Source organism: Leuciscus leuciscus (assembly GCF_965113295.1).
Source record: "Leuciscus leuciscus genome assembly, chromosome: 1".
NCBI classification, from domain to species: Eukaryota; Metazoa; Chordata; class Actinopteri; order Cypriniformes; family Leuciscidae; genus Leuciscus; species Leuciscus leuciscus.
The window spans coordinates 67,856,229-67,928,317 of NC_138725.1; the positions used below are offsets into that span (position 1 = coordinate 67,856,229).

The 72,089-nt window shown below is 39.7% G+C and overlaps 3 protein-coding genes and 2 long non-coding RNA genes across 5 annotated transcripts; all 5 read right to left on the reverse strand.

The window, feature by feature from the left end:
• Window positions 1-28,242: 28,242 nt before the first annotated feature.
• LOC309511755 (uncharacterized protein) lies at window positions 28,243-32,642 on the reverse strand. The gene is made up of 7 exons (XM_082187088.1): window positions 32,612-32,642; window positions 32,223-32,314; window positions 31,985-32,102; window positions 29,358-29,453; window positions 29,045-29,212; window positions 28,741-28,893; window positions 28,243-28,617 (listed from the first exon to the last, which is right to left on the reverse strand). The coding sequence occupies exons 1-7, from the start codon at window positions 32,622-32,624 to the stop codon at window positions 28,382-28,384; spliced, it is 876 nt and encodes a 291-aa protein (XP_082043214.1). The 5' UTR covers window positions 32,625-32,642; the 3' UTR covers window positions 28,243-28,381.
• A 4,957-nt stretch (window positions 32,643-37,599) lies between these two features.
• Window positions 37,600-38,450, reverse strand: LOC309499055 (uncharacterized protein; the record flags this gene model as incomplete). The annotated part of the gene is made up of 3 exons (XM_082170060.1): window positions 38,294-38,450; window positions 37,824-38,204; window positions 37,600-37,727 (listed from the first exon to the last, which is right to left on the reverse strand). Exons 1-3 carry the CDS (start codon window positions 38,316-38,318, stop codon window positions 37,600-37,602), a joined length of 534 nt encoding a protein of 177 aa, XP_082026186.1. The 5' UTR covers window positions 38,319-38,450.
• Window positions 38,451-39,035: 585 nt separating this feature from the next.
• Window positions 39,036-43,681, reverse strand: LOC309482201. Its single transcript, XR_014200257.1, has 2 exons — window positions 42,723-43,681; window positions 39,036-41,708 (listed from the first exon to the last, which is right to left on the reverse strand). It is a non-coding gene; the product is annotated as an uncharacterized lncRNA (long non-coding RNA).
• Window positions 43,682-49,164: 5,483 nt separating this feature from the next.
• Window positions 49,165-49,938, reverse strand: LOC309508723. The gene is made up of 3 exons (XR_014209693.1): window positions 49,662-49,938; window positions 49,440-49,541; window positions 49,165-49,333 (listed from the first exon to the last, which is right to left on the reverse strand). It is a non-coding gene; the product is annotated as an uncharacterized lncRNA (long non-coding RNA).
• Window positions 49,939-50,825: 887 nt separating this feature from the next.
• Window positions 50,826-52,886, reverse strand: LOC309508710 (dynein regulatory complex subunit 3-like). Its single transcript, XM_082183191.1, has 4 exons — window positions 52,593-52,886; window positions 52,414-52,486; window positions 52,265-52,340; window positions 50,826-51,075 (listed from the first exon to the last, which is right to left on the reverse strand). Exons 1-4 carry the CDS (start codon window positions 52,710-52,712, stop codon window positions 51,003-51,005), a joined length of 342 nt encoding a protein of 113 aa, XP_082039317.1. The 5' UTR covers window positions 52,713-52,886; the 3' UTR covers window positions 50,826-51,002.
• Between the last annotated feature and the right edge of the window lie 19,203 nt (window positions 52,887-72,089).

Sequence of the window (72,089 nt, forward strand, 5' to 3'; positions counted from 1 at the left end):
AGCCCAGCACCCAAGAAACTTAACAGCGGGCAAACAGAGCCATCAATGTACGAGTTACAGATGACTATCTTGAAGACTGTAAACGATAGAGCCGATGAACTGGCACGTCTGATAAGCAGCAACGCAGCAGATATCAAAGAGCACAAAGTTTCTGTCAAGTTTGCACACGAAGAAATCAACGACATAAAATCAGAAAATGCTGCGCTTAAGAAGCAATGTGAAAAGCACCAGATGGTGATATTGTCACTGAAAGAGCGTGTAACTGATGCCGAACGCTACAAGCGAAGATGGTGCCTGCGACTTTACGGATTACCTGAGTAAGATAATGAGCACGTCAAACAGAGAGTGGCAGAGATCTGTCAGAAAATTACACCAGAAATGGGGGCCAGAGCAGCTGAGGGAATTGACATCGCACACAGGCTGGGAAGACGAGCGGAAGGCAAAACCCGCGGTGTCATCATCCTCTTCACTTTTCGCTCAGTGAGAGATGAGATCTGGAGAGCCGCCAAAAACAACGATTTCCTACGTGAGAAAAAGCTACGTCTTGAGGAAGACTTGACTAAAGAAGACAAGGAGAAGAGAGCTGCGCTGTGGCCAATTATTGAAAGAGCACGCAAGAACGGGAGCAAGGCGTACTTTGTGGGAGTTAAAGGATACATAGATGGTAAGGAGATTCGCCATGTGTCTGAAAGTTAAACCCAAACTGCCGTTTATGATGATGTTTTTGCTCTCTTACCCCATATCTCATTCGCTCTGATTAACAAGAGATTTTCGGGAATAAAAGAACTATATAAATGCAAGTTGGCAGAATTCGTTCTAAACCAATGTTCTAATTGTTATTTTAGACTGTGTTCACTTTGCTAGTAATGAATGTCCTAAATGTTACTTAACACTTTGTTCATACGGTTAATATGTGATGAACAATTTTCCAAAACTGTCAATATACTATATTGTTATTATTTTGCTATGTCCAAATGTAAAATACATACTCAATACAGGAGTCATTTTATAGGGTTGACGTCTTTGAGATAATATTGTGATAGTTTTATATATAAGGTTTTTTTTCTGGATTTAATTTTGGTATCTGTTAACACTAGGGGCCCTATCTTGCACCCAGCGCAAGTGACTTTGTACACCGACGCATGTATCATTCCTATTTTGCACCCGCGCAAAGCGGACTTTTCCCTCCACAGAAGCACGTCGGTAAGTTAGGAAATACACTTGCGCTCCCGGGGGCGGTTCAGCGCAAAGAGGAGGCGTGTTCCGGCGCAAACGTTCCTTCTTGCTATTTTGCAGGTTTAGAAAACAATTGCGCCACTAACCAGGAAAAAATAGTTTAAAGTCAGTGGCGCGTTGCGCATGTTATTCATATGCTATTTTAAGGGCGCATGCTTGGCCATAATCAATGTAGCGTGTGACCAACGCGCATACACTTTGATTCTCTCATCTACACAGAAGCAGCAGTTTTCATTTTTGCAAATCATACATTATTACGATAGATAGATAGATAGATAGATAGATAGATAGATAGATAGATAGATAGATAGATAGATAGATAGATAGATAGACAATTTATTATAAAAGCATACATCTAGCTTACACATTTACCCAAATTATCATACGCCTGTTTAACCGAAGTTAATTTGGGTGGGTTTCTCCATTTCAATGTAACTTCTCTCTTTTACGGCCGTGACGAGAGCGTTGCTCTCCTCGGCTGTGAACCGCTCCTGGCGCGCGCCTGGCAAATCCGCCGTTACAATAGCAATCCGCTATGGAAAAAGCGCATCTGCTCTTAAAGGGAATGTGAGATGACGCTCTGATTGGTTTATTTCACGTTACGCCCAAACCACACCTATGAATAATGAAGCTACTTCAGACCAACCCATTTTAGATTTGCGCCTGGCGCAAGAGTCATTTATCCCGCTGGGAAAATAGCAACAGCGCCGAGACCCGCCCACAAAGTTACTTGCGCTTTGCGCTTTGACACTTGCGTTTCAGATCGTTAAAATAGGGCCCTAGGGGTCTGCGAAATATTGTAAAAAGAAAAGCGTTTTTCTTATTTTGTAAGGAGGCAAAGGCAGATTTTGTCTTTCTTCAAGAGAGTCATTCTTGCTCAGAGGATGAAACATTTTGGAAAAAGCAATGGGGGAAGGAAAGTTGGTTTTCTCATGGGTCTAATAGGTCTGCAGGAGTCACTATTCTAAAGGACAAATTCAATGGAAAGGTTTTGGACAAAAGAATTGATGATAAAGGACACTATATATTTTTGGTCTTGGAAATACATACGAATTTTGTTTTACTAGGGAACATTTATGGATATAACACTGACTTAATAAACTATCAATTATTAGAAGAGGTTGAAAATATTATTAATTCCCTCACCTACAAATACCCTTCAGCCAATAGGGGTGCAACGGATCAAAAAACTCACGGTTCGGATCGTTTCTCGGATCAGAGTCACGGATCGGATCATTTTTCGGATCAGCAAAAAAAAAAAAGACAATACAAATTAACATAAGCCTTTTATGTTATAAGTTATTTATACTTATAAGTTTTGTCTTTTTGTTTATTAACACTTTTAAATTATTAAATTAAAATATATACAATCAACAGCAACGGGATGTCGTAACGTGGCTCAAGCACTTTCAGCATGTGTTTAAAGCCCTCGTTTTGCACAACCGAATATGGCCTCATGTCTGCACCTATAAACACAGGTGATGGCACAGGTGATGGTTTGTGATGGCTTTAGCCCGGTCTGATTGTGAAACGTTGAGCAGCCTTCGTTTTCACTCATGTCAGTGAAACACTGGGGTGATGTCGCTTCAAATGCGTGGCCATAGGGATGTCCCGATACCACTTTTTCACTTCCGATATGATACCGATGCCGCAGCTTTGGCTAGTTGCCGATACCGATATCAATCCGATATTTTTATTTTATTCTTGAATACAGCACAACAACAGTTGATAATGAAAGACTGCCACCCTTTATTCAAAAGGCCTTGAGATATGTTTGGTAATTGTACCTGAATGAATTTAAAATTAATTTGCTATATTTCAGATCAATATATTTGTTTCCTTAAAATTTTAATTAACTTTAACTTTATTCTCATCTGAATTATAAATAATTTATTTCTGTATAAAATAATACTACCATTAAAAACACATTTGATTTTCTATTAGTGTTCGATTAGTGCTCTGTTTTAGGACAAGAAATGAAAACCAATGCAATATGATGAATGTCCAAAAAGATGAGATAATATTTGCTTTTAAACAGTGTGTGTGTGATTTTGGTTGGGTGTCAGTTGTAGGTTACAGTTTGACAAGTTTAAAGTTTGACAAAAGCACGATTTTGTGTTTTACACAAATATAATTAGGCTAAACACTTTTTGCAGTTTTAATGATGTCCTGTACAAAATGACGGAGTATGTTTTTATGTTTCCACTGTTCGATCGCGCCCGTGCCTCTCTCTCTCTGACACACACACACACACACAATCCAGCATTGCAATCTTGACAACGCAGCCTGTTCATTTTGCTGCGTTCACACCAAACGCGAATAGAGCGTCAAATTTGCGTCTAGTTCTATGCTTGAACAGTTTGAATCCATTCGCGCGTCCAAAGCGAATAAAGACGCGCCGCGCGCGTATAATGATAAAGCGAGCATTTGAAGCGAAATAGAGGCGTGTTCAAAGCTAAGGCGGGGCTACAGATTCCTAGTTTCCACAGTGCCTACACACCGTCACGGTTTTATCCACTAACCTCTTTTCCTTCATCATTATATTTGACAGGGAAGCCAAAATGCTCCCATACAGGGGATTTAAATGAAGCGGGGCGTTCAAGCTCCTCCGTTCCTCCGCTCGCTATGACCACGCTGTGTGTGGACTGAACATGCGCACAACTTTTTTTTTTCATAAATCAATCCGCGGATCACGTGTGTGCCGAACCGAAGATATTGATCCGAACGGATCACGGATCAATGATGATCCGTTGCACCACTATCAGCCAAGGTTATTTTGGGAGGGGACTTTAATATGGTATGGTCTCAGGACCTGGATAGACACCCTTCTAAAGCTAGAGATAGAGAAAACAGTCTTACCAAATTTTGTGCAAGATTAAACTTAGTCGACATATGGAGACACCGCAATCCAACAGAGAGGCAATATACATGGAACAACAATGATCTATCACGCTGCTCTCGAATCGACTTTTGGCTGATCTCTAATGACATGGAGAAACATGTCCTACTATAAAATTTGTCCTACTATAATGACAGATCATAGAACAATTTTTCTCAAATTAAATTGGTCACAGCAAAATAAAATAAATTCAATTATTGGAAATTTAACAATGCTTTGTTAAATAACAAAAACTTTACAGAATCTATAAAAAAAACGTATAAAACAACATTGGGAACTAGCAGTATCTGTAGATGAATACGGGAAACAATGGGAATTGCTCAAATATGAAATCAGAAAATATGCCATTAGTTTCAGCAAAAACTTAACTAAAAGAAAAAGAGCAAGAATAGAATTTTTAATCAAAGGTATCTCAGACATCATTTTAAATTCAACAGATAATGAACAATCTTTGCAGTTAGACTGCTTTCAAACAGAATTGGATGAAATTTATAAGGAAAAAGCTAAAGGGGCATTCATACGATCAAGACTAAAATGGTTTGAAGAAGGAGAGAAAAACAGCAAATATTTTTTGGCATTGAAAAAAGAAATATGGAAAGAAGTTCGTTAACTAAACTAAAAGTAAGAAGTTCCATAACAGAAGATTATAATACTATATCCAAGTCTGTGTCCGTATATTATGCTAATCTTCACAAGATGGACATATGTGCTGAGTCATCTGTTATTTTTAATTCACTTGTAGATATCAAGAAAGCAAGCACAACCTTCAGAGAGGAATGTGATGAATTGTTATCTATCGAGGAAATAAAATGGGGAATAAAACATCTTAAACTCAACAAATCACCAGGGCCCGTATTCATAAAGATTGTAAGAATCCTCTAAGAAAACTCTTAATTTAGCTTAAAGACTTTTACGTAGGAGTCTTAGCTTAAAAGCGATTCGGGACCGATCTGAGAGCAACTCTGAGTAAAGAAAAGACAAAAACTTTCATCTTAGTAAGGAGGCGGGGTTGACCCCGTTGCTATGCATGACACAATCTTTTGAAGACTGTGATTGGTTGGTTGTCCAAGAAGGAAAAAAAAATGTGATTTTAAGTATAGGGTCTATTCTAAGCCTTCACTTTGAAATTACATGCGTAATTTTTCCTATTTGACCGTTCACACACACACACACACACACACACACACACACACACACACACACACACACATTATATATGTGTATATAAATCCTTTTTTTTTTTTTTTTTTACCATGCTGTTAATAAGGTATTCGATTGGCTTAGAATGATAATAATTGTTCCTCTCTTTCCAATTACACTGATTGCTGGCATGTCTATTTAAGTGGTGGTTTGAATGTTGGTTTTAATGTATCAAACATGGAATTTTCCCAGTTGCCAAATATCGTAATGTAGTGATTACTTTCATTTCTGGCGCTATGGCATTTCTGTGCTGTTTCGGAGATGTTAGCGTGTCTCTAATAAGATCAGTCACAAACATGATCCCTGCACGATCTAATCTATAGCGTCTTATTAACTCACTGTTATTCATTGTCTGCAACACATTTCTTCTCCCTCTTCGTCTTTCTGACATTTTCTCCTCTGCTAAAGAAACTCTTAAGCCTCTTAAAAGTCCTCGTCCGTGCTCCTAACAATTTTGACCTTAAGACCTCTTTTAAGGGTTAAGATGCTTTCTGAATTACTTTTTTCTTTACTAGGATTTTTTCTTTAATTTTAAGAGTAAACGCCCACATTTCTAAGAATTTTCTTAGAATTTTGTCACTAGGAGCTACTCTTTGCATTAAGATTCTTTATGAATACGGGCCCAGGAAATGATGGCCTTACAGGTGAATTTTACCAAGCATTTCTTGAAGAAACATCCAAATTTCTTTTGGCAGTATATAATGAAGCCTTGAGTGATGAAGAATTACCCCACTCAATGAAGCAAGGCCTAATAACGTTAGTCCCAAAACCTAATAAAGACACTCTATTGATTGATAATTGGCGTGGTATTACATTGTTAAACAATGATTACAAAATCTTGGCGTCGGTACTAGCCAAACGATTAAAATATGGAATAAACGACATTATACACGAATCTCAAAGCGGCTTCATGCCTTGACGTCACATTTCTAATAATATTAGATTAGTTTTGGACTTGGTAAATTACAGTCACCTGCTCTCTGGAGACCCAATTATTCTTTTTCTAGATTTTCAGAAGGCATTCGACACAATTAGTCATAAATTCATATTAGACACCCTATCCTTCTTAAATTTTGGCAATTTCTTCCTTAAAGCAATGAAAACACTTACAATAGCTCAGTTAAACTCATGTATGGAACATCTCGAGATTTAATGTAGAAAAAGGGGTCCGCCAAGGATGCCCAGCCTCTCCTTATATCTTCTTGCTTGTTGCCCAAATATTGAATTACTTGATATTACAAACTCCTTTTAAGGGAATTGGAGTACTTGACAAAGAAATCAAAATCTCACAACTTGCAGACGATACTACTTTATTTTTGCAAAATATCGAACAAGTACCCCTAGCTTTATCTACAATATCTAAGTTCTCAAAAGTATCAGGATTAAAACTAAACGTTAAAAAATGTGAAATTCTGCCCCTAAAAGACAGCAGCCAATCTGAAATATGTAATATCCCGCTCAAAAACACTATAACTTATCTTGGTATTAAAATATCGAGAAATCCTAGAGAAACTCTGGACCTAAATATGCTCCCGGTGACTCAGACCATCAAAACCAAATTTAATTGTTGGTCTGCCAGAGATCTTTCCATATATGGCAGAGTTCTGTTAAGTAAGGCAGAAGGGATGTCAAGAGCAGCTTATGTTTTCTCATCTCTAGATGTTCCAAAATCCACTTGTTCCCAATTTGATAAAATTCTCTTCAAATGTATATGGAAGAATAAGCCTGACAAGGTTAAAAGGTCTGTTCTCTCAAACCCTCTGGCTGAAGGTGGTCTGAATGTACTGACTTTTACTTCATATAACCAAATTATAAAAATCAACTGGATTAAAAGATTCCTCAAGTGTCCAAATAGTATGTGGAATATTATTCCAAACAGCTTATTTGAAACTATTGGTGGTCTAAACTTTCTATTGATATGTCCTTTTTCGGTTGGAAAACTCCCCGTGAAATTAAGCAATTTTCATAAACAATCCTTGTTATGTTGGAATCTTATCTTTAAACACAATTTCTCCCCTCACAACTGTATTCTTTGGAACAATGCATATATACTACACAAAAACAAAACACTCTTTCTGAATAATTGGTTTATAAGTAATCTGAATACAGTAAACAATCTGCTAAATACAAAAAATGAATTTTATTCTTATGAGCACTTCATGGAAAAATATGGTATTGATACATCTCAAGAAGAATTCGAAATGGTGATTGAGTCTATTCCTGTTAGTCTTGTTTCTTTAGCGCAGAGCATACAGACAGATACTTCTTTATCTGTAACAGTCGGTTCTCCTACTATTTCTGGCATTCCACTTACAAATAAGAGATGTAACAATACTTTTATTAGAAACATACTTGATCCTGCCAGTACCCCTATATGTAAACACCGATGGACTTTACTGGACAAGAAATTATGGAACATGATCTTCCTGCTACCTCATCAGTATATTATTGTAAATAAAATCAAAGAAGTTTTATTCAAAATTGTTCACAGGTATTACCCTTCAAAAGCAAACATCTGTACTTTTTTTCCAACTGTGTGTAACATTTGTACATTCTGTGGATGTGACGGAGAAACCATTGAGCATGTTTTTGTTGATTGTCCCCTTGTAGCTTCCTTTTGGTCCCATTTACAAAGATTTATTTCCCAAAAGATAAAAAAGAATATTTCTCTAAGCAAATGTGAAATACTTCTTATAGTCACTGAGCCATATTTATCAGCCAATGAAAAATATGTAATTAACTTAATTATTATTTTAGCTAAATATTATCTGCACAAAATGATTTGGCAAAGAAGCAAACCCTCCCTTTACAATTTCAAAATTACAGACCTTAAAAAATATTGGAACAGCATAAAAAAAAAAGAACAACAAATTAAACAAAACAATCAAATTATTTCATTATTTTAACTTTAATGCATAAGCAGACCCCTAAGTTTTTTCATTTATGTATCTATGTGTTTTGTTATTTTATTTCTATTTTATTTCGGATCTTTTCCGGTCTCTTATTTTGTTCACCTTGTTAAGATCAGATATATGAAGCTGTATATTGATTCAATTTCATATACGTGTTAAAATTGTACTTTGACAAAATGTTAATAAAATTAAGTTTCAAAAAATAAAAAAATGTTTTGCTCATCTCAAACAAGCCTAGTATCATAGCCAGGCTCCTCCAGCTTCACCCACGCCCCGCCTCTTTGCCCATTTTCTGTTATCCGAGAGTGACGCAAGGTGACGCGAGGCCAAGATGGCGACGGCCGACTCCGCCCACTTTAGGCTTCAAAAATGCTCTTCAGAAACCTCAAACCTACGGGTGACGTCACGGACACTACCTCCATATTTTTTTACAGTCTATGCTCATGACACAATGATCATTGTTACACGTAGTAGCTTTAGCCCACGGCTAACTAACGTTAGTTCAGCTCGCGCTGTGAGTGCGGCCTACTCAACTCATCTCATATCAAATCATTTCTGAAATTGACATATCTGTCATAAGATAACATATGATAAAAAATGTCACTCACCCACACGAGATTGCATCACATATTCAATTAAAGAATATTATTCAATAAAGATTATCACTCTGGGATCCACTAAATCTTTACTCCGATTTCCACTTCACCTTTCTCTCTCTGACGACAACACTCCAGGCTGAAGCATCCAAAGTTTCCAAGTGCACACAATCACAGTTCCCGATAGATTATGATTATCATTTAGTACAAGGAGTTTCTGGAGAAATGCTCCGTTCTGCTGTCTCATCTGATCTGTTCTCATCTGATTCTCTCTGCTCATGCTGACGGCGGCGCAGGCGCGACCTGTGGGCGGGCCTTATGAATATGCCGCTACTGTTGGCTCTCAGGGGTGTCAATCACTACAGCACAATCAGTGATTGGATGAATTGCGTGCTATTGCCCAGTGGTGTAGTCGAGTGCATCAAGTAAAGAAAAAAAATTAACTAATTGAAAAAAATGATTTTGTACAGAACAGAGCGACACGACTCGATTTAAACTGTTAAAGAAGAGCTAATATACTAAGAATGCTCTGGTCTGACCGATTGTCTCTCTGCTTTATTTTATAATAAATATCTCTGTGTCTAAAGTTCCTAATGTCCTGTACTCTCAACTTTTGTATAGTAGTACTAGTCATAATTTTTACACCAGGCATGAATAAAAGGGATGTTTTTTTTATTTCCTGTTTCGAAAACCACTGGAAAACAACGTGTATAGAGGAATGAAAATATGAAATCATTTACCATTGATATCACACATTTTTACAAGAAAAATTTGTTAAAAAAATATTTAAAGGAACATTTAATGGAACAATATATAGTAAATTGTTGATTTTGATATTTGGAATGAATGTTGGGTTAGTATGTTTCATTGACTTGACTTTTTATTGTTGTTGATTAAATGTATTTTTGTATTTTTTTACTTGTTGGGACCCCAGGAAGAGTATCCACTGCCTAGGTAGGGGCTAATGGGGATCCAAATAAACTAATAAACCAAGATCATTGATGGAAAATACCATTTACAGCCAATACAGGCAATTTACTTAGATACGTTTTTTTTTTTTTTTTTTTTTTGACAGTTATAGCACCACATCTTGCCTGATCTCCACCACTTTTATTAGGTGTCCTCAAAAGGTGCCCATACATGTCTGTCAAATTTGTTGTAAATATATATTTTTTTTATTGAAGTTTAGACACTTCTATTTATGAGAGCATAAACATTATCCATGGGTGACAATGATTGGAATTATTATTATTTAATTTTTTTTTTCAGTTCCTATCATAATTTTGACATTTGGGCGTTATTGTTTAGCTATTGACCTATGTTTTCAAATGTTCTGCTGTGTTTTTGTCTCGATCGGACTTACGGTTTCGAAGATAATCGCAATTTTTTTAAGCGCTAAATGACAACAGAATCAATCTGACATCAGAAATGAGGAAAACGTACAGGTCAGAAGAGTAAAAGCACAGAATATCATGATCATCTTGAAATTTGGTCCGTGTGACGTGTAAAGATGAGCAGTGCTGTAGAATAATGCTGAGATGATCAGAGAGAGAAACTTTAAGACAGTCAAGAGGCTTGTTTGACTTGAACCGGCGCTGCCCAGACCGATCGGTGAATGACATCTAAATACCGCGAGAGCGAATAGAGAGCAGACGGCTCCTTATGTTTTTGAATTGCTCTAGCGGTACTTTGATGTCATAAACCGATCGGTCTGTGCAGCGCCGGTTCAAGTCGAACAAGCTTAAGATCTCTGAGAGGGAGGAGCCACTGAAAGACCCGCCCACCCCGTACAATAGACACGCCCACCCCATACAATAGACACGCCCACATCATACAATAGACACGCCCACATCTGACAAACTACACATGAGCTTCTCACTTCATCACTGAGGAAAATGTGTTAAAGTTTTTCTTAATCGATTTGACACAAACTCAGATCACTGCTCTCAGAACAATTAACAAAGTGATCTGAACACTTTAATTGTCCTAAACAGATTGTAAGTTTGTCATATTCTCAATTGCTCATGATTTCAGTTGACCCCAAACTAGTAGGCCAATCTGAACCTAATAATTCACACATCACTGGAAAGGCAATTTTTGTAATTGTTTACACAGCTATCACAATTGCATTAACTATAAAAACTATTTTCAGAAGTAACAAACATTGTTATTGTTTTACGGTGTGTACTTTACTCTTAACACCTTTTACCTATTGTTTTACGGTGTGTACTTTACTCTTAACACCTTTTACCTATTTATTTATTATTCTCAGGTAAGGTAAAGAAAGTCAAATCTGACCTAAACCGTAAGCATTCAAAAGGTACTTACAATTTGGTCAGAAGACTCCTCTGTGGTATGTTCTCATTAAAAGTCTTCCAGCATCATAAATCTCAGTAGGCAGATTTTGTAATCAATTAAATTTCTTTTAATTGGTTACTTTTCTTTTTATAATAAACGAAAATATAAAAGGCGAATACAACTTAATCGTTTAAGTATAAAATACAATAGTCATGTTTTGAAACAAAGGTGTAGTAAGCTCTGGGCTTCTTCTCTTCTGCTCTGGGCTTCTAGGCGTCGGGGGCTCTGGCGTATCAGTATCCCAAGAGGCAGTCAGTTCATCAGTCTTTTATACTCCTTGTTTACAACAAGCGTTAGGTTGACACTCCTCCAAAGTTTCCCAGATCCTTCTCCAGTCAGGTGCAAGCGGTCCACCTCTTCATGTCCTTGAACTCCAGTAAACTCAACTACAATGGCTGAGTTCATTTAAAGTTGTAGGAGTCCTCTAGCGCACACACATAATCGCACTTTTCTGCTCCTCTTAACATGGGTTAGCACAGTCACATATTCACACATAACCATTTACTGTACATCTATGCCAAAACAATATAAGCCATCTTTTACAAACAAATTAAATAACAACATTGAATGCAACGCATTATATCCAATACATTGGCTAAATATGTGTAACAAAAAGGCATCTATAATAAATAAGGAGGCAGGTAATTGCATTTTCTTGATATTATACAACACCCCCTTCATGCAATTATCCTGACTCTTTATCCTTCATTCTTATAATTGTAGCACAGACTTTGTTCACTTCATCAAACTTTACCAATAACATGGACATTTGTCCATCATTCTTAAATAGATTGGTTTGTTACAGTTCATGCAGTATTTCACCCAGTTTTGTTTTCTGGTTCCCATAACAGAAATAATCAATTATAATTCTTTTGTAATTGTATTAAAATGATTTATTTATTAAGGGATAAAACTTTGTGCTCTGCTTGTTTATCATGTATTAGGCCAATTTGGATCTCAACAAAAATCCAGTACTTCAAGCACCCGGTCCCCCCTTAGAGGCGCGGCTCCTCCCCTAGCCCAGCTTCCAGGTGAAACGTGGAAACGTGAGCCGCTGACATCTCCTAGGGTCTTTAGGGCACAAAGTTAATATCTCTGGGGTATGATGGGTTTTCTTGCCCAAACTACTAGTTTAAACATCCCCCTTGGTTTGTACCAGTCTTGAAATGTATTCAATGTTCAAACAGTGCACAAGGTTTCTTTTTTTATTATTGCTTGAAACGTCCCGTTCCAAACCTCTGGGTCAAATATTGTCATGCAACTCATTTTCTCATTCAAATATCTTACACTAAATCCAGTAATCATTTCTTAAGCATTAACAGATTCTCAGATATCATTATTGTACCATCAAATATAACAATACCCTTTTTTAGTAATTGTTGCATAAACATATCACATCCTACAATTATTTATCTGGTTAATTATGGTTACATTTCATACATTTACTATAATCAGAACAATCCAGTAATTAAACCTTTGTATCCAGAGTAATTCTTCTAATGTTTCCCTTAATATCTGAGAACACTATATATTCAAACATAAATTATATAAGTCAATAAATCAATTTGTTCCTTGTTATAACATATGGTTCCCATTGTAAAGTTTGCAAACAATCTCTTAAGTTAATAATGTCCATCTTTAAACATTTTATATTTTAAATTAAATGTACAAGTTCATCTTTTAACATGCCCTACGGTCACAAGAGTTTCTTCTTCAATTAGCATAGCATATATTTTAATTTCCTTAATATATTATATACATTCAAAGTCCACTGAAGCCAATGAATTCTTTAATTCATAAAGATTTAAAAATATTTCAAAAGCAAAAACAACAACATTATTTTCAGTAAGTTCTTACTATAAATTATCTTTACATCCCCATTATAATAAGGTTCACACTTTGTTACATCAGTATTTGGTGGCACCACACACATTTTAAATCCTCAAAAATTAACCCAATAATTAAATCATCTTATCAGAAGTTCTCACCCTAAACGTCTCCTTAATTAAATCTAAGGTATAATCTTTTCTAACCCCAGATTTGTTTGTTACTATAGTATAATACCTTTTCACATAATACAATTAAATGAATCTTTATTCATTTACAATAATATATTTCGTTTTCTTAAATCATGTATTTATCAGTCAGTAAAAACCATAAACACAACTGGCATTATAGATGACATAAAATTATTACATTTTATGTTTACAATATCAAACACCCACTTCATAATAGTCCTTTTAGTTCTACGGTTCTTATTTTATTTATTTATTATAAATCATTAAAATAATAAAGTAATAATATTTACCAGGATTTCCCAAAAGGTTTAACTGACCCCAGCTAAGGTCTCAGTGCTGGTGGATGCAGAGCGGACGTTTCTTACTATTACAGTCTATCTTGTTGTACAGTCTATTTGACTGAATAAGAGGCATATACAAACTGTAGGACTTCTTCTGCTATTTCCACCCCCTTCTTTGAAAGGGTTCCAGATCAACACGGTCTCACCCCTATTCGTCACATACTGCCGTTTGGTCATTTTCCCCTCACGTCCAAAAGCCGACAGGCAGATGATCTGCGCCCTAAAGGGAGTGCGTCGCTTTTGGGACGTAATCGTGTCTCGGTTTGAGGATGACTTTAGAGTCAAAAGGTCCGAACTCGAGACACGCGGGGCTGACAGACAGCGCGTGTAAATCCCCCACGCGTTTTACTGATGCCAGAGCTATCAGAAAAACGGTTTTAAGCGAAAGGTATTTCAAATCCACGATTCTAATGGTTCAAAGGGAAAAGCTTTCAGGGCCTCCAAGACCAAAGAAAGATCCCAGATAGGAACCGAGGGGGGGCCGCGGGGGGTTCATCCTCCTGGCTCCCCTGAGGAAGCGGATGATGAGCTCATTTCTTCCTATTGCATGGCTGCGCGTCGTCTCAGCGAACGCTGTGATAGCTGCAACATATACTTTGAGCGTGGAGGGGGACCTGCCCTTGTCCAACAGCTCTTGTAGGAAGGAGAGCACCCGCGAAACCCCGCGTGTGCGTGGATCCAGGCTCCTAATGGCGCTCCATTTAGTGAACACTGTGTTTATGACCCCTTCTGGCAGCTCAACGGGTATCCGTTGATTACCCACGTGTGCAGAGACCAGCACTCTGGGCATGCCAAATCGATCCACCGGCTTGAGAGAGGAGATCTCTCTTGACCGGGAACGGCCAGGGGGGTGAGTGCGACAGCCTCACTAGCTCTGGGTACCATATTTGGTTCTCCCATCGCGGGGCTATGAGGAGCACTGAGTGGCGTGTTTTCCCTGACCCTCTTTATTACCTGTGGTAACAGAGAGATCGGAGGGAAAGCATACAGCGGGCGGCTGGGCCAGGTTTGGGCCAACGCATCCTCGCTTTTTGAGAAAAACCTCGGGCAATGAGCGTTGTCCTTTGACGCAAATAGGTCGACTTCCGCCCTGCCGAACAGGTGCCACAGCAGCTGGACTGTCTGAGGGTGCAGGGACCATTCTCCCAGGGGAATGTTGTACCTGGACAGTCTGTCTGGACCGACATTCAGGTGGCCAGGCACGTGCGCGGCTCTCAGCAAGCGCAACGAGTGGTGAGCCCACACTAGAAGGCGCTTCGTCAGATTGCAGAGATTCTGGATTCTGACACCGCCCTGTCGGTTCACATAGGACACCACAGACATGTTGTCCGAACGGACTAGTACGTGGGGATCCCGTATATGTGGGAGGAAAAAGCTTGAGCGCGTTTTCGACCGCTATCATCTCCAAACAGTTTATATGGAGGCATTTTTCCTGGTCCGACCACAGGCCAAAGACCGGTTTGCCCTCGAACAGAGCGCCCCAACCTAAGTTGGATGCATCCGTCGAGATAACTTTGCGGCGTGAAACGGCTCCCATTATCACTCCCTGCTGGTACCAATCGGCCGCTAACCAGGGTCTCAGCGCTGAAACGGAGCTCTGAGTCACTCTGATTCGTATGCCGCCGGCCACCCAGGCTCGGCGAGGCATACGGGCGTTCAACCAGCGTTGTAGGGGGCGCATATGTAATAGACCCAGCTGAAGCACTGCTGCAGCTGACGCCATATAACCCAGCATCCTCTGAAACGTTTTCAGGGGCGCGGCGCTGCCCAGCTGGAAAGACGCGGCCAGGCACTAGATACGGCGCGCGCGCTATATCGACAGCCGGGCCGTCATTGCCACAGAGTCCAGTTCCAAGCCCAGAAAAGGGGTTGACTGACTGGGCAGTAATGAGCTCTTGGTCCAGTTGACCGTGAGACCCAAGCTTTCCAGGTGGCTGAGAAGCACAGTTCTGTGAGAGATCAGTTCTTCCTCTGACTGTGCTAGAATCAGCCAATCGTCCAGATAGTTCAAAATTCGCATACCCTGACCTCTCAGGGCATGCGATGTGCAAAATACACATCTGCAGTCGCCTTTTTAGGGGACTGACAGAGCGAAATGCTTTGACGGCTCATATTCTCATAAAAACATTATTTTTATTTGCTGTCAGAGCCCGGATTCGAACACGGGTCTCTGGCGCAAAACCCTAGTGTTCTGCCACTGTGCCACAGGGGGAGAACACATAAGCATCCAGTAAGCGCGAGCATATAAAAGAGCATCCTGTTGTGTGTCAGCGTTCGTTTTGCAGGCGTGCATGTGTTAAAACAGGCTCGTTTACTACAATATTAGTACAGCTAAGGGCAGAATGACCTCCGGGTTCCGATAGCCGTGATGCACGGGCTCGGGAACCTGATTCGGAGGCGCGGGCGCTCTTGGTGCTTGAATACGGCGGCTCTTTACACACATTGTCCCGGTGGCTTTGGACGGGGAACATATTGTGCGAGGGACAAATACACATCTGCAGTCGCCTTTTCAGGGGACTGACGGAGCGAAACGCTTTGACGGCTCATATGCTCACAAAAACATAATTTGTATTTGCTGTCAGTGCCCGGATTCGAACACGGGTCTCTGGCGCGAAAGCCTAGTGTTCTACCACGTGCGTGTGTTAAAACCATAGGTTAAAACAGGCCCGTTTACTGCAATATTAGTATTTCCAGCCACCTGAACTTAGAGGGGGTTGAGAAATGTGTGAGAATTGGAGGTTGGTCCGGCCTCAAAACACTCTCTCTTCCTCCAGTGAGTGAGGCATTTTAGAGGCGGGTTCGCTTTCTGAAGTTAGAAAGCTGGCCGCGAGCTCGAAATGAACAGCATAATTTTTATATGCTGTTAGAGCCCGGATTCGAATACGGGTCTCTGGCGCGAAAGCCTAGTGTTCTGCCACTGTGCCACAGGGGGAGAACACATAAGCTTTCAGTAAGCGTGAGCATATAAAAGAGCGTCACGTTTTGTGTCGGCGATCGTTTGCAGGCGTGCGTGTATTAAAACAGGCTCGTTTACTGCAATATTAGTATTTCCAGCCACCTGAACTTAGAGGGGGCTGAGAAATGTGTGAGAATTGGAGGTTGGTCCGGCCTCAAAACACTCTCTCTTACTCCTTTTGCCGGTGAGTGAGGCATTTTAGAGGCGGGTTCGCTTTCTGAAGTAAGAAAGCTGGCCGCGAGCTTGGAGCGAACAGCATAATTTTTATCTGCTGCCAAGGCCTGGATTCGAAAACGGGTCTCTGGCGCGAAAGCCTAGGGTTCTGCCACTGTGCCACAGGGGGAGAACACATAAACTTTCGGTAAGCGTGAGGATAAAGAGCGTCACGTTTTGTGTCGGCGTTCGTTTTGCAGGCGTGCGTGTATTAAAACAGGCTCGTTCACTGCAATATTCGTATTTCCAGTAACCTGAACTTAGAGGGGACTGAGAAATGTGCGAGAATTGGAGGTTGGTCCGGTCTCAGCGGGACTCAGAACACTCTTTCTTTCTCCTTTTGCCGGTGAGTGAGGCATGCAGGGTGCTGAACATTGCTCGTCGTGACGGCGTTTGTTTGCAGGCGTGCATGTATTTATAACAGGCTCGTTTACTGCAATATTGATGTTACCAGAGTGACGCGTGCGAACGGGGCGCGGGGTAGCTTTCTTGTAACGTAAAGGAAGCTATCCCGTGGCCGCCCGCTTTCTGACATATCCCTTGTGAGTGGCGCCGTTTGCGCGGCTCGAACAGAGGGGAGCTTTCAGCGGCGGCGTCCTCGTCCAGCTCCTCTGCCTCATCCCCTGAAGTGGCGGCGGCGCGAATACAGAATACAGAATACACTCAGCTTAGTCAGAATACACAAAAATATCATTGCTAAAATAATATACAACTTAGGAAGAGGAAATTAAACGAAAGTAAAAAATAAATACAAAAAGCAATAAACAAAATGACAAAAGAAAATAAAATAAAACAACAGTTAAGGGGCTTCAATTAAGTTTAAGGCATCAATAAGATTAAGAAGTTTTTTTGCTGTTTTCTTCTTCATGAACAACAAGGACTTGCAATGCAAATTCTCTTTTGAAGACAGAAAAAAGAGGCTGTGTTTTTATCCATTTACATTTGTGGATGAAAAATGTACCTGAGATAATTAAAGTGTTTAAAAGCAGTTCATAGTTTTTGTCCTTCAATATAATTCCAAATGTGATATTATCTCTGGTGAAACTGGAGAGAGCCTGGAGATAAGGCTCCAGCCAATCATACATGTCACACCAAAAAGTGTTACTATAAGGGCAAAAGAAAAACAAATGATCCGTGGTCTCTATTTCCTCATCACAGAATATACAGTTGGTTAGATCAAAGTTAAAACTACGTGAGAGGAGTTCTCTTGAAGGATAAATGTCATTCATGACTTTGAAGTGAAGCTCTTTAGCTTTTGGTGATAAAGGTAACTTTAAAAAATCTGTGCGCAGTTTCTTCAGAGAAGAATGAGTGAAAATAAGAGAAGCCGCATTTCGGCTGTATTGCATTGGGTATAAAGTCAGAGTAAAAGAGATCACGGAACACTTTGTTTTGCAAAGTCCAACTACAGAACTGGTGACCAGCAATCATCAATGAAGGGAGAAGAGGAGGGTTGAGCAAATTAGGTAGTGCATTTTTTGCCATCAAAAGGAAGGCAGAAGGGATGCTTTGTATAACCATATCATAATGTTTACGATTGCACTGAAAATTTAATTTTGTACCAAAATCTTCAAAAGATAAAACATTGCCATAACTGTCCAGTAAATGTGTGACAGACCAAATGTTGTTCTCCATCCATTCATTGAAATACAGGGACTTATTCCTAAAGAGAATGAATCTGCAATTCCAGATGGGAACATCATGGGGAGTAAAATTGTGCTTGTACAATAGTTTCCAAAATAACAGAACTTGTGAATGGAATGCAGACAGCTTTACAGGAAGTTTTGGAATAACAAAATCACAGCGCAAAAGTAAATCAATACCCCTGGAGACATAATACCAGAAGCTATTACTGTTTGCTAGAAAGCATCTTAACCATTTAATCTTACAATCAAAGTCTATGGCTTGTAGTCCACCATCTTCATAGTCTTTCACTATAGTTGCTTTTTTTCAGATAATGTGGTTTTCTTTTCCAGATGTAATCAAAGTTTAATGTATTGATGGACTTAGCGGCTTTTTTGGGGATAGACAGAGAAAAGGCTGGGTAAATACACCTTGAAAGGCTTTCCATTTTTGGTTATAAAGATTCGACCAAACAGAGAAAGATCTCTATTTAACCATCTGTCTAATCTTGATTTACATTCATCCAGTTTGTTCCATACATTTAATGTTTCACTCAACTTAGTATCTTTAGTTATATGAATACCAAGTGTTTGACTGCAGTTTTAATAGGGATACCATAACCTGCCTCAAGGTGGCAGTCATGTATAGATAACAACTCACACTTTTTTAGATTCAGTATTAACCCAGATGCTTTTGAGAATGAGTCTATAGTTTCTATAACCTTTGGAACCTGCTCAACATTTTTAAGAAATAGAGTGGTGTCGTCAGCCAGCTGACTTATAACTACTTGGTTATCAAAGACATTTAACTGTTCAATATCTGAATTTTTAATGAGGATTGACAACATTTCAGCTGCAATTATGAAGAGTGATGGCAAAGCCATCATCTTTAACATGCTCATTATACTCAAGTAGATCAAAGGACAAGGCGAACATTATTGTGTATTGATCTACCTCTCATAAATCCTGATTGAGTGTCACTTATTATTTGAGGAAGACCCTCTTTAAGACGATTTGAGAATATGTGTGTTAGCAATTTATAATCATTATTTAATAATGTTATCGGTCTCCAATTGTCCAAGACTTTGGGATCTTTGTTTGGTTTTGGAATGAGAACAATTACACCTTGCCTAAACGTCTCTGGAAGTGAATGGTTAATTAAAGCTTCTTTAAGTGTTTATTCATTTATCTGGGGAATAAAACTTAAATTTTATTAAAGAAAGCCTCTGATGCATCAGCTGAGAATCTAGAAGAATCTAGATTACTGTAAAAGGAATAAACTTCATTGATTATAGTTTTAGGATCAGAGCATTCATTTTCATTAACCTCCTCAGACCCCCTGTCCACATCGTCCACATACGTGGACATCACATTTTTGGCTGTGTGTGTTGGAGAATTTTCCCTTGATTCATGTCTAAGTATGATGCAATGAAAAATGAAAAGCATGAAAAAATAGGTCTGAAAAGGATGAGAGAATGGAAAAATACCCAGTATGCAAGGTGTCAAAATACTGTATGAAACAAAGCACCATTATGTGAGGTTTGATCAATAGAGAAGACAGTTCTAACTGTGTCAGGGTCACCAGGCGTGACAGAGGGGAAGAGATAGATTTGAGGGTGCCCATTGGGCACCTAGCGATAAGAAAAAAGTATAAGACATGAACACTGGCCAATGTAACTTTAGATGTCCGGATGGCCAGCCGGCTTCTCACTTTGTTGCTTGTCAATAAAGTTAATTCTTCTGACCTGGAACCTCGACTCTGAGAAACTTCTTTGAGACCTGAACCAAAAAAAACTATGAATTTGCCACAACATAATTGGTGAGCCAGCCAGGAGTGGACGAGGGGTCGAGGAGTGGCCACGGTGGGCGTGCTGGCAGAGGCCTCACAAAACAAAGGCGCGCCATAAAATAAGGTAAGCAAATTTTTGCTTATATTTGTTTTGTGTTGCCCCTGGTAAGCTAACGCCCGGTTGGTGACTGCCTCGGTTGATGACTGCCTTAAATAAAAGACTCCACCAAAAAGAACCTAAAAGTGATAAAAGATAAGGAGGTAAAAGGAGGGTAGGTTCCAGGTTATGAGAAACAGTGCATGCAGTAATTGTTTGTCTGTCTATACGCAGGTGCGTATTCCATTCGCATGAAGGTGCATTGTACACGTGTGCGTCACGGTATTTTATGTGAAAAGTGCCTTTGTAAAATTATATGTTGTATTGTCCCTAAACGCAGAAGGTGCGTTTTAACGTGAGAAGCACGTTATTTGTGTACGCGAAAAGTGCGTGCCCACGCGAGAAGCGCGTGTCTCAAACGCAGAAGGTGCGTTTTAACGTGAGAAGCACGTTATTTAAATACGCAAGGGCGTATTCCATTCGCATGAAGGTGCATTGTACAGCGTCACGGTATTTTACGCGAAAAGTGCGTTTGCAAAATTATATGTTGTATTGTCCACAACGCAGGAGGTGCGTTATAACGAGAGAAGCACTTTATTGTTAGTCTTATCTGTTGTATTGTGTGCGCACGTGATCTGTTTTATGTGAGGAGAAAAGTGGTTTGTGTTTGTATGTCTAAGTGATTTTTCATCTTAAATATAAAGGAGAAAAGACGTTTCGGAGAAAATTAGCAAAAGTAATAATAATAATAATACTAGGGCTGGACCCGAATATTCGAATATTCGTTCGGTGGGTTTGTATTCGATTTGAAAATTTGACATTCGAATATTCGTTTTTTTTTGTTTTTTTTTGCACACCTGGGATCCCCCGCGAAACGGTTCTCATTCGCGCTTGAATAAGGCCGGCGACACACTGGCTGCGTGGAGTGAGCGTCTCAGCTGCGTGGCGTGTCCGTTTTTATTTCGGCTCCCATGTTAACAGGTTGGAGTTTGCACACTGCCTGCGTGAGACACGCGTCTCAGGCGCGGCTCAAGCCATGCGGAAAACGTGCATGCTAGAAATAGAACCGACCCCAGTGTTCCAGCAACGGGAGTGTTCTCTGGCTAGAGCGCAGAACAGTGGAGTTTGTATGGACCGAAGTGCATGCCTGAGCTTGTGTTTTGGGTTAAGCTGCGTTGCTTTGACATTGTGGAAAATAGAATAATAGAAACAAAATGTATTAGCCTTTTTACCCGTTATTATCAATCTAAATTAATCTCGTTTTTAATTTAAATTAATTTCGTTTTTTCTTTATTTAAATTTCGTTTTTCTTTATTTAAATTTCGTTTTTTCCTTTATTTAAATTTCGTTTTTCTTTATTTAAATTTCGTTTTTTCCTTTATTTTAAATTTCGTTTTAAATACAAAATTGAATTCTTTATTTAAATTTCATTTTTCTTTATTTAAATCTACTGTGTCAGTAATTTGTTAATCAGAAAAATATTAGACTACCTTAAAAGTATTGCTTAATTTAACAGACCTGTGTGCGTGCGTTTTATATCACTAGTGCAGTGTCCGTTATCGGAGCATAAAAAGCCCTGCCCGCGTGAGGCGCGCCGCTTCCCACTCGCGCTGTTCTGTAGTTTATTAAAAGTTTATTAATTCTGAATGTGTCACGTCTCGCATGTCCATCTATATTGCACCAAATGCGACACTGCACTCCCTGTGAAGTCGATTGGATAAACGGTTCTCGAAATAATCAAAATGCAAACGGACATACCGACACATAGGGAATACTGCCTTTATTAGAGAGAAGAATATGTTCAGCCCCCTCTCTCCGAAGCTTCGAATATTCGATGTTCATTACTACCGAAGCTTCGAAGCTCAAAAAATGGTATTCGGACCAGCCCTAAATAATACCTTATATTTATAATGTGTTTTTCAAAAAAAAAAAAAAAAAAAGTGTTATAAACTAAGAGTTAGAAATTATATTTGAGCAGACTTCATAGAAAGGACGGAGACGCAGAGATAGTGCTTTTTAACTGAGTTCTGTGTTCTGCATAAAATCACACTTGAGCCACTGTCCCGAAATTGTTACAAAGTGACCTTGGCACCGCTCAGTGAGAAAAAAAGGGAGTAATTAGGCTGAGAAAGCTGAGACAGACAAAGGCACATAAAAATAAAACTCTTACAAGAAATAATTTTTGAATCAGAGTTATTAAAAGTTTAATGGATGATAAAACAAAAATTGATGACAGGAAAAAAATAAAAAAATAAATCAAGATATCAATGAACTGAGAAAATTCCCCAAAATGGGCTTTGTCGGCTGTTTGGCCATCTTCCGGACTGTAAGCGTGATCCGGATAGGGAAACACAGCCCATATTGTCAAAAGTTTGATTGATTGACTTTGTCTTTTCATTTGTTACAAGAAAAATAGAAAAAATTATAAATAAGTGTGTGAGAGCGGCTTTGCGTGTGAGTGTGACACTGTGTGAGTGTGTGTATGAAATCCAGGGTGTACGAGTGTACGTGTGTCACTCGCAGAGTGGCACTGCGTGTGTGTGAGTGTCTCTGTGCGCGGCTGTATGTATGAGTGTACGTTATAGCAGACTGAAAGCGTTTGTATTGGGATAAAGAAATAAGGAGGGAGAGAAGTGACAGATTTTTTTTTTTTTTTCACCTTTTGACACCTGAAGAAAAGTACACATGTGGTCTAGAGTGAGAGATTTTTACGAGGCAGAGGAGACTAGATTGCGGAAAGAAGAATGATTTTCAAGAGGCATTAAAACTAACCAAAGGTATTAAGAATCACTTCTGGTTAGAATAGATAATGAAGGACAGAGACAGGAGTTAACAGACCAAGGGAAGGATGAGCTTTTGAAAAAATTGACAGGAATAACAAATTTGAACCAGGTTGAACGAAAATGGCCCTTAGTGGATTGGCATGATATGATAAAGAAAACAGTTAACTCTTGAAGACCTGAGACCACACTTGAACAGATTTGACCTTCCCAAAACTACTACCTTTTGGATTCATTGCTGACAAAATCAGAAATAAAGCTAAATCCATTGTACATCCCATACCTGAAAGGAAATGCCTGGTATACTTGGCCTTGGGGTTTTGGAGGAGCCATGATTTTGAGGAACATGTATATGGTAGTGAGCTCAAGGCCAGAAAAGTGGGAAAGTGACACAATCGTTAAAGTCAGACAGGGAGGAGAAATCAGACCAGCACAGGTAGATAATTGGACACTGGAAAAACTGGTGGTAGTGGTAGTTTTGAGGAGCAACCCCAAACATACCAGTCATATGTTGGTAGAAATTCATGAAAAAGACAGAAGTGCAGTCAGTTGTCAAAAAAGAGCAGTCAGTAACAACTGAGAATGTTGCAACGATGGACAAATAGGAGAGGAAACGGGGAGACAAATCTTAAACAAAAAAAAAATGTAATTAGAAATAATTTGGCTTTGCCTCTTCATTGTTACAAGAAAAAATTAAGTAAAAGTGTGTGTGGGTGTAAAATGCACAGATTAGGACTGTTTGAAAAAGAACGATATTCATTTATAAAGAGAAACTAGAATTATGAAAGAACACTTGTTTCTCTCTCATATAGCAAAAGTAAATGGTGGCTGTGATATGAGAAAGAGAGGCAGAAAGGAGGGGCTGCCCCTGACAGAGAGAGGAGGGGCTGCAAGAAGAAAGTGAGACTGCATGTGTGTGTGTGTTCTCTGTTAAAATCTCTGTTACCATAAATTACATGTTTATCTCTGTAAAGCTGCTTTGAAACAATCTACATTGTTAAAAGCGCTATATAAATTACTTGACTTGACTTGTGTGAGGAAGGAAAGGAGGGAGACAGAGAGAAAGAGTTCACCTTTCCTAGTTCTGACTAGCATATAAACCAGAAAGTGAGCAACCATTTCCAACATACACTTTGAACAACACTTTGAGAGATTTTATTTGTAACTGTCGTCCCCACCAGTGGACCTGTAATAGAGGAACTGCATTTTTAAAATACCTGAGAAAGACTAATGAAATATCTTAATAAATGTCTGACCACCAATGTCTGAAAACTAGAATAACACACTGATAATAATTAAGATTATAATGGCATCAACACCTGTAGAGATACCAAGATCAGAATATTAATTTTGCAGAGATACTATAGGACAACCCTCCAAAAATGTGGAAAGAAGCCTAAAAACAAAATGACCAGCTGAGGGAACATTAGATGTGGATATGTGCAGAGACACTGAAACATTCGTAAAACATAAATAAATAAAAAGGTATTCAAAACAGTTTACTAAGAGATCAAGTAAGACAAATTTCACAAATACCAGGGAAACACCAATACAAATAATTGATAAGAAATTAACCTGAAAGAAAATATAAAAATTGCTTAAATGTTAGTTGACCGGTCTATGGGGGAATTAAATTAATAAGCAGGCCTAACAGGGATTGATATGGAGGATTGCGCAAACTAGTGGCCATCAAAAACACTGGAGTTTTCTCCTTAGTATAAGTGGTTTGTGTAGTTACCAGAGGAAAATCAAATAATTGATAAAAAGGTTTATAGAAATATCTGACATTTAGAGATAAAATATATATATAGAGAGAGAGAGACACATGCTAGATGTGGGTATGATTGACCGGTTATATAAAGACATGGCCTGTGAAGCATCTTGTTGTCCCTGCGAGACAGTTTTAAATTTGAGCCATTGCAGAAATTGAGATCTTTGGATTCCGTTAACTTAAAATAACTTGTGCATTGTCTTGAATGAGCAGGATTGGGTGATCACGCTAAACAGACATTTTTAACAGCCATACTGTATTATACACATTTCACAGTAATGAGACTCATTGATTTAATCCTAAAATGCTTGAGAGAGTAGGGATCGATATAACGAGTGATAAAAATACTATATATGTGACTGAAAATAAGGCAACTTAGACAGATTGAAAGGCTGCTATTTTCTGCAAACTGCAAAGAAGAAAAATGCTTGCTCTTTTCTGCAAAGAAGAACTTGCTTTATTAGAATTGCATGGGGAAACTGCTGTTATCAACCAGATGAGACTTCTGAAATTCAGGGACAATTGAAAGAGATGGTTGCAGAATTTATAAAGGATGAATTTGATTAATGCGGATCTCTGAGTGTTCAATTTCCAGATGACACCAGACAGCACTTGGGACGGCTCCCTCAACATAACCAACAGCAACTGGACTGTGCAACAAGTGAGAGCGAGAAACATAAGGACACGGCTGCAGAGAAAAGAAGAGGCGTTCGGTTGGTGGGCCTTCATCCCCTCTGGAAGAGGAAGCTGAAACTTCTGAGGGGCTGGTATGGACAAAGACTGTGTTGATGCAGAAACAACCAAGAAAACATCCTGCCATCATGCAAAATCATCATGCAGACTCCGTGGCTTGGCCAAAAGCCAGACCGAGGAGAGGCAGAGAGACAACAGCATCCAGAGTCAAACCACTATGTCCCAACATGACACCAGACCCCTGAATGCCAACAAAGACTGACAGATCAAGTGCATCGGATGAGGAGGGAAACACTCAGACAGCAGCCCAACCAGTTCAACTGATCGCTGGTCCAAGCAGAAGGACTGCATCCTTTACTGAGTGGGCACAGGTGATGCGTTTTCAATGATCACTACAGAGACCGCTTCAGATTTCATTGATTGGCCATATTAATTGTATTTTGATTATTCACTGGTCCAGCAGCAGTTCTCTATATTCTGTGAAGCTGACACTCTCTATTTGCTTTCTTTCAATAGACATTAGTCCAGATGTAAGCATTAAAAAAAAATGGGAGGGGAAGTGTTTGCATGACTCAATAATTAACTACAACTGACGCTGAACTTAGCATAGTGAGGGACTACTACTGCATTAACCAACTAGGGGTAAGTGCATAATTAGATAATTGATGATGTTGTCCATTGAACAGAGAGCTTTTGGGCTCAGCTTTATAAGCTTGATTGATACTGAGCTCTCTATCAGGAAAAAAAGAGGACATAATATGTTCAACAACAAAACATATGGATGATAAAGCTATGGTGCTGGTCACTCCATCTTGGTCAATAGTTATTTTTTTTAGGTTTAGAAATAAAAATAGTAACTACACAAATTACAAACACGTGATATCACAAATGCTGTCATTACCAGGGATTACACGATGTTAATATTGTTGGTCATGAATTCGAGATTATGCTAAAATCTCCAGTCATTTAAAAGAGCGTCTGAAAATAGGTCTGAAAAGGATGAGAAAATGGAAAAATACCCAGACATGCAGAGTGTTGAAATACTGTATGAAACAAAGCACCATTATGTGGGGTTTGACCAATAGAGAAGACATGTCTAACTGTGCCAAGGTCACCAGGCGTGACAGAGGGGAAGAGATGGATTTGAGGGTGCCCATTGGGCACCTAGCGATAAGAAAAAGTATAAGACATGAACACTGGCCATTGTAACTTTAGATGTCCGGATGGCCAGCCGGCTTCTCACTTTTGGCGCTTTTCCACTGCATGGTACGGTACGGTTCGGTTCGGTACGGCACGCTTTGGCGCTTTTCCACTGCATGGTACGGTACGGTTCGGTTCAGTACGGCTCACTTATGACGCATTTCCACTGCATGGTACGGTACGGTACGGCTCGCTTCGGGTCCAAGCGTACCGTACCGATACTAAAATGTGACGTGAAAACACTGCAGATCACTGATTGGTCAGACAGAATCATCACTACCAGCGTCATTGTATTTACAACACGAGACACTAAACCCGCTAGATTTAAATAGCCAGTAGACAACAGCCAACACTATAGCGCCTGTTTTAAAAGTATTTGCTTAAAAAAAAAAAAAGAGTATAAACTTAAAAAAAAGAAATGGCTGAATCGTGGTCAGTGGACGAGGTGCAGACGTTCCTCTCGTTGGTTGCCGAGGAGCGGATGGGGAAACCCGGAATGAAAAATTCGCATTTAATATGATGATGTCATGGCAGTAGAGACGGCAACTATAACGATCAGTCACACCCACTTTGAAGCGGTACTAACTGCAGTGGAAAAGCAACCGAGCTAAAGCGAACCGAACCGTGCCGTACCGAGCCGAGTCGTACCACGCAGTGGAAAAGCGAAGCGAGTCGAACCGTACCGAGCCGTACCATGCAGTGGAAAAGCGCCATCAGTTGCTTGTCAATAAAGTTAATTCTTCTGACCTGGAACCTCGACTCTGAGAAACTTCTTTGAGACCTGAACCAAAAAGAACTATGAATTTGCCACAACAATGGTAGGCCTCAATTTGGGGACAACCTATCAGAGTATGACCCCGATTGGCCCATAGGTGGCGCTACAGCAACCAAAAGTACAAAATCGCTCATAACTCAAGTGCCTTACACCACTGTGATCCCTGGCTCAAGGCGGACAAAATGGTTATCTCCAAATTCGATTTAGGCAGGAAAAATGTTCTGCTGTCGCATTTTGTCCAAAACCTACTTTTGCGAACTAGTCCCTGGTTTTTCGCCCGATCGAAACCAGACCAGTCTAGGACAATTCTCTGGACTCTCTAGATCAATAATTATCGAAAAAGTTTAACTTTTGCATTTGGGTGGCTGTAACAGGGCCTTAAAGGCCTTAACTGCTTGAACCCCGATAAATGCTGCTTGCAGCTTTAATTTATATAGCGCTTTTAAGCATGTAGATTGTTACAAAGCAGCTTTACAGAGATACATGTATAATTTATGGTAACAGAGATTGTTTTGGCTTTATAGTGGTTCTTTAATAAAGTAATTTTTTAGTGTGTGAGTGTGTGAGTGAGTGTTGAGAGTGAGTGAGTGTGTGTGTGTGTGTGTGTGTGAGAGAGTGTGTGAGAGAGTGTGTGTGAGTGTGTGTGAGAGTGTGTGTGTGTGTGAGTGAATAGTGAGTGAGTGAGTGTGTGTGTGTTTGTGTGTGTGTCTGAGAGTGAGAGTGTGTGAGAGTGTGTGTGTGTGTGTGTGTGTCTGTGTGTGTGTGTGTGTGTGCGAGTAAGTGAGTGAGTGAGTGAGTGGTGTTGAACCAGTGATTGGAGCTCTGTGAAAGGTGTTAACAGGCCTGCAGGCACAACTGGGAGACAAAGAATGCTAGCTCTACTAAGAGCTCAATTGAAAGTATCTACCGATCTATATATTGCAAGTCAGTCTTCTGCTGTGTCTTCCTCTTCTTCTGTAAATTCATCCTCCTCGTCTTCCTCCTCCTCACTGCTGTCTTCGTTTGTATGGTCATCTTCTGTGTAATGGAAATAGTCATTGTCAAGTTGATCCCTGAAGATCAAGGTGTACGTTCTCTTGACTTCTTGCAGGTGATGTGTAATGTGATGTAGTCTGCTACGCAGGCCTCTGCTTCCCTCCTTGGACAGCGTCTGTGAACAGCCTTACAAGAGATTGCAGAATATATTTTATTTGAAAAATAAAAATGACATGACAAAGCACTGGTATGCAGTTTACCATCATTCATGAATTCAGTGTGAGGGGGAAATGTTATTTGACTACTTACTTAAATGGCTTCCGGTGTCAATGACAGTTTGCAACTCCTCAACTTTACTCTGCAAGTTACGACAATGCTGCGTTATCTCACAAAGGAGGATGTCTTTTTCTTCCACCAGTCTACTCACAAGCATCACCTGGTCAAACATCTTTCTAATCCCAGCTGTAGACAAAACATAAAAATGGAAACAAGTAACAGTTTACGCTGATTACAAACTGATCCCTTCTCTTGTAATCATAATGCAACTTCAAACCGCTGTCAATGTAAGAGTAATCTTTAAGAGTTCAACTGTGTTGAAATTGTCAGGTCTGACCATTTGGTTCATCCTCCCAGGGCCAGATGTAGCCTCCTCTTCCACTGGTTGCCTCCTCAGGGTCAGTTTTCTGGTCCGATGAACTGTTGTACAGTGAGATGGCTTCTGTCAGGTTGTCTTTAAGTGTGGATATCTGCCGTCTTTCCCTAAGTTTTTGGGTACTATTGCCTGCAACATGAGTGTGCAAGAAAACATATCCATAACAATCATGCCAACCTTATTGATATGAAAATCTTCTTCACTGACATGATGTGGAGGAGACAGGGGAATGCTCAAATGGTGTAGGTCATTTTGGAGCTAACATTATACAGACCGTTACGAGAATGTAGATCTTTCCTCTTCTGCTGCAAACTGAGAAACAGTCCCACGATTTTGCTCTGCTGTTTCTCCAGGCTTCCTTTACCTTTGCCTAAGATGGAAAATTATGTTTTTCTTGTTACCCTGTACATGCCCTTGAAAAGGCCCTTTAATCATCTGCTTTCATCACCTATAGTTGCGTTTGCATCTAACTCATTTGCATATTGTACGCGCATTCATGAAAATGTGGCTTACGAACACGTGCATCTGCTTGCTTTTCCATCCATGTGTTATGTGCATTAAGAATTACTTTTTCTTAAAGACGTTTAACCAGCTGTACCATTAAAACATGAGGTGTCACAATACAACAAATGTGAATGTATGCAAATAAACTGTTTACATCAACTTAATTCCAACTACAAATTACCATCCCCCCGATCTGTGGAGAATCAACAACTGGCTGACACTCTCAATGCATTCTATTGCAGGTTTGAGAAGCCCAGACTCACACCTCACACCCGCTCTGATGTGCACTTCACACATCCACCATCACCTCCTGCAACCCCTCTCCTCCCCCCTTCTGCCATCCAACCTGAGCTTAAGGTCTGTGTGGAGGACGTGAGCCGAGTCTTCAAAAAACAGAAGACTAGGAAAGCTTCAGGCCCAGACGGCATCTCATCTGCTTGTCTAAAAGCCTGCGCTGACCAACTGGCCCCAGTCTTCGCGCAGATCTTCAACAGATCATTGGAGCAGTGTGAAGTTCCCTGCTGCTTCAAACGCTCCACTATCATTCCGGTTCCCAAAAAACCTAAAATCACTGGACTTAATGACTACAGACCTGTCGCTCTCACGTCTGTGGTCATGAAGTCGTTTGAAAGACTGGTGTTGGCCTATCTGAAGGACATCACTGGACCCCTTCTGGATCCCTTTCAGTTTGCTTACAGAGCAAACAGGTCTGTGGATGATGCAGTCAACATGGGACTGCACTATATCCTGCAACATCTTGACAGACCTGGGACTTATGCACGGATCTTATTTGTGGACTTCAGTTCGGCCTTCAATACCATCATCCCTGATCTTCTCACAGCCAAACTGACTCAGCTCTCCATGCCATCCTCAATCTGTCAGTGGATCTCCAGCTTCCTGACAGACCGGCAGCAGCGAGTGAGACTGGGGAAGCTCACATCCAGGACCCTCACCATCAGCACTGGCGCCCCCCAAGGGTGCGTTCTCTCCCCACTGCTCTTCTCCCTGTACACTAATGACTGCACTTCTAAAGACCCCTCTGTCAAGCTCCTGAAATTTGCAGACGACACCACCGTCATCGGTCTCATCCAAAATGGTGACGAGTCTGCTTACAGACTGGGGGTTGAACAGCTGGCTGTCTGGTGCAGCTATAACAACCTTGAGCTGAACACGCTCAAAACAGTGGAGATGATTGTGGATTTCAGGAGAAAATCCCCAGCACTCCCCCCTCTCACCATCATGAACAGCACTGTGGAAGCAGTGGAGTCATTCAGGTTCCTGGGCTCTACCATCTCTCAGGACCTGAAGTGGGCAAATCACATTGACTCCATTGTGAAAAAGGCCCAGCAGAGACTGTACTTCCTTCGCCAGCTGAAGAAGTTCAATCTGCCACAGGAGCTGCTGATCCAGTTCTACTCAGCCGTCATTGATTCTGTTTTAAGCACTTCCATCACTGTCTGGTTTGGTTCAGCTACCAAATCGGACATCAGGAGACTACAACGGACAGTCCGGACAGCAGAGAGGATTATTGGTGCCCCCCTGCCAACCCTCCAGGACCTGTACTCTTCCAGAGTGAGGAAGAGAGCAGGTAAAATCATCACAGACTCCACTCACCCTGGACACCCCCTGTTTGAACTGTTACCGTCAGGACGGCGACACAGATCACTGGCCACAAGAACATCCAGGCACAGGAACAGTTTCTTTCCACAGGCCATTTCCCTTCTGAACACTTAACATGCCCCCCAAGGCATATGCCTGCAAGTGCAATACTCCCACTGTCTAGTGCAATATTCTCTTAACTCAGGTGATATTTATATTTATATTATTCATACTACTCAAAATACTGTAAATATGTTCATAATCTGTAACATGCACTAGACTCCCACTGTCTAGTGTAATATTCTCTAACTCAGGTGATATTTATATTTATATTATTCAAACTTCTCAAAATACTGTAAATATGTTCATAATCTGTAAATGTTTATTCAGACTAAACCCAACTGTGACCCCTTTTTTTTACTTTTTATACTATTTTTTTTATTTATTTTTTTTTATACTATTTTATTCTTAGAATTTGTATTACTATGTTTCTTGTTGTATTTGTATTTGTATATGTGCACTGGAAGCTTCAGTACCAAGAAAAATTCCTTGTGGGTGCAAGCACACTTGGCAATAAAGCTCTTTCTGATTCTGATTCTGATTCTGATTCTGATCATACCTTATGCGCATCAAGAGTTAATTCAACCCCCTCTAGCGAATCAATTATCTATGTGCATTATGCATTATGTGCATTTCACGTGTTTCCAACCGGGATTTCTTATTTGAATAGTTCCAATGTGCATTAAAAGGTTGGATGGAAAAGCAACTATTGACTGGTTATCAGCATTGTTGTCGTACCTCTTAGTGCCCACTCTTTCACATCTGTCACCCACTGGTCTTGTGTTTCTGGTGTGCAGTTCAGCTGTGCCATCAGTTCATTGAGTTTTTGTTCCTCTATCTGTTTTTTCTGTACCACCTACAAAAAGAATAGCAATCCACAAAAAAAAACACAATAAATAACCAAAAAGACACTACATGAACATAATGCAACATATTCTGACTAGAACGCTATTTCGGTTAGGATTTTTGTGTAGACCTTGTGATATCGTTGGCTGAGTGTGATGTGCAAGGTTTCTGTTTTCCTCTGGTTCCACCCAAGCACGTGTATAGTGATTATGTCCATCCTGGCTGTAAAGCAATTCATACACATATTTACACAACAACTAATACTAATTACAATGCTATTTCTTGGATATGAGGTACAGCTATGGTTTGGCCAAACTTGTGTACAGTAGATCCCTAGTAGGCTACCTGTGGGTGATGGTCTGTAGGACTGTGAATAATGAAACCATGGAGAATAGTGAACTGATTGTGTGATGTTTTTTGGGCTGTGATCAAGTGTAAGCTACTGAAACAGCAGATATTGGGTGTACAGATGGAGGGTTCCACTGTTCATTTTTTCATGTTCTACACGATAATACTTACCAGCTTTTGTCATGTACTTGGTAGTCAAAGCCACCTTGGAGAGGAAGCTATTTACCTCTTCTAGAGACCATTGTACCTCTTCACCAAGGGTATTACCCGCTCCAGTTTGGGTGTTGCTTCACACTTTGCAGAGTGGGCTTTGGTGTGGAGCAGCGAAAGTAGCGGCTTCATGTTGAGGAGCCGCCCAAACTCCCTAAACTGGCCCTCCACCCGCTGCAGATAGGGCCAGTATCTACACATCTGATCAGTGCAAAAAAAATGTACGTTATGGCGGCTTGCCAGGTCCTGCTGTAGATAAAGTGGGTAGGCGAATACTTTGCCACGGTACATATTGAGTCCCCTCAAGAAAAAGCCATGCCGGCACACAGCGATCTCCATGCCTTCCTCATCTAGGCGATCACTAGCTTTTTTTGACACTTCCTTTGCTGCTACCCATGTTGAGTTGCCACAGGTGGCTCTTCCAGGTGTCTAAAACACAATTACACAAACAAAGGAAACAGACATCTTGCAATATATGCAGACATTCATTTAATAGACAAAATATTACACCTATTGACATGTTCGTTATTGCAAATATCCTCACATGCTATCTACTTCATGGGTCACCAAACTAAGGCCCGCGGGCCGACTCAGGCCCGCCGCCCCCCTTTGACTGGCCCCCCAGCCCATCTGCCCCCCACTACTTGAAACGGCCCTATGAGGCTATCCCCAAAAGTCGTCATGGCCTATTTTTTTTAATTGCTTTTTGGAAAATAATAACATGTCTGCATCTGGTATTTTGTTGATTTTTTCAGTTACATTTTTTCGAATTTTCGTCACCCGACATGCTCGAGATCAAGCAGTGACAGACAACGCACGCGCAGAGAACTGTCAGATAACTGTCAGTGTTCAGGACAGAAAAATGGTAATCTCTACTACACAATGAGGCCTGCTGGTGGTCATTTTGGTCTGGGTCATACAATTCTATGTTATATAGCTGACCCGGCCCCCCCATCACAGTCAAGAACGATAATGTGGCCCCCAGAGAAAAAAGTTTGGTGACCCCTAATCTACTTAGTGCATTTTGTCTGCATTTGTTGAAGTTAAAAAACTGAACATTAGAATCGAGAAGAAAGTTAGTGTAATTGACTTTGGACAGAATTGGCTTTCTGCAGTAAAATTCAAGAAGTACAATCATAATTGTACATAACCAGCAAGAAAGCCTGAATACATAATGCTTTAAATCAATGTTTAGGCTGCTGATGGTGGCGTGAGGCTGTTTTAACAGCACACTTTTCCCTCTGATAATATCTAGAATTCCACAGCCTTGTTCATAACTTCATGACCCCTATGTACCCAAACATTAAATGGGTACTATCAGCAGGAAAACATGGCATGCTACAAAGCTTGAGCCATCTCAAACTGACAAAAGAACCTGAGATGTGGTGGAGATTAAAGGGATAGTTCACTTTGAAATAAATTTTTGATATGTTTTAGCTTACCTCAAGGGCATCCAAGATGTAGGTGTCTTTGTTTCCGCAGTAGTTTCAATTTTGATATTTTTAGGTCAAACCGTTCTTGTCTGTCAGTCATATAATGCAGGTTGATGGTCACTGTCTCAAAACACAAGCACAGAGTCCAAATTAAAACAATTCCCCATCGTCCAAATGAAACAATTCCCCATCTTAAGTACACATTGATGGCCTAAGACACGAAACGAGCGGTTTGTGTGAGAAAACGAACAGTATTTATATCGTTTTTACCTCTTGTAACCACAGCCACGTCCAAGTGATCTGAGGGCGCGGGCGCTTCTGTCTGCGCAAGCGCCGGAAAGCGCCGGAAGTGATCTCTCGCGCCTGTACGTCACTCATTGTTTACAAAGAACAGAGATTGTAGGTAAGACGGCTAATAGAAATGGTACTAATTTGCGCTTATCCGGGATGTTTCAACCATCGTAAAAGAAAACAATTACGTATGCTCGCGCGAACTCATCCGGGAGTGGTGTTTTCACGAATTCCCAATTTATGAGCCTTCTCTCTTGAAGTTATGGTTGATCGCTCTTCGGCTGGATATCAACACACCCATAAACTTACTAAAGTTGAGGAGGGTCTGCAGCGATCATTTTTCCCCTGATGATTTTATAAACCAAGGAGTGGATCGCTTAGTACTGACATCATCAGCTGTGCCTATGATGTTTTCGCATCCAACGGAGGTAACATTATGTGAACAACGTTGTATGTGTCCTTTCTATTTGTAAAGCTGACAACATATGCTCTCCACTTCTGTTGGCATCTCACAACACTTGCTACAAGAACACCACCAATTTTGAAGAGATCTCTGTCTCTCTGAGGCTTGAAGACGTGCTGCTGCAGCGGATGCTTCCTCCATCGCTCTGAGTTCTTGATCTGTGTATTCTGGTTCAAATAAATATGGTTGTGAAAAAATTCAACGTTGTCTGTTGATATATCGAAATCGTCTTCCATTGCGATTTCCTGTATATCTAAATAGGTTTAGATCTTCACAGTGAAAGGTAACACTTCCGAAATCTCTGTGTAAACAATGAGTGACGTACAGGCGCGAGAGATCACTTCCGGCGCTTTCCGGTGCTTGCGCAGACCGAAGCGCCCGCGCCCTCAGATCACTTGGACGTGGCTGTGGTTACAAGAGGTAAAAACGATATAAATACTGTTCGTTTTCTCACACAAACCGCTCGTTTCGTGTCTTAGGCCATCAATGTGTACTTATGATGGGGAATTGTTTCATTTGGACGATGGGGAATTGTTTTAATTTGGACTCTGTGCTTGTGTTTTGAGACCGTGACCATCGACCTGCATTATATGACTGACAGACAAGAACGGTTTGACCTAAAAATATCAAAATTGAAACTACTGCGGAAACAAAGACACCTACATCTTGGATGCCCTTGAGGTAAGCTAAAACATATCAAAAATTAATTTCAAAGTGAACTATCCCTTTAAGGAGGTGCAGCTGGCACACCTGCAGCTCCTGTGTGTTGTGGTAATAATAATATAGACTAAAGTGAAAAGTGAAGACAAAAGTGAGCCAAACATGATATGATAATAGTTTGGCTGGTGAATGTGTACATTTCATTCAGTCTTACCACTCTCATGCCTGATTGCAGCTTCTCAACGAAAGAGGCCACATCATTGTCAGGAGCAAAGAAGAGACCTTCATAGAAGGACTTATCACCAGTTCTAAAATGAAAAACAATTGTAGAAAAAAATAATAATGTTGAATACAATGAATAGAAGAACATTTAGTTTGGGTATATCTCTAACTTTATATTCCCTTTCATAGTCATACTTTTTTGTATTGATGTGCAGTATGGGACTATACAAACCCTTTTGAATTGTTAAGCGATAAGCCTTCCTATTTCCACCTGCTGACACAGCCACCATGTTTGGAGTGCAAGCTGGGCACTGCATTATGTCATCCTTTCTCAAATATTTGTCTAGCTCCGATATTGAATATTTATACTGACGAAAACTTAGGTGAAATGTATCTCGGCAGATTTGACCAATCTGTTAGAGATGCAAAGGGAGTAAAAAAGTTGAATTTTTGACATTACACATATCAAACCATCTGTCTAAAGACAGGCAAAATGTCATCATATATTGGCCTCAAATGCATGGTGACTGACGCCAGTGTGTATTCAAAATGAAGAAAACAAGAGACACTGAACTGAGCATGATTACTCCTATAACTAATTTAGCTCCACAGATACCCCTTTTCCACCAACAAGAACCGGGTGCTGGTTCAGAGCTAGAGCTATTGCCAGTTCGGAGTTGGTTCGACTGACGAGCTTACTAAGAACCGGTTTGCGTTTCCACCGGCCAGAGAGCCACAACAGAGCTATATCTTACGTCACTGCATACGTATCATGTTGCCCAGCAACGCTAGTGCGGCAGCACCAAACACAAACACACCAGACTTGTTCGAGATGCATCGGCTTCTCGCAGAACGATCAGCACATGAAATCAAAACACTGCGAAAGCGATCAAAAAGCACAAGGAGTCGTATGATCTCCAAACACTCCCGCAGCTCTGATCGGTCCACGCTGCTCCGATGCATCTCGAACAAGGCATCAACAATAATAGACGTTGCGTTACTATGGATGCTCATGGGTTTGCGAAAATAAATCGGCATCCAAACACGGCGAATCCAACGCGTTCGTGCAGCTCGCCGTAACTTACATAGACGGATATTATAATCGAGCTGCTATTAGCTCGACTAGCTGCTATTTAAAAATGGCGGTCACAAGTTTCTCTTCAGTCTTGTTGGCCACGGTAACCCCGCCCCCAGCCTCTGACGCAAGCGGTTCTTTCTTGGCTCCGTTCTAGACCCTGCAATGATTTGGTGCTACTTAAGAACCAGTTTTACTGGTTCGGAGCTGGTGCTTTGGCGGTGGAAAAACAAAGAACCGATTTGAAACTAGGCTCTGGCTCCGAACCAGCACCAGTTCTGCCTTGGTGGAAAAGGGGTAAGTGAGTGCTCCATTAAGGCTTTATAACCTCCTCCTTCAACAGGTCGTTACTGTACAAGTAGAAAAGAAGCCCTCACTGAGAGTAGCCATTCCTAAGGAGGTCCCTGCAGTCAGCAGGTCTAACACCCTCCCCCCCCCATTAGCAAAAGTTAGTAGTTTGCAAGACTGAATGTAGTGTTGGTACTTTACCCTTCCATGACGTTTTGAGTTTGTCTCTAGCATCTTCACAAATGCATGACGAGACATACTCGGTGCATCCAACTTCATCTGTTCATACGTTTTGAAAACATTTACATGATAGACTGTCTGGAACTTAATAGTGGATGCGGGCCACAAGCCACTCCACACAAGGTCCTTGACATCAGGTGTCCAGTCACTGCCACAGCTCTGACAATTTACTTCTGGGAGCATGAGATCAAATCGTCCTATAATAAAATGGGTAATGGTGATTGATATGTAGATTTCCATAAAACATCTTTGTTTGAGAAAGCAGGCTTTGAAATGGCTAGACCTTGTTACACAGACACATACCATTCATTGTGACTAGAGTGACAGGTCGTCCTGGCTTGACCTTCACAGAGGCTCTGCTGCAAGAGCACACGGCTGTCGGCAATGCAAGTGGGAGAAGCCGGGCTGTAGCGAATGGAAAGAGAAAACCATGTATATCAACACAAATTGTATTGTTACAAATATATATGCTCATATAAACTATAATATATATGCTCATACCCTCTGAAATAAAACAATACGTCCCATTGCTTCTTTTCTGCACTATTACAGTTGGAGAAATGGGTTGGTGAAAACCCTCCACTAAATAGTCTCTGTTGTGCAGAACATGCTGCCGGTGCTGAGAAACATCACATTTCTCACAAAAGAGATGCCGTGGAAAACAGCCGAGGCAGCGTATCACAGCCTCCTCACTGCAGTGACCACAGGTCTTCTGGACATTGGCAGCAGACAATACAGCCTCAATCAGCTTTGGCCGGGCCGTGTCCCACCTCTCATGTGTTACAGTCTGGCGGAGACCCCACTTTCCTTCTGGATCCTCCTGGGGAGACATGGCACGCTCTGGCAGCCCAGAGAGGATATCTTGTAATGCTGCCAGGGAATCTAAAACAGTAAACAATTGTGACAAAATATTTAAATCAATGCATCAGTAAATGAAATACTGGATAGTGGAATACTGAATGGCATTTTACCTGCAACTATATTCCCAGAGTCCATTGGAACTACACCAGCTGCAACACAGAGAAATATGGAATCACTGGAAAGGATAGCAATGTCACCAAAATCACAGGATACAATCACATTACTTCAATACAATACACAATACCATTCTCAATTGAAAATGTGAATTGAAATGCCGTCTGGTGTTAGCGAGACAAGCAATCACTGGCAGTTGATGATATACTGGAGTGAACACTAAACATGGAAGAAAGGCAATTTCATTTAAATGATAATGGTCATAATTTGACATACTATACATGACGTACAGGCGCGAGAGATCACTTCCGGCGCTTTCCGGTGCTTGCGCAGACCGAAGAAAACTATCCCTGTTGGAGCCATTATGTTAATTTGTATTTTTTGTTTGTGACACTAGAGGGCGTATTAGTATGTGAGTATATTTAAAGTGATGATGAGTTACAGGTGGTGGGATTGAAGGTCAAACAAACTTTTTTGACCGTGCCGTGACTGTGCTTATACCAAACAGTTGTTAGCAATAAGTCAAAGTATTGAGTATAATTTGTGTTTGTTTTATTTGTTATTTGCGATGCCAAAAAAAAGGGACAATAAATGGATTTGGCATATCCGAATACTCAAAAGGTATGGACAATGAATATTTAAAGCACGCGTCAGAAACAGACTAAGCAATCTGCGTCCCTACATTTTAAGTCAAAAAAGTTTGACCGAATGAGCCTGGATGAGCCTTACAGCGATTGAAGCAGATCGAATTGGACGACTACAGGAAAAGTCAGCTGATCTGATGTCGGATGATGCTCATTCATGACGGTTTCGTTTGATGGATTTATTGTGGATTATTGCTTGGATTGACCGCGGATTTCGAAGGACAACAAACCCGCACGTGCAAAAGAAAACAGCGCACACGAACACCAAAGTCTTCAGCCTTCAACGTATATGGAACTGAGGTATGAAAGCGCTTTCAATTGAGCGGGGGTTGAATGGCCATATATAAAACAGTGTGCACACAAACAAACAAAGACAAATCCAATGCGCATTGGTGGTAAAAACAAAACAGAAAAAACAAAAAACGAAGATTTGAACTGTTTGTGAAACGAAGAACTGAACTGTTTGTGAAATGCTTGTGTTTGCCCGTGTTTATTCTTTGATGTTTTTGTTGTAAAATTTGCAGTGAGTAAAGGTTTAAAATGGCGGATGAAGATGAGTTTCGTGGTTCTGAAATCGAGCAAAATGGGGCTCAGACTCAGAAAGCAGAGGGTGAAAATGTTGAATTGTCTGTACGAAAACGAGAGGTTAAGCTTACTGCAAAAGGGTTAATGGCAAAACTCGATATTTTACAGAAACAAAGAAAGTCAAAATTTGACAAAGCATCCCAAATGAAAAAGACAATACAAGAGTTAATGGGTAATAGAGAATATGAAAATGAGGTCAAAGGTATGTTTGAAAAGTTTGAAACGCAGTGCAAAGAAGCAAAAGAGGCACACGAGTCTTTGATTGTTTTATTGCCTGATGAAGAGAAAGACCGACATGAAACATGGTTCAAAGCAAAAAATGATATGGGTTGTGGAATTCAGCACTGTGGTATATAAATGGTTGGAGAAGCTACATGAGGAATGTGATCGTGCTGCCAGCGAAATTGAACCCAATGATAGCATTTCAAATGTTGAAACACGGGTTAGCGGTCGCACTTCAAGCCACAAAAGTAGCCGCCACAGTTCGTGCTCCAGCAAATCTAATGCCTCTGTGCATCATGCACGTATTCAGCTTGAAGCAGAAAAAGCCGCTCTTGTCGCTCAAGCTGAGTCTTTAAAAGTTAAGCATGATATTGAGCAACAGTTGGAACTGTTACAGAAGCGTAAGGAACGAACCGATATTGATGCAAAAATCGCCGCATCCAATGCAAAGATATCTGTGCTCAGGACTTATGAACAAGCAAACAGCATCGCTACAGATGGGATGGAATCCTATGTCGGCAAACAGGCAAAACGAGCAACTGCATCTCTTCATCCAGATGTTGAGAGACCGGCAAGGTCTATTTTGCAATGCAGCGTAGGTGCTACCTCACCACCAACAACATCTCATTTACAGCAACCTGCATCTTCAAGACCCAGAATAGACGATAGAAGATCTGATTTCGCACCGAGTATGCTCCAAAAGCATCAAGAAATAACAGAGTTGTTAATTCAGCATCAAAAGTCTCAACATTTACCACCACGTGAGATTCCAGTGTTTGAAGGGGATCCATTGCAATTCAATTTGTTCACTAAAGCTTTTAAACATTGTGTGGAGGAAAAAACAACAATCAAGGGTGATTGCTTGTATTTCCTTGAAAGATACACAAGAGGACGCCCAAGAGAAATTGTTCGTAGCTGTATGAATATGGCACCTGAAAGAGGTTATGATACAGCTAAAACTATGCTTAAACAGCAGTTTGGAGAAGATTATTTTGTTTCTGCTGCATATATGGAGAAGGTGCTTGGATGGCCCATGATCAGGTATGAAGATACCACAGCTCTTCAAGATTATGCACTCTTTTTACGTGGGTGTTGCAATGCTATGGCAGATCTAGAGTACATGCAAGAACTGGACATGCCAACAAACATGCGAACAGTAATTCTAAAGCTTCCCTTTAAACTCAGAGAAAAGTGGAGAACAGCTGCATGTGATATCATGGAAAGACAGAAAAGAAGAGTCAAATTTAGTGATGTTGTCAACTTCATTGAATACCAAGTTAAAATCATTTCTGATCCAATATTTGGGTCCATTCAACATGTAGAGATGAAAACAACTGGTAAACCGAAGGATATCTACAAATGGAAGTCACAATCCCAGTCAAAGCCAAAGTTAAAAGGGGATAGTTTTGCTACCAATGTTACCAACGTTAACAAACCCATTGTTGGTAAAATCCAAAGGGTAAATGCTGAACATCCAATCAGGCAATTCAAGAGTAACTCCACCACTTGTTTGTTTTGTTCACAAGGTCATTCTTTGGAAGAATGTAAAGAATTTGAGAAGAAGAAACATAGGGAAAAAGTAAACTTTATAAAGGAAAAAGCTGTCTGTTTTGGTTGCTTGCATGTTGGCCACATGAGCAAAGAATGTAAAAGGCGCTTAACTTGCAAAGTGTGCAACCAGAAACATCCCAGTGTACTTCACATTCATTTCAAGGAGCTCAAGGTTGATAAAGCTGTCAACACAAACTATGAACAGTATGTAGAACCAACTATCAACAACACGCTGGTACCTGCCCAAACATGTGGTCATATAGGGGCCGGGAGTGGCAGTGGTATCTTACCTATCCTTCCAGTCCAAGTAAAGTCTGCAAGGGGCAACCAAGTTGTTCAGACCTATGCATTTCTGGACACAGGCAGTACTTCTACTTTTTGTTCAGAAAGTTTGATGAGGAAGCTGCACCTAAATGGACGAAAGACAAAAATTTGTTTGCTTACTATGAGTCCCAAAACAACAGTCTCAAGCTATGTGGTAAACAACTTGGAGATTTCAAGTCTTGATGGTAATACTTTTTATGAATTAACAAATGCCTGTAAACCAAACTAACATGGTCAATCAGGAAGACCTAACCAAGTGGCCATATCTTCATGGTATTCACATTCCGCACATTCAAGCTGAAGTGGAGTTGTTGATAGGTACCAACGCCTCCAAATTACTTGAACCGTGGGAAGTAGTAAATAGTCAGGGAGATGGTCCCTATGCCATACGAACCCTATTGGGGTGGGTCGTCAATGGTTCTCTAGGCAGTTATCAAAATGAACAACATACTGCTAGAGTAAATAGGATCTCTGTTGAAACCTTGGAGTTGCTATTGGAAAAGCAATACCAGCATGATTTCAATGAAAAAATGTCAGAGGACAAAGAAGAAATGTCCAGAGAGGAGGCAAAGTTCATGGAAATCATGGAGAAATCTGTGAGCTTCAAAGATGGACATTATAGTTTGAAGCTACCTTTCAAAAACAAAGATGTTGTTATGTCTAACAATCTAAACATTGCCAAACAGCGTCTTGTGGGGATAAAAAGAAAGTTTGAAAGGAATGTAAAATTTCAACAAGAATATACAGACTTTGTCAACGATATGATCATCCAAGGCTATGCTGAGAAAGTACCAGAGCATCAATTGGATCGATGTGACGGTAAAGTTTGGTACATTCCACATCATGGTGTGTACCACCCTCGTAAAGCCAAGTTACGAGTGGTATTTGACTGTGGAGCAAAATACCAAGGTACATCTTTAAACGATCAACTACTACAAGGCCCAAACCTCACAAGCTCTTTAATTGGAGTTCTTCTGAGGTTCAGACAGGAACTTGTTGCTTTCATGACTGACATTAGAGCAATGTTTTACCAAGTCAAAGTGAGAGAGGAAGACAAAGACTTTCTTCGCTTCCTGTGGTGGACAGGTGGAGATGTTACCCAGGATGTTGCTGTCTTCCGAATGACTGTTCATTTATTTGGAGCAGTTTCATCCCCGAGTTGTGAATGTTTCGCTCTCAGGAGAACTGCAAAAGACAATCAACACTGCTTTAATGAAGAGGTAATTGACACTGTGTATAAGAACTTCTACATGGATGATTGCTTAAAAAGCTTATCTACAGAGTATGAAGCAATCCAGATGGTCAAAGACCTGACCACTCTATGTCAAAAGGGAGGCTTCCATCTAACACAATGGGTCAGTAACAGCCGTAAGGTCTTACAGTCCATTGTAGAAAGAGATAGATCAAAGAATCTAACTGAGCTCAACTTGGATCGAGACCAACTACCAGTGGAAAGGGCCTTAGGACTTCAATGGTGCGTACAGACAGACACCTTCAATTTCAGAACTGTTTGCAAAGAAAGAATGCCAACTAGACGTGGAATATTGTCAGTGATCAGTTCAGTGTATGATCCTTTAGGATATCTTGCACCACTGACACTTCCAGTCAAACTCATCCTCCAGGAGTTGTGCAGAACAAACTACAACTGGGATGATGAGATTCCTAAAGTTCTTGAACAAAGGTGGGTTAAATGGATTACTGACTTGGATCAGTTAAGCACTTTCAATGTTGACAGATGTTTGAAACCATGTGATTTTGGACAACCGGTTAGCGCCCAACTACACCATTTTTCAGACGCCAGTGGAAGTGGATATGGATCTGTGACCTATTTGAGGCTACAGAATTGTAACAATGCTGTTCACGTTTCCTTTCTGCTTGGCAAAGCCAGGGTGGCACCCTTAAAACCAGTGACTGTTCCTCGTTTGGAGCTGACTGCTGCAGTCCTGGCAATTCGCATTGACCAAATGCTCAGAGAACAACTTCAGCTTCAACTGGAAAATTCTTGTTTTTGGACTGATAGCACATCTGTCCTGAAGTATATAAGGAATGAAAACAAGAGATTCCGTACCTTCGTGGCAAATAGGATTTCTGCCATCAGAGAAGCTTCTGATGTGACACAGTGGAGGTATATTCATACTTCACAAAACCCTGCAGATGATGCGTCCAGGGGAATGACTGTACAACAGCTCGCAACCAACAAGAGATGGTTAAATGGACCAAATTTTCTAAGAGAACCAGTTTCTAAATGGTCAAATGACAACATTGATTCAAACATTGTTGATGATGATCCAGAACTAAAGAAAGAGCAGCTCTCAACAAATGTTGTAAATATTGAAGATACCAATAATGCAACCCATAGGCTGATCAATTACTTTTCTGATTGGAAAAGACTCAAGACTGCAGTTGCATGGATGCTGAAAGTAAAGAAAGTTCTACATGAAGTAAGTTGCAGAAGAAAACAATTGATGACAACTTTAAAGGATTCCAATGCATTAGAACAGAGATTACAACAAAGCAAAGCTTCATTTGGAGGAAAGTGCTTGTCTCCAGACGACCTTTCGGAGGCAGAAAAGGCTATTATCCAGTTCTGTCAATGGGAAAGATTCAGCGAAGAAATTTCATCACTGAAATCTGGAAGATCTGAAATCAGAAAACACAGTGCTATTCACAAATTAAGCCCCATTCTAGAAGATGGATTGCTGAGAATCGGTGGCAGGTTATGCAAAGCTGCTATGCCTGAAGAAAGGAAACATCCAGTTATTTTATCTAAAGATCAGCATATTTCCAAACTGATTCTTAGGCATATTCATGTAAAGAGTGGCCATAGTGGAAGAAACCATATGCTGTCTATATTAAGAGAAAAATACTGGATTACTCAAGCCAATGCAACAGCTAGAAAGATTATTTCAAGCTGTACTTTCTGCAAACGACACAAAGGTAAGCTAGGAGAGCAAAAAATGTCTGACTTACCCGAAGAAAGAATAACTGCGGATCTACCTCCTTTTTCAAATGTAGGAGTAGATTACTTTGGCCCAATTGATGTAAAAAGAGGCCGAACTTGTGTGAAACGCTATGGCGTAATTTTTACATGTATGGCCAGTAGGGCAGTTCATTTGGAGGTGGCATACTCATTGGACACTGATTCTTGCATAAATGCTTTTCGACGATTCATATGCAGAAGAGGACAAGTAAGTCATATGAGGTCCGACAATGGAACAAATTTTACTAGCTCAGAAAAGGAATTGAAAAGAGCACTGGCAGAGTTAAATCAAAATAAAATCACAAAGGTTTTAGCGCACAAAGGAATTAAATGGAGTTTTAATCCACCTACAGCGTCACATCATGGTGGTGTATGGGAGCGCATCATCAAAATGGTAAGAATGGTGTTGTCCTCCGTTTTGAATCAACAAACGCTGGATGATGAGGGATTGCACACTGTCCTGTGTGAAGCCGAGGCAATTCTTAATGATCGACCCATCACCAAAGTCTCCGAAGATCCAAATGATCTTGAAGCACTTACCCCCAATCATCTGCTTACAATGAAGAGAAAGTCAATCTATCCTCCTGGTCTTTTTGAGAAATCAGATCAGTATGTAAGAAGAAGGTGGAAGCAAGTACAATACATTTCAGATCTTTTTTGGAAAAGATGGATAAAAGAGTACTTGCCTTTGTTACAGGAAAGACAAAAATGGACCAAAGAGAGATGTAATCTTATGCCTGGTGATATTTTACTCATTGCAGATTCTACAGCCCCACGCAATTCTTGGACTCTTGGAAGAGTACTAGAGACTTTCCCAGATAAAAAGGGTTTGGTTAGATCTGTACGAGTTCAAACCAAAACAAACACAATAGTAAGACCAGTAACAAAACTTTGCCTTTTATTAGAAATGTAAAAAAAAAAAAAGGAAGGTTCAAATGCATGGTGTACTCATGTGTATATATATAATATCAAAAAAAATTGTAAGAGTAATTATTATTTAGAATGTATTGATGTATATGAACTGTTTGATGGCTCCTTATGTAATGTATGATTTGAATTGTTTATGCCCCCTAGGTCATTAACAATTACATACCTGTCAACCCTCCCGTTTTTCCCGGGATTCTCCCGTATTTTACCTTGCTATCCCGCTATCATCCCGTTTAAATATTTTCCCGTATTTCTCCCGTATTTTTTTAATCTTTCTATATCCCACTGGGCGCACATCAGTTAAGCAGAAATCCCGCCCTGCAGATAATTTCATTGGTTAAGGTTACAATGACAGCTAGGTTTCGGGATCAGTGTTTGGTGTAGGGAGCCGCTGAACTAGTTTTGGGGGATAAAAAAAAATCGCGCGAAGAAGAACAGCAGCACCCTGAGGATGGACGAACTATGCAGAGCTGCCAACACTCACGCAATTTATACTTTTCACACGCTCTCACGCCACACATCCATTTTCTCACGCACAGAAAAATCGTGAAGCAAAGAGGACTCGGAGACCGACAGACTAGACAGAGCAGGTTACTTATGATTTAAAAAAATCTCAGCTCTCAGATTCTGTACATTTTATTATGAAATTCAAACAATAAATACCGTTTTGGCGCTTGTAAATGTGACGTGACAGATCCCTAGCGGAACCGATCATCTCTACTAGCTAATAGTAAAAAAAACACGAACACTGTTGAAAGATACAGTAGGCTACAACTTACCGAAATGTATTCCTCATACATAATATCGACCAATCAGTGTTTTTTATCAGCGTGAAGAGGTCAATAACACAGCTGGAGAACAATTATGTCAGATTTACCTCAGGAAAGCCATTTAATGAACATAATATAGGCTATAGCACGTAGTTGGCAAGAAAAAAAGAGCTATAGAGAGTATTTAGCTAAATATGTGTACTATATTACATATTTATTATATTTTTACTTGTACCATTAAATAAAGTTGTTATTCTAATAAAAAAAAAACGCATTATATCTAGTTATTTTTAACCCTAAATAATACTGCCAGCTGATAGGGCTCTCTGTATCTTTACAGCATTAGGTGAGTTGTTTTTTTTTCTTGAGAAAAATTAACGCCTATCTTGAGTAGCCTACCTAATATTTATCCAAATGAGTCAATATTAAATCAGATCACAATAATTTAATTTAATTGAAATAATAAAAAAGCATATCTTACCAGAAATTAATTGTACCAGAAAATGTAAACATTGTAACATGCGATGACCCCCCCCCCCCCCCCCCCCGTTCAGATCTCCCGTATTTTGGTATCGAAAAGTTGACAGGTATGAACAATTAGGGGCCGGTATGTTGGAGCCATTATGTTAATTTGTATTTTTTGTTTGTGACACTAGAGGGCGTATTAGTATGTGAGTATATTTAAAGTGATGATGAGTTACAGGTGGTGGGATTGTGACTGTGCTTATACCAAACAGTTGTTAGCAATAAGTCAAAGTACTGAGTATAATTTGTGTTTGTTTTATTTGTTATTTGCGATGCCAAAAAAAAGGGACAATAAATGGATTTGGCACATCCAAATACTCAAAAGGTATGGACAATGAATATTTAAAGCACGCGTCAGAAACAGACTAAGCAATCTGCGTCCCTACAATCCCTTTAAGGAGGTGCAGCTGGCACACCTGCAGCTCCTGTGTGTTGTGGTAATAATAATATAGACTAAAGTGAAAAGTGAAGACAAAAGTGAGCCAAACATGATATGATAATAGTTTGGCTGGTGAATGTGTACATTTCATTCAGTCTTACCACTCTCATGCCTGATTGCAGCTTCTCAACGAAAGAGGCCACATCATTGTCAGGAGCAAAGAAGAGACCTTCATAGAAGGACTTATCACCAGTTCTAAAATGAAAAACAATTGTAGAAAAAAATTATAATGTTGAATACAATGAATAGAAGAACATTTAGTTTGGGTATATCTCTAACTTTATATTCCCTTTCATAGTCATACTTTTTTGTATTGATGTGCAGTATGGGACTATACAAACCCTTTTGAATTGTTAAGCGATAAGCCTTCCTATTTCCACCTGCTGACACAGCCACCATGTTTGGAGTGCAAGCTGGGCACTGCATTATGTCATCCTTTCTCAAATATTTGTCTAGCTCCGATATTGAATATTTATACTGACGAAAACTTAGGTGAAATGTATCTCGGCAGATTTGACCAATCTGTTAGAGATGCAAAGGGAGTAAAAAAGTTGCATTTTTGACATTACACATATCAAACCATCTGTCTAAAGACAGGCAAAATGTCATCATATATTGGCCTCAAATGCATGGTGACTGACGCCAGTGTGTATTCAAAATGAAGAAAACAAGAGACACTGAACTGAGCATGATTACTCCTATAACTAATTTAGCTCCACAGTGAGTGCTCCATTAAGGCTTTATAACCTCCTCCTTCAACAGGTCGTTACTGTACAAGTAGAAAAGAAGCCCTCACTGAGAGTAGGGGTGTCAAAATTGATCGTTTCTACGATGCATCGCGATGCAGACGAGGACGATTCGGTATCGGTTCAGTAATAGACCATAACCGATTATAATGTACCGAGTTTTCTGACGTCATTTGTCGCGTACGTGCATTGTGGCGGAAGCATACAATGGCAGAGGGAGGCGAGACGCGAGTGCTAGAATATAAAAAATGCTCCAACTACTTTAAAAGCCGACATCTGGGCACGTTTCGGCTTTTATGAACAACCTGGTAAGCACGACCTGCAGAAGACACGCGCTGTGTGCACTCTTGTCACACACAAATTGAATATGCAGGAGGTAGCCTAATACCACTAACTTCATAAACCACGTTAGCCGTTTTCACCCCGAGCTGTTAGCTGTTAAGAGTCAGAGAGATGCGCGGATGAGCTCCAACGCCGAATCCGCAGCCAAAAATAAACAGTCCACCCGCCCCAATAATATTCTCTGATTTAAGTATCCGCACCCGATGGTCAAATTACAATTATTCTGTGTTGTTACGCGTGATTCTAAATGGATGATCGTCACCTTCAACAGCGGACTCGGCGACGGTTGATGCGCGCATCTTTAATGGTAACATAATAGCCTACACTGATTAATGAGCGCTGCTTTTAAATGAAATTTTTTTTTAAACTACATTTATTTGACAGATTTTCCTTTTCTTAATGGCATAAACAAGCTTTACTCCCTTGAAACTTTAACTGGAATTTCACTGTTTCTGTCACTGCGACTTCCCAAGCACACACACACGTGCGCACACATCACTTTTGAAGAGAAATTTAAAATTGAGGATGCGGTGCATCGCGATGCATTGTGATATCGAATTGAACTGAATCGATGACATGATAATCGTAATCGAACCGAACCGTGAGACCAGTGTAGGTTCACACCCCTAACTGAGAGTAGCCATTCCTAAGGAGGTCCCTGCAGTCAGCAGGTCTAACACCCTCCCCCCCCCCATTAGCAAAAGTTAGTAGTTTGCAAGACTGAATGTAGTGTTTGGTACTTTACCCTTCCATGACGTTTTGAGTTTGTCTCTAGCATCTTCACAAATGCATGATGAGACATACTCGGTGCATCCAACTTCATCTGTTCATACGTTTTGAAAACATTTACATGATAGACTGTCTGGAACTTAATAGTGGATGCGGGCCACAAGCCACTCCACACAAGGTCCTTGACATCAGGTGTCCAGTCACTGCCACAGCTCTGACAATTTACTTCTGGGAGCATGAGATCAAATCGTCCTATAATAAAATGGGTAATGGTGATTGATATGTAGATTTCCATAAAACATCTTTGTTTGAGAAAGCAGGCTTTGAAATGGCTAGACCTTGTTACACAGACACATACCATTCATTGTGACTAGAGTGACAGGTCGTCCTGGCCTGACCTTCACAGAGGCTCTGCTGCAAGAGCACACGGCTGTCGGCAATGCAAGTGGGAGAAGCCGGGCTGTAGCGAATGGAAAGAGAACACCATGTATATCAACACAAATTGTATTGTTACAAATATATATGCTCATATAAACTATAATATATATGCTCATATAAACTATAATATATATGCTCATACCCTCTGAAATAAGACAATACGTCCCATTGCTTCTTTTCTGCACTATTACAGTTGGAGAAATGGGTTGGTGAAAACCCTCCACTAAATAGTCTCTGTTGTGCAGAACATGCTGCCGGTGCTGAGAAACATCACATTTCTCACAAAAGAGATGCCGTGGAAAACAGTCGAGGCAGCGTATCACAGCCTCCTCACTGCAGTGACCACAGGTCTTCTGGACATTGGCAGCAGACAATACAGCCTCAATCAGCTTTGGCCGGGCCGTGTCCCACCTCTCATGTGTTACAATCTGGCGGAGAGCCCACTTTCCTTCTGGATCCTCCTGGGGAGACATGGCACGCTCTGGCAGCCCAGAGAGGATATCTTGTAATGCTGCCAGGGAATCTAAAACAGTAAACAATTGTGACAAAATATTTAAATCAATGCATCAGTAAATGAAATACTGGATAGTGGAATACTGAATGGCATTTTACCTGCAACTATATTCCCAGAGTCCATTGGAACTACACCAGCTGCAACACAGAGAAATATGGAATCACTGGAAAGGATAGCAATGTCACCAAAATCACAGGATACAATCACATTACTTCAATACAATACACAATACCATTCTCAATTGAAAATGTGAATTGAAATGCCGTCTGGTGTTAGCGAGACAAGCAATCACTGGCAGTACATACATTTTACATCCACGGAGGCTCCTTAACATTAAATATAACCAACTTCATGCCAAAATAGCTAACAAACCTTCTTGATCTATGAATAGAGGTTTCCCCTTAGCATTTCGCTTGTGGCCACGCTGGCAAGGCCGTACTGCAGGTGGCTCAGTAGGGGTCTGGGTAGAGTACGAAGTAGCTGCACCAGCTGCACTTTCAATATAGATGTCCCCAAGGACCATTGCAGCTTCCAAAAGCTCTTTATTACAGTGGCCTGCCATTTATATAGACAGACCAACAGACAGAGTGACAGACAGATGCAGACTGTGTGTGTGTGTGTGTGTGTGTGTGTGTGTGTGTGTGTGTGTGTGTGTGTGTGTGTGTGTGTGTGTGTGTGTGTGTGTGTGTGTGTGTGTGTGTGTGTGTGTGTGTGTGTGTGTGTGTGTGTGTGTGTGTGTGTGTGTGTGGGTGTGGGTGTGGGTGTGGGTGTGGGTGTGGGTGTGGGTGTGGGTGTGGGTGTGTCAGAGAGAGAAAGAGAGAGAAAACACGAGGGAGAGAGAGGTGACGGAGGGTAAGAGAGTGAGGACAAAATTTGGGAAAAGAGAAACTGAAGACGTTGGGAGAGGTTGAGAATGGAACAGAGTAAAAAAAAAGAAGAGAGAAGAATGGCTCTTAAAAGAGCCGTTGGTCACGCTTTTAAAGAGGACGACTGTAGGGTTGGATGAGGTAGGTGTGATTGGGAGTTGAAGGAGATTGGAATGCTGCAAAGTAAAGGAAGGTTGAATTAGACAAAAAAAATGGTCACAGATACTAAATACACCTTAGCCCTTGTGTAGTAGGCTACACCTGTTCAGATGATGATATACTGGAGTGAACACTAAACATGGAAGAAAGGCAATTTCATTTAAATGATAATGGTCATAATTTGACATACTATACATGACAAGTTGATGAAGACGTTAAAAAGTGTAAAGGGGGGCATTAACAATTCACCAACTTCATCATGGCACGTTTGTATATGTAACTTATTAATTTAATATTCATTTTTAAAAACTTTAAAACATGTTGATGGTACATCAATGTAAATTACACAAACCACTTGAACACAGACCGCAAATTCACAGGATATATTGGGTTATTTTAGGCTGGGTTCAAAGTCTACATTCGACCGATAAAATAAAATAAAAAAAATTAAAAATAAACATAAGGTGATTAACAAATATAAAACACAAGTGTGAATACCAGAAGGTACATAAAAATATATGTGTTTTTTATGTTGTACTGGGTTATATAGCGTAAACTTTCATCTTCGTATGAAATAACTAATGTAAAATAAAATGTAAAATTTGTAAATGTGATTTGTAAGTCCGATGATGGCAGACAGAATTGCAAAATAAGCAATCCAACAGCACATTATACAATGTAAACAAAGACACGTTTTCTTGCGGCGGCCTTTATGAAATGAGCAGTGATGAAAGTTATTATAGTCTATCATGTTATGATCGGATGAGCAGCGTAGCTAGCTAGCGCTTAATGATTAGCTAAAACAACGCAGTGGGTGCTGTATATGGGTCAAATGTGCCTAAGACTTGCCGTTTGTATATATATATATATATATATATATCTTTGGTTTTTCTATTTTCGGAGGTAATCTTAACACTTGTGGGTTGTAAAAGATGAAAACTCACATGCTTTGCCCTCCAGTCTCCGTGATAGTCACGTGACTGCGCTCTGAAAGCACTTCGTAGGTTTCCGCAGAGGGTCGGAAATAAACTGAACAGAAGTTTTTTTTTCAGGAGAACTTGGCGTAAATTAACACGCAATCGCGAGGTTATGCAAGTCAATGGAGGCCAAACGGCGTTGATAAAAAACGCTAAAAAGCGATTATGCGTCTTGATAGCACGCCAAAATGGCATACGAATTGGCGTGTCATACATACGCCATGACCACCTTCTCCAGTGTTTTGCCAAGGCAATCCCAAGCTGTTGTTCATGGTACCGGTTCTCCAGGTCTCGACACAGTGCGAATGTGTGTCAGAGTTAAAGAAGCTTTACCCATAAAATAAAAGTATTTTTGATTTGCTTTGTTGGATAAAGGATATATCCCTGGCACATATTGAATGAACCCTTCAAACATGTCTGAGATGTCCCTCTTTATGTCTTTGAAGATGTCCTTTAAAAACAAAACAAAAAAAGCATATTTGTGAAACTTCCATTCGTTTAGGTGATATGCTCCATAATTAATATTACATTAACAATATAGGTATTTTTATTCTGACCTCCAGTTGGTCCACCAGTGGCAGTTCAATACTCATGAGAGTTTCAGTGAACTGCTCAGCCTGTTCATGGCAGGAAGTGATGTGAGCTTCAAGAAGATCGGCGTCTGCGATCTGTTGCATTCCATGCTACACATTTCCAAAATGTGTTGCATTTTCCACAGAATTTAATTTGTGAGCATTTTGATGTGTTCAACTGGTTGTCTCGTTTTTGATTTGTATATTTTGCTATTCATAACAAGGATATGTCTCCATGGGGGAGGAAACTGGGGAGGAGAGCCAGTTTCTCTGCATCAGGATCCTCAGCAAAACATGCTGTCGAAAAGTTGAGGTCCATTTAAGAACTCCACGAATGCGTCCTGTGAAAGAAGGAAGCAATATTTAGAAGATTTTAATACAGTGCAGCGTTTCAAACACTGTAGAGTAAATCTGACTTATTAAACCTCGAGCATTTAAGATCAGTGTTCTTGTACTTGAATGAGATGGATGGCATGGTGATGTTGGTTACCTTGTGTAGTTGAAGCTCCTCGTTCCTGATCTTATGAGCCTCAATTGCCTCCTGCTCCTGGAGTGTATATATATATATATATATATATATATATATATATATATATATATATATATAGCATTATTTAAGCTAATTTATACAACAAACGTATCCATGAAATAAAAACATCCCCGAATATATATATCCTCCTAAGACCTGAGCTTTGGTTTGGCGTGCATTTTAGATTTCTTCTAGGTTTTTGGGGTTAGGAGGGACCAATACATATAATAACCAGATATTATCTTTGAATATGAAGCACTTTTTGAAAAAAATGATGTCCACATATGTGGACACTGGGTCTGTATTCACAGAAAACAATCAAGACACCATTGTGTAACAAAGTGCAAATCTCTTATTTACAGCCTGTAGCATTGGAGCAGTATACAATCAGTTTAATTAAATCTTGATCAATATACTGGTTTAAATAGTCCAGTGGGGTCAATGGTTAAATAGTCCAGGTTTGGGGTCAATGGAGCAGCTCATCAGAGTAGGCTACTCCTCGTCCTTGCTTGGGCTGTCCTTCAAACCTTTGACAGAGGAAAACGCTCTGGAAACGATATCATGAGGAAAATAAAATAAAAATCAATGTAAAATTATTTATCACACATGCAATGTCAATTTATACTGTTGTAAACTATTGTAATTGATGTTTTCTAACAAATTCTTCCCAGATTAAGTTTTTGCCAAATTTTTCATTTTTTCAAATCTTATTGCGGACTGCAGAACACGAAATCCAGGGACGAAATCCAGTGATTCCCTCCCACCTTACATATACCCTAAACCTTCCCATCTCCACCCCCTGATCCCTAAACCCACCCCTAAACCTACCAATCTCCACCCCTTATATCTGGATCCAACTCCGCCCCCTGGATCTCGTGTACTGCAGTGAGGTGTGTAATGGAGATTTTACATTTAGATGTGTTCTTTTACTTTTAGATGTGTACAACTTGTATTAACGTTGAACATTTATTTTTACTCATAATAAGCATTTAAAGAAATATAATCATATAAGCTAAAGCACATTATTAAAGATATGTAACCAAGCTTTTAGAAATGCATAAGTTAAGACAAGCTTGCAGGAACACTGGCTAAATAACAAAAATATGAACACCACACAAGGTTTAAGTAGGGTAGTTTCAGCTGGCTAACTAGCAGTAGCTAGCATCATGCGATTACATATTTGATTTGGCGTAAATATTCAATTTTAACGGTAACACTTCATCCAACTCACATAGGCTACAGCTCCACCGTATGTTGGCTGATCATTACCTCGGACCGTTTTGCAAACGTTCGGCAAAAACTTCAGGCAAAAATGAACCTGTTGATGTTAAAGACATATTTAATTATAACGTTAAAGGGTCAGTAAGCAGCCAATATTGTAACCGGAGAGCTAAGAGCTCAAGTTAGAACTGCATGTAACAGAAACAAGATTATAAGAATAACTATCAAAGAACATAGGCTATCAAACAGAGCAGAGTTATAATGTACATAAACATGTCATACAGATTTACTTCTGCAGGAGTAGCCAACACACACACACACACACACACACACACACACACACCACTCCACACATGTGTTCATTCATGCACACATGTGCCCTAGTAATTTCAGGGATTAAAGTGAAAAAAATTCTTCTGACTGAAATTTTTTTTTAGGCCAAGTCATATACCTTTTTAAATAGTCGAGACCAATAGCGTTTTAAGGGGATACGTTTTAAACTGCTTTAATATTGCCAGTAGGCGTATCAGTGAACAGTTGCAAAATCAAATGAATAAATAATAAACAGGTTTCTTCACCTAAGTTAGGGCTGCACGATTATTACAAAAATCATAATTGCCGATTATTCCCTTCGAATTGTAATTGCGATTTATTAATTATGATTATCAAAGTTTACATTGAATATATATATATATAAACAAATTTTGTTTAAACATGTTCTAATTTGCCTATATATATATACATACATACATATATATACATATACATACATATACACGTATATATTATATAGGCAAATTATAACACATGTTTACACAAAATTTGTTAACACACACAAGTACTTTTCCCCTTTATTTAACATAAATTGTAAGAATATGACTAATAGTAAAGACTAGTAGCCTACTAATAAATAAACATTATGCTAAAGCTATTAAATAGCAGTTCCAAACTAGTTTTTGTTAATACAATGTTGGTATGAGCCACTACAGTCATTTAAAAATATAAAAAATAACACAAAGAAAAATAGTGGCATTTTGGGGTTAATATGGAAACGACAGTTACCATGGTGAATACACAATATTAACAATAACTGTTAATGAAACATGGAAACTGCTCCTGGTGAATAGAATGAAAATCATACCTGCATTACTTTTATTTCGTGTAATTTACAACGTAACGGCGTTGCATGCTCGTAGTTTCTTTTGCACTTTATATACAGTGAGGCGATATATAGCGCGCGCCGCCGCATTTGCGCGTGCAATTGAAGAGTGTGCGCTACGAGAACAGGATAACGGCTGACAGGACAAGAAAGTCCGTCTTTCTGAGGTGAAAAACTTTATCTCAGCGTACACTTATGTCACTGCCTGGTAGTTCCTATTGTGCTGGGTTTTCTGAAGTAACTTAGTCATTATTCGCCTCTCATAACATAACATGCTCTAAACACGCACGCAGAGTGGAAAAGGAGGAGCGGAGGAGAGGGGCGCGGGGAGCAAGGATCACAGCGTAAATTTGAACTATATCGATATATGCGATATGGTCTAATTCCATATCGCATTTCAAAAATATATCGATATATCGCCCAGCCCTACCTGCATTATAAGTGTGTCCACGGTAACTGAAATATAGTTCTCTACCTCAGCGCTCAACTGTAGCCTGACATGCACTTTCCGTGAGCGGTAATTGAAAACCCGGAGTGGACCATAAGCGAAGTGATTACAGAGTGCTTAGAGTGGAGAGAGGAACGTGCTTTTGCTCCACTCCAGGCTTTGATCACATCCCCCTCAGAAGGGTGAATACACCTCGTCTTTCCTTAATTTAAGACCTATTCAAAATAAAATTAAGACATTTATTACACTATTTGAGAAATGAAAGCCTATTTACGGCCTTAAATTTATGAAAAGTGAATTTAAGACATTAAGGACAGACTGGAACCCTGCAATTGACGGAAATCCGTCGTAGCGACGGATAACTTTAATCCCTGTAATCTTCAAATGACTTATTGTCACAGTTTACACACTGACAGAGGTTTGTACATGGCAACTCATGCAGTTTACATGTGCATCTACCCTTAACACAATTTTTTTTATTTTTTTTACACGAGCAGTGCACAAGTTCCAGTATGGCCTCAGGAGCTGGACGTGTAGAGATCATGGGCGCAAGACCTCAGAGCCCGTGCTTTTACTGGAGTTGCCTCATCATCCTCAGCCACTAAAAAAGTGCAAAACAATAGATCTAGGTTCTGCACCCTTCCCCACATCACTGATTAAGGAAAAATGGTTTGTAACTTTCAGCAGGGGAAAACTCATGCTCCATATATTGGTTCCACCTGTTCTGGGCTTCTTCGCCCGAAAACGGGCGAAAACTTGAACGTTTCGAATTGTTTAATTTTTTTGCTTCATCGGATGGGGGTGAATCTTGGTGACTTTTGTTGTATTACCTATATGAACACACAAAAAAATCAAGGAGATGATTCTGATATGTTAAAGGGTCGTAAAAAAAAAGTCACACTTAGCTTCCTCCCGCCCGAAAACAGGCGACATAGGAAATGAATGGGAAATACGAAAAAATAGGAAAACTCAGAGAAACTTTTGGTGGTACAAGCTACAGATCAGCCACTGTGCTGAAAAAAGTGTACAGCAATGAAGGGGTGACACTCTAAAACATCAAGAGTGCAAATAAGACACACCCCCCCCCCCCCCCCCCCCCACACACACCCACACCCACACACACAAACACACACACACAGAGAAATTAACTGGTAAGACTGAAACAGCAAATTTTGCCCCAAACTATATAAAAGTTATATAATCATAATAACTCCAAAACTATAGCAAGGAGAGTCAAAAGTTATCGTTTGAAAGAATATAAATCACATTACATTTGGACATTGTCCTGCCAAGAAACAGCGGATAAAAGACAATATATACATATAATTTTTATTATGATTTTGCATATTATTTGTCATGGAATAACTCAGGAAGGAAATAAGGTAGGAGGAAAATTCTTTTTTAGTGAAGTCCCCCTACATGTTAGCTGCATCTGGATAAAATAATAATAATTTTTGGATAAAGGAATCAAAAGTTACAGCATTTGGAAAAGAGACAGCCTTTTTGTACAGTCTTTGACACCCCCTCATGGGCAATTGTTTCTCCATGAAGAATATCTTGTCATAAAAGCAATAGATTATGTTAATTTTGGGCTCATTTTAATTGTAATAATATGCTGTAAAAAATGAAGTGCCATTTTCAATTATCTGAGAATGTTTCATGAGCTGTATGATGTTTTTGACACATTGCAGTACATTATTTTATAGATTATGAAAAAAAGAAATTCTATTTATCAGCAAATAACTCAGCAATACTTAAGAGTTTTTCAAAGTGGATACATTCACTGTAAAGTTCAGACTCTAAGCTTTCAAATGACATCAACTTTGTGTTAATCAAGGCAAGATTTTTTTTAAATATGGTAAAGAATATTTTCGCAGCTAGGTGGCGCCTGCTGGCGGTACACTCGGTTTTAGAGGGATTACTCAGCACTCGTTAGGAGTTAATAAATGTAATTAGATGCATTAAAAAGCTGAGATCCTAAGCTTTAAAATGATATATAATTTGTGTTGTTCCATTCAGTGGTTGCTTAGTAATAAAAAAAAATCTTTCCGAATGGGAATAAATCAAATAAATAAATAAAAAAGCTATAGGCCGCCTATAGGCGGTTATAGGACATGACACAAATTAATACATTTTGAAGCCACTAGATGGCGCTCTTCTTACTTTAATTTTTTTTTTTTTTTAGGCCTGCACTCTATTTTGATGTGAAATGTTGCATTTATTGAAAAATAAAATAAAATAAATAAAATAAAAATATATATATTAATTCTAATGGAAAAAATAGCTCATAAAAATTATATAATTAATGCAAAGTATCATAAAAAATTCAAAAAAATCTAAATAATAATCAGAAAACATTATAGAACAAAAATATATTTGATTGGTTATCCTGGGAAAAAGTAAAGTAAAATGTTAAAGGGATAGTTCGCCCCAAAATGATATTTAAGCCATGATTTACTCACCCTCAAGCCGTTCGAGATGCATATGTCAATCTTTTTTCAGACGAACACATTTTCAGTTATTTTAGAAAATGTCTTAGATCTTTCAGTGGTTATAATGTGAGGCAATGGGGTCCAGCTGCTTCAAGTCCGAGAATGTGCATGCATCCTTCACAAAAATAATCCACCCGGCTCCAGGGGGATAAACGAAGGCCTTCCGAGGGTAATCCTTGCGGTTTTGTCGTCAAAATGTACATATTTAAAACTTTATAAACGAAAGTAACTGGCTTCCGGTGGCGGTTGGTGCGCGTTCATGGAGATGGATGCTGGCGTATGACGTAGGACGTAGCGTAGGAAGCGTCGTGACGTAGAACGAACGTGACAGCGCAGCCAGAGAGCAGAGCAAAACAAAACTCTACGTTCGTTCTACGTCACGACGCTTCCTACGCTACGTCCTACGTCATACGCCAGCATCCATCTCCATGAACGCGCACCAACCGCCACCGGAAGCCAGTTACTTTCGTTTATAAAGTTTTAAATATGTACATTTTGACGACAAAACCGCACGGATTACCCTCGGAAGGCCTTCGTTTATCCCCCTGGAGCCGGGTGGAAAATTTTTGTGAAGGATGCATGCACATTCTCGGACTTGAAGCAGCTGGACCCCATTGCCTCACATTATAACCACTGAAAGATCTAAGACATTTTCTAAAATAACTGAAAATGTGTTCGTCTGAAAAAAGATTGACATATGCATCTCGAACGGCTTGAGGGTGAGTAAATCATGGCTTAAATATCATTTTTGGGCGAACTATCCCTTTAAGGCTTCGCCCGTTTTCGGGCGGGAGGAAGCTAAGTGTGACCATTTTACGAAGAAGCCCAGAGGGTTAACATGGGTAATAGACCAGTTTCACAGCGTTCAGGTGTCTGGCCTTGTTGATGTTAATGATGCCATAATTGGAAGGGTATATTTTTGCAGGGTGTTTTTATTATATAACTGTTAATACACTGTATATTATCTATATATTATTTGTACTACTCTTATACTGTTACTGCTACTACACTGCACATGTTGTTCATACTGCATATCCATATCTATTCTGCTCTTATAAGGCTACTGCTAATACATTGCACATTTATATTTAATTTATATTACTGTCTACACTGCACTGTATGTCTTATACTGCACCGCCTGTCTATACCATATAATACTAACCTTCCTTTGCAGTTTCTTCAACTAATACTGCCTTCTCTCCTCTCCTTTTGTGCTCGTTTTATCTTCGTGATATTTGTGAAATGGCTGTAGCACTCCCTGTGGTAGCCAGTGTTAGCTGGTTTGACTAACTGGTTTGTAGGTTCATGGCTTTGTAATTTGCATGCCTGTACTGCCTCTTCTGCAATAATACTTTCTCTGCACTCAAGGTCTTTACACAGAAACACTGATTTAATGAATTTGTCCCAGCTTGTGTCTGTGAAGGGAATGGTGGGTCTACTTCCCTCAAATAAATGCATGCAGCACTTCATGTTTTGCCATTTATACCCAGTAAACGTGTGCAGGGGAAAAAAGTATTGTCTGGCTCGTTTTTATGACGTTGTGTTTCCAAGCAATTCAGATCAAATGTGTGAAATCAGAACGGTGTATTTATTAAAGATTACAACTAAATGACATGACGTCGTATGACAAAAGATGCTTATATAAAATAAAAAACAGTAAGAATGGATAACGTCACCTCTACATTCACATTTTCACATCAAACTGAATATGTAGCATAAGTGGGTAAAATGAGTTAGCGGAGCGCGCCAATGTGTTGACAAACGCATCACCAACACCGACACTTTCCCCGAACTCCATCTTGATGACAACAACAATCCTCCGATGGTGAGAGGCTGACGGACAACCAAAGAGTATAGAAGTTAGTATAGATAGATTTACGATGACGTCACATTTCTCCCGGAACTCCTTACGGCGCCATCTTGTGTGTCAAGTGGGTCAAGCGTTTGTGTTACGGAGCATGATACTGGGCTTGTTCGACTTCATGCAGCTCTGCGCAGAACGATCGGCGGCTGACTTGAAGCAGTGCATGCCGGTTAGAAATTTTGTCCGACTTGATACAGCGCTGACGCCACGTGACTGTGACGTATGGCATCAAAGTACCGCGAGAGCGTTTCGAGAGTAGCCGGAGAACTCAGCCAGCGCAGCTTCTCAAGAGCGGCTGCACTGGGCTGCAGGAGGGCTGATGACCACACAGCTGTTCCACGATTGGCCGGATTCACCGCATGACAACGATCACGTGTGTTTCGTGTTTATTCGAACACCTTTAGTTCCTCTAATGCTCTCAAATCAGTTTATTATAACAGTGAACACTCTTTTCATGTCGTTGTCATGTTATATTGTGTCATGTTTATCAAATTAAAACTGCTTAAAAAACGTAGACTCCACTTCATTGATAGTTGCTTATGTTGAACTTTATTCTTGTTCAAACAGACGCTGTATGAAGCAGTACATAAAGTATTGAATGAACATGTCTCATGAAATGAAACATCTGTGTATTATTTGGCAAATATTGCATTTATTTCACTGCAGCTGTGGTAAAGTATGCAAACACCACGTGAGCGGTCACTACGGGAACCAGAAAGTGTCCGACTTCACGTCTCCGTTTGCAGCTCCTCCCCGCCTGCACGCGGCTACTCTCGCCGATCGGTTACATCCAGCCGCAGCCGATGTCGAACACACCTAATATCCTGACCTGAAGCAATGGGTCACATGATACGATTATTCTCCGTTTGGCTGGAGTTAAAGGCAGGGTAGGTAGGATTTTTCTGAAAAAATAAACATTCCAAATTTGTTTAAACTGTCTTCATATACCAATACATAATTAAAATGTAAGCACTCTGAAAAAGAGAGTATAAAAATCGAGTGTCTGTAGACCTCTCACGACTGTTGTAAACACAGTTATTTCCATTCACTCCACCCCCTCCCTTCTGAGCTCCTTCCAAAGCCACGCCCCCAAAACACATGAACGCGCGACGCATTTATTTACCTGAGACGAGTGGAGAGGAAGGAGCAGTGCATGCAGTGACATCATGTCAGAATCACATGTAATAAAATACCTAACTTCATCACTATAAATATAAACAAATAAGATGGCTTTTAGTACTCACTATCAAGCTAGCATATCGATACTGGTAAAGTTTAAAATATATTTTGTTTGATTCGGTAACAAGCTATATTTATAGGTAACGAGCTATATTTATAAGGCAAAGCTAAAAACAGGTTGCATTGATACACGTTTTTCCATTACCATCAGTTACACTGTGATGAAGGTGAATTTCGTGTAAGATTCATAACATATACAGTGTTTTGCATGTAATGAAAACAGTACCAGAGACAAGTACCGATACCTAGGGTATATGCAGGAATCATAGAGATGAATTTACTACCTTTTTTTTACCACCTCCTCAATATTTTTTACTACCAACACGACATCAAGCAGCAGCCCTTTTTTGGGGGGTGTGGGGGTGGGCGGGGTATGTAAAGCACCACTTACTACTTACTATAAGGTATAAGTGTGACACTGTCACACCCATCATACATATTAGGTACACTAATGTTTAATTGTTATCATTAAGTATTGTCATTGTCAATTATGGGTTTTTTTTGTAGTGTCGAGTTGAGTTTCAGTTGTCCTTATCTTAACCCTAGCCCTTGAGTTATCCTAACCATAGCCCTTAGCCCTAATAAGGTGAATAATAACCTTGGCACTTTGTCATTGCTATCAACTCCGACTCACTCAGGGCTCGACATTAAGCCTTTCCATGCGCTTGTCCTCTGGACAAGTAAATCTGTCATTCACTTGTACGAGTAAAAAAGTTGCTTGTCCAGAATGTTTTTGGTGTGTGTGCTGTAAATATAATTTATTCTGAAGAAATATCCTCATCTGTGTTCAATCAGCTCTGATATATTTAAATCTGCATATTGTCATATCTGCACCTTTAAAGGGCATACCCCCCACCCCCCAAATCTTATTCAATGTATGCTTCATCTTTAGTTTTACATTTTATTAATAGATTAAATTGGAATAGCCTAATAAGATAATATAGGGCTGTTGTTACCCTAGGAAGGGCTGATCAAATTAAATAATTTACACTGAAAATTTACAACTGTATTAAATAATGTTATGAATATGAGATCGTTTTAAATATTTTTGAATATACAAATAAGAAAGTTGGAAAGAATGATACTTTTAAACATGAAAGTAAACCACCAGTAGGTGGCGGCCAGAGGGGCAGGGTTTCATATTATTTTGAAGCTTCCCCGGGCGCCGCCATTGGCTAGCGGACCATCACCTGCTGTTAGCATCCCTATAGGTGTGTTCGACATGGGCTGCGGCTGGATGTAACCGATCGGCGAGAGTAGCCGCGTGCAGGCGGGGAGGAGCTGCAAACGGAGACGTGAAGTCGGACACTTTCTGGTTCCCGTAGTGACCGCTCACGTGGTGTTCAAGTACTTTACCACAGCTGAAGTGAAATAAATGTAATATTTGCCAAATAATACACAGATGTTTCAGAGACATTTTCATTCAATAGGCCTACTTTATGTACTGCTTCTTACAGCGTCTGTTTGAACAAGAATAAAGTTCAACATAAGCTACTATCAATGAAGTGGAGTCTATTCGTTTTTTAATCAGTTTTAATTTGATAAACATGACACAATATAACATCGCAACGACATGAAAAGAGTGTTTACTGTTATAAAAAACTGATTTGTGAGCTTTAGAGGAACTAAAGGTGTTCGAATAAACACGAAACACACGTGATCGTTGTCATGCGGTGAATCCGGCCAATCGTGGAACAGCTGTGTCGTCATCAGCCCAGTGCAGCCCAGTGCAGAGTGAATCGCTCTCGCGATACTTTGATGGCATACGTCACAGTCACGTGGCGTCGGCGCTGTATAAAGTCGGACAAAATTTCTAACCGGCATGCACTGCTTCAAGTCAGCCGCCGATCGGTCTGCGCAGAGCTGCATGAAGTCGAACAGGCCTATTGACTCTCATTCATTTTGGCATCACTTTGGCCCCATTTACACTGCATGGTTCAAGTGACCCAATTCCGATTTTTTCCTCTCATGTGGCACAGATCGGATATGACCGGTGAACGTGTAAGCAGGAAAAAAACGCATGGATTCCGATTTTCTCAGATCGGATTCAGGGCTCATTCATATGTGGTAATAAATCGGATATGAATCGGATACGTGCATTTGCGTGTGCCATGTAAGCAGACAAATCGGATATTCCCCAGTAAATGAGAGTCGTACGTCATTAACATCCTGAAATCCCTGATAATGACAGCATTTGTGATAGCATGTGTTTGTAATTTATGTAGTTACCATTTTTATTTCTAAACCTAAAAAAAATAACTATTGACCAAGATGGAGTGACCAGCACCATAGCTTTATCATCCATATGTTTTGTTTTTGAACATATTATGTCCTCTTTTTTTCCTGATAGAGAGCTCAGTATCAATCAAGCTTATAAAGCTGAGCCCAAAAGCTCTCTGTTCAACATGGACAACATCATCAATTATCTAATTATGCATTTACCCCTAGTTGGTTAATGCAGTAGTAGTCCCTCACTATGCTAAGTTCAGCGTCAGTTGTAGTTAATTATTGAGTCATGCAAACACTTTTTTTATTTATGCTTACATCTGGACTAATGTCTATTGAAAGAAAGCAAATAGAGAGTGTCAGCTTCACAGAATATAGAGAACTGCTGCTGGACCAGTGAATAATCAAAATACAATTAATATGGCCAATCAATGAAATCTGAAGCGGTCTCTGTAGTGATCATTGAAAACGCATCACCTGTGCCCACTCAGTAAAGGATGCAGTCCTTCTGCTTGGACCAGCGATCAGTTGAACTGGTTGGGCTGCTGTCTGAGTGTTTCCCTCCTCATCCGATGCACTTGATCTGTCAGTCTTTGTTGGCATTCAGGGGTCTGGTGTCATGTTGGGACATAGTGGTTTGACTCTGGATGCTGTTGTCTCTCTGCCTCTCCTCAGTCTGGCTTTTGGCCAAGCCACGGAGTCTGCATGATGATTTTGCATGATGGCAGGATGTTTTCTTGGTTGTTTCTGCATCAACACAGTCTTTGTCCATACCAGCCCCTCAGAAGTTTCAGCTTCCTCTTCCAGAGGGGATGAAGGCCCACCAACCGAACGCCTCTTCTTTTCTCTGCAGCCGTGTCCTTATGTTTCTCGCTCTCACTTGTTGCACAGTCCAGTTGCTGTTGGTTATGTTGAGGGAGCCGTCCCAAGTGCTGTCTGGTGTCATCTGGAAATTGAACACTCAGAGATCCGCATTAATCAAATTCATCCTTTATAAATTCTGCAACCATCTCTTTCAATTGTCCCTGAATTTCAGAAGTCTCATCTGGTTGATAACAGCAGTTTCCCCATGCAATTCTAATAAAGCAAGTTCTTCTTTGCAGAAAAGAGCAAGCATTTTTCTTCTTTGCAGTTTGCAGAAAATAGCAGCCTTTCAATCTGTCTAAGTTGCCTTATTTTCAGTCACATATATAGTATTTTTATCACTTGTTATATCGATCCCTACTCTCTCAAGCATTTTAGGATTAAATTAATGAGTCTCATTACTGTGAAATGTGTATAATACAGTATGGCTGTTAAAAATGTCTGTTTAGCGTGATCACCCAATCCTGCTCATTCAACACAATGCACAAGTTATTTTAAGTTAACGGAATCCAAAGATCTCAATTTCTGCAATGGCTCAAATTTAAAACTGTCTCGCAGGGACAACAAGATGCTTCACAGGCCATGTCTTTATATAACCGGTCAATCATACCCACATCTAGCATGTGTCTCTCTCTCTCTATATATATATTTTATCTCTAAATGTCAGATATTTCTATAAACCTTTTTATCAATTATTTGATTTTCCTCTGGTAACTACACAAACCACTTATACTAAGGAGAAAACTCCAGTGTTTTTGATGGCCACTAGTTTGCGCAATCCTCCATATCAATCCCTGTTAGGCCTGCTTATTAATTGAATTCCCCCATAGACCGGTCAACTAACATTTAAGCAATTTTTATATTTTCTTTCAGGTTAATTTCTTATCAGTTATTTTTATTGGTGTTTTCTTGGTATTTGTGAAATTAGTCTACTTTTAATTCTGACTGGATTAGCAGATTTCACCAATCGTACTTGATCTCTTAGTAAACTGTTTTTGAATATCTTTTTATTTAGTTATTTATTTATTTATTACGAATGTTTCAGTGTCTCTGCACATATCCACATCTAATGTTCCCTCAGCTGGTCATTTTGTTTTTAGGCTTCTTTCTCCATTTCTGGAGGGTTGTCCTATAGTATCTCTGCAAAATTAATATTCTGATCTTGGTATCTCTACAGGTGTTGATGCCATTATAATCTTAATTATTATCAGTGTGTTTCACTCCTTTTTAGTATACCTTACTAACCCCAGCTTGCATCTATTCTTAACTAGTTTTCAGACATTGGTGGTCAGACATTTATTAAGATATTTCATTAGTCTTTCTCAGGCATTTTAAAAATGCAGTTCCTCTATTACAGGTCCACTGGTGGGGACGACAGTTACAAATAAAATCTCTCAAAGTGTTGTTCAAAGTGTATGTTGGAAATTGTTACTCACTTTCTGGTTTATATGCTAGTCAGAACTAGGAAAGGTGAACTCTTTCTCTCTGTCTCCCTCCTTTCCTTCTTCACACACACACACACATGCAGTCTCACTTTCTTCTTGCAGCCCCTCCTCTCTCTGTCAGGGGCAGCCCTATGGGAAGCCAAACAAACCAAAAGTGGGACGAGACAGCGGGGGCTGGCTTGCCATACTATGGCAAGCCAAGAGGCTCAGAAATACGCCATTGATTGATCGCGTTTAAAGCCAAACGCCGTCAAATACGGCGTTTTAAACCGTATTGGACGCCGTAAAATACGACGTTGTAATTATAAACGCCGTAAAAGACGCGCGAAATACGTCAATGACGCCGTATTTGACGGCGTTTTAGTGTGCATGGAAAGCGCCGCTTTTTACGCCGTTCATCTCGCCATATGACGCCGTAAAAAACGCCGTTTTGGTTGCACAGAGCGCGCGCTATTTTACGGCGTTTTGCTTATGGTATAATGAGACACGCCCGCTGATTTCCACAGCCAGTAAGTTTGAACTGTTCTCTCCCAATCAATGATGAACTGAGTCAGACCAGACGAATTCAGCATGGATCATTTGTGGTAATCCAATTCGTATGCTCTCAAGGAATTATTAATTTTATGTATTAAACTAATCCAAGCTAAATAATAAACTGAAATTAAAGAAAATATTAAAGAACATTCAAATCAATAAAGCAAAATTAATAGGATTTTCACATTTTAAAAGGGTGTTACACAGGGCTTAATTTGAGCCGGAACATGTGAACATGGGTGACACATGACTTGCCCGCTTGTTGTGCTAGTTGAGATTGCTGTTAGCCTCGATCGATTCACTCAGGGGAAAAATGTCAAAAAGACAGCAAAGTTAAATACGCTGGCCAGTCAGATCCCAAACCATGGTGGAGACCATGGTGGACACAGCAGTAGTATCGACATAATATCTCGTTATTTCGACATAATAAGGGGACATTCTAATCTGCAATAAGCCACATTAAGCGTTCTTATAATGGTTTTCTATGGGGGGAAATACTTAACGTGTAATTGCGTTCTGGGCTCATCTGATTTTTTTTTTTTTTTTTGTACATAGCATAGCCCACTTTGTTATGATTTTAGTATCATAATGATTAATAAATGCAAGCACAATTATCCGTGAACTTGATTTGAACAAATGCCTTTCAACTTGCGTGTGCAAAATTCAGAATTAAATGAATGTGCAGCAATTTGTACAAATAGAGAATCTGTAGGCCTACTGTACTGTTGTAGCCATTAAATAAGTGCATTTAGTTTCATATTTGTTAAAATATTATATATAAATATATGTTATTTTTTCCATTTATGTTGATTTATGAAAAGTGAACAGCACCAGTAAGATAGGATGCGCAATATGAGACATGGAGTGGTTCAGACATGATTTTGACCACTTTAAGTTTTGTTTTGTAGAAAACCTTTTTTTAAAGTGAATTTCGTTTTGTATAAATTGTATCTTAATTTTAATACATTTTTCATCAACCAATTGCCTGGATTTAATGAATAAGAAGCAAATATAACGGACAATATAATCATGGAGGCGCTCGCGTTGCACGTGAACTGGAGCGCATCTCATCCTAACTTAACGAAACTCAGTGTATGCCTCACACAGACATGAGAAATCAAATACACAAAGCTTGAAATGTCTTTAAACGAAATAATTCAAAATTCAAAAAAAAAAGAAAAAGGCTAGGCCTACTCTCTGATTATGTAATCCATTATGTGCATTTCTCTCTAGGTGCGTTAACTACGAATATGGCGATTGTCAACTTCATGTTTGCAGCAGACCGTCAGAAACACTAGTTTATTAATAAAAATCAATGCACGCGTCACCGGATTTACAAATGCACATCTTGCTTGTTGCACGCACACATATTATGTCGAAATAAGGAGATATTATGTTGATATAACATTATTATTAATAATATAGCCTACATCTTTTAGAATATTTGATTGTGCTGAATGCTGAATGTTGCGCTTGTTCAATTTAATAAAACTTTAATTGTGATCATTAAAATAATTGAATATTAAATATTTAGTGGCCAAGTTTTGCGCTGCTCCCCCTGTCAATGATCTAACACCCCCTCAGCACATGCGTTAAAAATTCTCTGGCGCCGCCCCTGCAGTAGGCAGTGTAATTTTTTTGTTTGTTCCGTTACCTCCAACCCCCGTTTTGAGTCGCCGGATACGCCCGAAATGAATCCAGTTTGTTGATAAAAAAATTATATTTCTCATTTCCGTTTAGTTTAAGTTTTTCAACTAATAGTTATATTTTCCTTTATTTCAGGTTTATTTCGATTAGCATTTAAATGTTTTTAATAGTTTTAGTTTTACTTTACTAACCCTGCCTGGGCAAAACATCGACAGAACTGTCAATTTTCCAACTCTTTCAAGCCATGAATCTTTACAAATATTCACGAATTATTTAATGCCGGTCTGGGACACAATATTAGGCCAATCACACTCATCCAGGCCAATTAACCTACAGCTATTGTTGCAAGCATAATTTACATTTCTTTTAAGAATAATGACTCAAATGTGGGAAAGAAATAACTAGGCTGTGTTATTTTTATTTATTTATTTATTGTCATTTGCTGAGTTTGCTCCCCTTGCACCTTATGTTTTATCTTTTAAAATGACGGAAATTATTTAAAAATTCGTATTTTAAAAACGGCTTTACTCACTGAACTTCTATACCCACAAACGGTTGACTTTTTCCCCCAAGTCGTTTATTTCACTATGAACTGGACGATCGAAAGGGCAAAATATTTGAATCTTCATTTTACAAAAATATATTGGATATAACGAAATGTAATAATGCTATTTAATGAATATATAATCAATGTAATATGAATAAAACACGAATTTAATTAGCCTACAAAATCGGAACACTATTTAATTCTGGAAGGAGATAGTTTATAGACATACCAACAAACCTGCCACATTTTTTAGAAATAGCAAAAAATACATTCGTCTTATTTTTTTCAAATAGGCCTATTTAAAGGGGAACTTGGTAACCTTAAAACTGTCTAGAAATCATTTGGATGGTTAAACAACCTGTTCTGGTGATATTGGTGACTTTCCCCGCTCCCCCCAGCGTTCCCAGGCGGAAAACCAACCTTGCAACTTGCGCACTGCCGTCCCGGCAAAGTGAAATTGGAAGTCTCGTGAGAACCGAGAACGAGAAGAGAACGAGCGCGAAACACAAATTGCTTTACGGCAATTCGACATAAACACACACGCATGTATGATGTATTACCAGATGACCCACCTCGGTAGACATAGCTCCACACGATACAGTTGGCTTGCTCCGATCAAAACAAACGCACATGAGCAGCGGTAGAGAGGGGGAGGAGGCCGCCGCAAGTGAGTTTTTTACGACTGTGTTGTGAAATATACACCCCCCCAGACAGCTGTAGGGGGAGCTCGTGGGGAAAACATGCGACAACAAAAGGGAAAATCAGCGAAGAAGTGACTAGAGTTCGCTAGAGTTACAGAGTTCTCCTTTAAAACACAAATTCATAGGGCATTCTATGGGTTATAATATTTTGTGTTATTCAGCACTTAGATGGAAATGTGCCGAGTTAAGCCAATACGACCTGGATTATTTTCCTTGTTTAATAACTCCTGATATATGAGCATAAGAATTGGATTAAATGATCTGTGCTGAATTCGTCTGGTCTGACTCAGTTCATCATTGATTGGGAGAGAACAGTTCAAACTTACTGGCTGTGGAAATCAGCGGGCGTGTCTCATTATACTATAAGCAGAACGCCGTAAAATAGCGCGCGCTCTGTGCAACCAAAACGGCGTTTTTTACGGCGTCATATGGCGAGATGAACGGCGTAAAAAGCGGCGCTTTCCATGCACACTAAAACGCCGTCAAATACGGCGTCATTGACGTATTTCGCGCGTCTTTTACGGCGTTTGTAATTACAACGGCGTATTTTACGGCATCCAATACGGTTTAAAACGCCGTATTTTACGCCGTTTGGCTTTAAACGCGATTAATCTATGGCGTATTTCTGAGCCTCTTGGCTTGCCATACAGCGCTGCGCAAACCATACATGCAAATAAATGTACAATAAAGAAACCCCTCCTTCCTTACAAAAAATTGGTTCTCTGCTGAAATTTTGGAGTTTTTCCCTACAGAAGACAAAGAAGAATGACAAGATGAAATGCATACATTTCTTATGTTTATTATCTTTAATAGTGTTAGTAAAGAGTAGTGTTGTGTGTCGATACTTTGAAGAACTGCACATATGTATAGAGGCTACGGAAAGAGCTGTATAAAGCAGAAACTTCAATGACTTTCAATATCGTAGTCGTCTTGAGGAGCACGCCAACCTTCTGGTAATTATATATCGGACAGTTTACATGTTCAGGTAATGTATTTTATTACTGTAGTAAGTTTTGCATTCAGCCATCATTATTTTGTAGACTTTAAGCTTTTTATGTCTGAATTCCATAATTAAAACGATCATTTGTTAATTTTGAATAAAATGTTAAAACTAAAGATCGATTTTATGTTATTGATATTTTGTGATATTGATTTATAGGGTGAATTCAGTGTGATTTGGACACTTTTTGCCATTGAGAATAATTGGAAAAAGTGTCCCTCCCAATCAACCTGAATACACACACACACACACACACACACACACACACACACACACACACACACACACACACACACACACACACACACACACACACACACACACACACACACACACACACACACACACACACACACACTCTATCTATCTATCTATCTATCTATCTATCTATCTATCTATCTATCTATCTATCTATATATATATATATATATATATATTGTGTGTGTGTGTGTGTGTGTATTCAGGTTGATTGGGAGGGACACTTTTTCCAATTAATCTAAATAAAAAGCTTAAAGTCTACAAATGATGGCTGAATGCAAAACTTACTACAATAATAAAATACATTACCTGAACATGTAAACTGTCCGATATAATTACCAGAAGGTTGGCGTGCTCTTTTGGTTTGTTTGGCTTCCCATACAGCCCCTCCTTTCTGCCTCTCTTTCTCATATCACAGTCACCATTTACTTACGCGCACACACACACACTTTTACTTTATTTTTCTTGTAACAATGAAGAGGCAAAGCCGAATTATTTCTAATTAATTTTTGTTTAAGATTTGTCTCCCCGTTTCCTCTCCTGCCCCTCCTATTTGTCCATCGTTGCAACATTCTCAGTTGTTACTGACTGCTCTTTTTGACAACTGACTGCACTTCTGTCTTTTTCATGAATTTCTACCAACATATGACTGGTATGTTTGGGGTTGCTCCTCAAAACTACCACTACCACCAGTTTTTCCAGTGTCCAATTATCTACCTGTGCTGGTCTGATTTCTCCTCCCTGTCTGACTTCAAAGATTGTGTCACTCTCCCATTTCACTGACCTAATGCACAAACCCACCTTTATGTATACATTTCTCAGAATGGTTGCCACTTTCAATTCTCTAGGCAAATTCCTCCTTTCCTTCCTTTTCACATATGGAATCCATATTGGATCTATCTTTATTTCGATGGCTGTGAGCTGTGGGTTCAAAAGAACTGTTTTTGGAAGATTACATTTGTTCAAATGTGGTCTCAGGGCTTCAAGAGTTACCTGTTTTTTTTTTTTTTTATCACATCACGCCAATCCACCCAGGGCCACTTTCGTTCAACCTGGTTCAAATTTGTTATCCCTGTCAATTTTTTCAAAAGCTCATTCTTCCCTTGGTCTGTTAACTCCTGTCTCTGTCCTTCATTATCTGTGAACTCTTTTTCTAACCAGAAGTTATTCTTAATACCTTTGGTTAGTTTTAATGCCTCTTGAAAATCATTCTCATCTTTTCTTTCTTTCTGCAATAGTCTCCTCTGCCTCATAATTATCTCCCACTTTAGACAACATGTGTACTTTTCTTCAGGTGTCAAAAGGTCA

Excerpts from the sequence above, each read along its gene's own strand:
- LOC309508710 (XM_082183191.1), bottom strand. The coding sequence starts at position 52,712 with ATGCAACAGATCGCAGACGCCGATCTTCTTGAAGCTCACATCACTTCC. Across the intron at positions 52,487-52,592 it reads CACTGGTGGACCAACTGGAG|GACATCTTCAAAGACATAAA; the intron begins GTCAGAATAAAA and ends TTGTTTTTAAAG. Across the intron at positions 51,076-52,264 it reads TTGGCAAAACACTGGAGAAG|CATTCCAATCTCCTTCAACT; the intron begins GTGGTCATGGCG and ends TTTACTTTGCAG.
- LOC309511755 (XM_082187088.1), bottom strand. Across the intron at positions 32,103-32,222 it reads TCAGCCAACGATATCACAAG|GTGGTACAGAAAAAACAGAT; the intron begins GTCTACACAAAA and ends TTCTTTTTGTAG. Across the intron at positions 28,618-28,740 it reads TGACACCGGAAGCCATTTAA|GCTGTTCACAGACGCTGTCC; the intron begins GTAAGTAGTCAA and ends ATCTCTTGTAAG.